The sequence below is a fragment of the Strongylocentrotus purpuratus genome, unplaced genomic scaffold, assembly GCF_000002235.5.
Source record: "Strongylocentrotus purpuratus isolate Spur 01 unplaced genomic scaffold, Spur_5.0 spur5_scaffold_21, whole genome shotgun sequence".
Lineage (NCBI taxonomy): Eukaryota > Metazoa > Echinodermata > Echinoidea > Camarodonta > Strongylocentrotidae > Strongylocentrotus > Strongylocentrotus purpuratus.
Genome location: NW_022145607.1, coordinates 19,081,794 through 19,153,882, shown reverse-complemented (window position 1 = coordinate 19,153,882; position 72,089 = coordinate 19,081,794). Strand labels below are relative to the sequence as shown.

The 72,089-nt window shown below is 37.7% G+C and overlaps 2 protein-coding genes across 4 annotated transcripts; one reads left to right on the top strand and one right to left on the bottom strand.

Annotated features, from left to right (window-relative positions):
* Positions 1–16,643: 16,643 nt before the first annotated feature.
* Positions 16,644–37,340, bottom strand: LOC582621 (tubulin alpha-2/alpha-4 chain). Its single transcript, XM_782565.5, has 3 exons — positions 37,209–37,340; positions 19,159–19,384; positions 16,644–18,144 (listed from the first exon to the last, which is right to left on the bottom strand). The coding sequence occupies exons 1-3, from the start codon at positions 37,209–37,211 to the stop codon at positions 17,012–17,014; spliced, it is 1,362 nt and encodes a 453-aa protein (XP_787658.3). The 5' UTR covers positions 37,212–37,340; the 3' UTR covers positions 16,644–17,011.
* A 3,685-nt stretch (positions 37,341–41,025) lies between these two features.
* LOC115918941 (cullin-5-like) lies at positions 41,026–68,144 on the top strand. Of its 3 annotated transcripts, none has more exons than XM_030995255.1 (19): positions 41,026–41,132; positions 43,497–43,609; positions 44,956–45,055; positions 48,719–48,904; positions 49,928–50,069; positions 50,715–50,860; positions 51,409–51,489; positions 52,094–52,187; positions 53,659–53,789; positions 54,285–54,392; positions 55,439–55,503; positions 56,731–56,854; positions 57,307–57,438; positions 58,177–58,300; positions 58,952–59,124; positions 60,924–61,085; positions 61,977–62,095; positions 62,975–63,098; positions 63,715–68,144. In XM_030995255.1, the coding sequence occupies exons 1-19, from the start codon at positions 41,076–41,078 to the stop codon at positions 63,907–63,909; spliced, it is 2,376 nt and encodes a 791-aa protein (XP_030851115.1). In that variant the 5' UTR covers positions 41,026–41,075; the 3' UTR covers positions 63,910–68,144. The 3 variants fall into 3 exon arrangements, with proteins under 3 accessions (XP_030851115.1, XP_030851113.1, XP_030851114.1); XM_030995253.1 differs by having other exon boundaries at positions 56,722–56,854; XM_030995254.1 differs by having other exon boundaries at positions 41,042–41,132; positions 43,500–43,609; positions 56,722–56,854.
* Positions 68,145–72,089: the final 3,945 nt, after the last annotated feature.

The following is a 72,089-nucleotide window of genomic DNA, read 5'->3' as shown; positions in this document are numbered from 1 at the left end:
TAGATTTGTTTGAGACTATATAGCCTTTAGAGAGATATATCTCCAATCAAATCGAATTGAGTGATGTTATCGAACAACTTAACAAAATCAATCTTCTATTCTCCTAAATAAACCTGGGAAACGTGAAAATTGCATTACAATGTAAATTCATCGTTAGTGGAAATGTAATACAATATGCATCAATGGGCAAATAATTGTTTCCAGACCAATGATTTAACCCTTACTGTACTGGGCTATTTTGAGCACCCTCTGACTGGGGGGGGGGGGGGGGGGGGGGCCTGGGAGGCCCCCCCTATGATCTCGGCCGTCGAATGTCCGATGAACACGAAAATTTGCATATTTGTAGATATTTACGTAAGGAACAAGATGGTATAATTAGTTTTTTCCTAATATGCAAATTTTTGTCGTTATAGCCTAATTAATTATGCAAAATGCTAATTTTATGCATTTTACAGAAAACGCTACATAATTGTCCGTAGACTTGTGAAGAATCTTGAAAATGTATTGAATAAAATGTGTCCTTCATCTCAAATTCATGAGGTTTCATTATTTTTATGATATTTGAAAATGCATAGGTTAATTTGCATAAATTATGAATATGCAAATTACGCATTCATGAATATCAAATCAGGAACTATATTTAGGGAACTAGAATCATTACAAAATTGTCAGACTCCACTTTTTGAATGTTGAAACTCATTATTCATATGAAACTTCTTTTCTAACACAAAATAGTTATTTGATGTAATTAATAATGATAATTTATGCAAATTTGATGCGATTTTCAGTTATTTATTTTCTCATGAATTTTATTGTTTTTTATTTCTTATTATATCTATTATTTTATTTCTAATGTATTCTTTTGTTCTGGAATACATCAAGTTACTCTGAGAAACATATAAAAGCAATTTCATATCAATTCATATCTTCACATTTATGCTTGTACATGAATATATGCAATTTATATACCTCATACATAGATTGTCATTCACTGATTGGTCAAAACTATATCACATGTCAAGGAGCATTTCGATCTATCAAGTATCATTACGTCAGAGGGTTTGATAGCTACTATCAAACCCCGGGATAGGACCCTAGCTAACCCCTCCCGCGACTTAGTTGCGCACACAATTTGTTTGAGTTGCTAGGCTACCGCAATCGCGCGGTTACGCGCAGCGCGTAGGAATTCAATACTCTTGCCTTGGACTTGATGTTGGATTTTTCTTATTCTGGTTAGTAATTCCTCTTGATCTGGTTTCCTGTTTTGTAGTGCTAGATCTAGACCTACAGCTAGACCTAATCATGAATCAATACAAAGGATGAGGTATGTAAAACAAATATGGACTGCTCTGTAATCGGATGATGGTGGGAACTACCACTCCCTCGGTGGTGTTAACACCGGCTTCGCCTCGGGGGTGATAGAAGGACCGGTGTGAACACCACCTTGGGAGTGATAGTTCCCACCATCATCCTCATGAGCAGTCAATATTTGTATAATAGCGCTTTTTGATTGACATGCGCATACTAATTGTTATGTAACACCTTACAGGTATATCCGATTTTGACGAAAATGGTATCAAAATGTGCGCAAGACTTGAGGAAAAAAAGTCATGAAACGACAATTCAAAATTCCAAGCGGTTGCGGCGCGATCTCCGAAAATGTCGAGGGGGGGGGGGGTCTCCCAGGCCCCCCCCCCCCCAGTACAGTAAGGGTTAAGTGGGAAGAACTTACATTTTATATTGAAACTGTTGCCGTTTGTATATACATGAAATTGAAATAATAAGTAGCCTTGAAAGTGTCGCAATATATCATGTGTGAGTGAGCTTGAATGTGTAGATTTGTTTGAGACTATATTGCCTTTACTGCTTGGGGTGGACCCCCTGAAGCTCAGGGGTTTTAGGCGTTTAATTACGGTAAGATAAGCATATTTTAATACCTTATTTGTGACACTGTCAGGTCGTTAATTGACGTGGGGTCAAGGGGCCCCCTAAAGCTCAGGGGTTTTACGCATTAAATTACGGTCAAATGAGCATATAGGGGCCCTCCTTATGGCCCTTAGTGGGGTCCAAGGGCAGAGCCCCTGGAAGCTCGGGGGTTTTAGGCATTTAATTACGGTCAGATAAGTATCCAGGGGCCCGCCTTTTAGGGTCCTTTGTAGGACCCAAGGGGTGGATCCCCCGCAAGCTCAGGGATTTAAGGTATTTAATTACGGTCAGACGAGCATATATTGCGACACTTTTTCAAAAAAGTGAGGGGGCGGGGGGGGGGGGGGGGGGCTCGAGCCTCCCGATCCGCGGGCCTTGACACGTAGGCTTCTAAATAAGCATATTTTTGGTTGACTGTAAATTTGGGAATTTTTCCATAAACGAATACGACAGTATAATTTACAAAAAAGTGAGAAATACGTTTGAATCTTCTTTTTTTGGGGGGGGGGGGAGGGGGGGGGGCAACTGCCCCAAGCCCCCATCAGTACGCCAGTGCGAGGAGCGATGGAGCATTGTGAACGAGAGGGGCGAAGGTGACGGCACTGACTACCCCCTCACAGGTTTTTAAAGTTTTGTTGTATTAAAAAATTACTTTCCTTAGCAAAACTATATTATAAAACCAATCAATATACCTCTTTTACTTTGCTGGTAACTTGTGGGTAGTCCGAAGGGTTGTAAATATCAGTTTAGGAGGTAAATTTTAGTATCAGTACGAAACTTGGGCATGGATGGGATTTCTATTTCCCACTCTAGACCTCTGTCATATACATGTATATTGATATCGCTATGGGAGTTGAAATGGCAAATATCAGCCTGGTGGCGGGTATTTTACCTGACTGCTAAGAAAGCATAAATGCTTGTTTTGTTAGTAAGTAACCAGACGGCCGACGGCTTTAGGTCCTCTCCGAGGGGCCTGGTAATGAGGAATAATGCCTTCCAAAAGGGCACTAGCGCCTTGACTTGGTTTCGAACCCGGGTCACCGGATTACAAGACCACTGCTCTACCGATGTTAAATTATCAGCCTGGCAAATATATACACTTAATATCTTGTATTACTCCTTACTGAAAAGAGCAAGCGGAATATTCATTTTTGTAGCACACTAGCACTGATCTATTTCTATAACTCTTAATCTTGTACATAATAATACAGTGTAAACTGTGCTTACCTGATACCAATGGAATATAGATTTTCTACAATATTTACTTGTATGTTTTCAAGGATATTAAGGGATGCTATAGCGAACGAGCGAGAATATTTTTTTCATTTTTATTAGTCTAAACGCTGTACTCTTGGGCCCTCCAGAGCTTATAAGTGTGTTGCAGTCTTTAGTCAGTGTTTGCTATTAATTTTTTGCACTTTTTCGGATTTCCGGGGGGACGTGTCCCCCGTCCCCCTGGGATCGCCGCTTCTGCCGACAATTAATAAGAGGACACTTTTTTTTTTTTTTGGGGGGGGGGGGGTCTCGAAATGTGAAAATTTGACATTTTGCTCCCTTGGGGGGCGGGGAGGGGGGTATGGTCACCTTTATTAGGTCAGCCATGCACTGTAAAAAAGAATATGTTCATTGGTAATTTTTACGTATTTTTTCCATGTAGAATTTACTTGAAAACATTTGTTTTGCCACTTACGCACTAAATTTAAGTCTTGCTAACTCAAACTTTCAATTTAGTAGAACTTACGTGGAATATTTAAGTAAAATAAAATACATAAGAACTTTAAGTAATTTCAGCTTGTATTAATTTAGTAATTCGAACTCAAAATCAGAAATTATACGTATTACTCAAACAATTTATGTTGATTATTCTTATCTTTTTAAAGTAAGGACCGATGCAGTGCGTAATAGAAATATTTACATAATTTATGAATATTCATTAAGACCAAATTAAACTCTTTTTAAAATAAAACAGTTCTTTTTGTGGTTGAATACAAATTTAAGGACTTTAAAAAATTTACTAATTCATTTAACATGGCTAAGCAAAGACAAGACAATTTTTAATTGTTACCCAGTTCAAAACAAATCAAAACTTGATATTTTAGGAAATTGTCAACCAATTTTCCTTTTAAGATGCTACGATCAAGTATATATAAAATTTGGAGCCTTTCAATATGTGTCGAATTGAAGCGTATGTAATTGTTTGTGATGGTGGTAGATATATATATATACGGTTACATCCTAAATAGAAGTAGTGAATGATTAGTGGATGTTACTTGTTAGATTAGATGGGTACCAAATCGTGCAATATGTAATCCTATCATAGCTTTTTTTTAATTATCTAAAATGATTACAATACTTAAATTATTTACGTTAATGTAACTCGATTTAACTGAGTAAAAAATTATTCAGCAAAATAAGTAAATTTTACTTAAGATGCCGTAGGTAATATTTACTTAATAAAAATAAGGCAATTCTTTCCTCAATTTGATTGAGTTATTTCGACTATTATTTTTTTACAGTGTGGGAATAATTTTTTTTTTTATTATAAAAATAATAATAATAAAGGGGGGTTATGGGGGGGGGGGGTTACACACAGAAAATTACCAAGGGGGGGGGGGGGGTTAACCCCCCCCCCACCCCTGTGTACGCGTCTGTACTTGACTAAACTGGCTTAATAACAGTTGTGTAAACAAAATATGCGCGGCCTGGACGTACGTACGTACGTACATTTCCGCGCGCCCAGTCTAAGAATTCAGACTCGTATTCCGAATATGCATGTAGACATGTTAAACGATTTAAATTAATGGCTTTGCAGTGAATAATTGCCCCGAAGATGATTAGAAATATATTGACATTTAAGTTATACTGACATGATAAAGTTTGATATAGTTGCAAAATATGAGTTATTTGCAATCGATTGCAACTCAACATTTTTTGCAACGTCCCATTATAAAAACATAACACTTCAAACATAAAAACAAGTAAATAATACGCCAAACTTTTGGTTTTAAGGTTTTTCTGAAAATAAACGTTAACAAATCGAGTGGACACTTTTCGCCAATCGCTTTGTTCTTTATCTTTTTACTTCTCTTTTCCTTTCTCTTCTTTTTTTCCTTTCTCTTCTCCTTTCTTTTCTCTTCTCCTTTCTTTTCCTCCTCTTCTCCTTTCTCTTTTTCTCTTTTTTCTTCCTCTTTTTTTTCTTCCTTTTGCGCCGCCAATAAGGGGGGGGGGGGCCGCGGCCGTTTCGCCCCCCCTGGATTGGCCACTGTAAATGAAGATATTCCTGACATGATGTGATGCCTTTCAGCATGATATGGGCGCAGCCATTTTCTTGAAAATGTGACGTACCTGTTGAAGTTGTACATGTATCATGCACCAAGCTTTAGTTGGAAAGAATTTTTAAATCAATAACGAAACCTTTACTTTTCAATACAAATAAGTAATAACTGAGATGATAGAAATTATATAAGGTGAAAAATAAGTAATAGGGGCACAATTGTAACAAAATTAATTTATAAATACTACACTATAGCGGTTGACAAATCTATTTCATATATGAGAAACCTTTACCCCAGAAGAGCACTAACTTATTTATGCAATTTGCGTTATGGCAGTTATAGCACAAAGGATAATAGCAGGTGAATGAAATGCTTCATCACCACACACGTCTGGGAAAGAAGCATCCATAAATTTGAATACATTTACTTGATAAACGACTTCGCATAGTACGTCACTTTATCAATAAAATGGCGATGCCCATGTCGTGCTGAGAAACTGTACTTTATTTTTGCTTTATACCTCTCTCATACACTTTGGTGGGGAATCTTGTAGATTTATGGGCAATAATATAATAAATCTCTCAGAATAAGTAAAGTTATTACTCGGGGTTCGGTTTCCTTTAAGATGCACATAATCAGAAGGCTGTGACTATCATTGGATCAAAGAAAGAATCACGTTGAATGTCCATTCGTAATAGGCCCATGGTCTCACCGAGTTCAAACTTCTGCATTGATATAGTACACGATGATTCAGCAAGAATACCGACAAAATTGACCCGTCACAGCGTATCTTTCTTGTTCCCTTGTCGAGACGACACCAGCCAACAACCCCCTTTCTCTTTTACTCTCATCCCTCCTTTCTCATGCCACTACCCCCCTATATCTCCTCTCTTTACCCCCCCCCTGTTTCTTTTGTTTCATTTTTCTCATTTTTTCTCATTTGTTTCCTTTTCTCCTTTTCTTTTCCCCCTTTTTGTTTCCTTTCTTTACTCACCTTCCTCTTGTTCTTATTTCTCTTTCTTTCTTCTCTTCTCTATCTTTTATTTTCCTTTCTTTCCTTTCTTTTCCTTTTCTTTCCCTTTCCCTCCCATTTCCCCCTCCCTCTATTCTCATTTCCCCGACGGCAGCTCAATTTTACCGACAATGTCCTGACAGGTGGGGGTTGTCGCACCCTCAACCCCCCCCCCCTCCTTCTAGCGACGCTCCTGCCTGCAACTAGTGTTAAAGGCTTCAGTGTTATTTGGACAGTTTAACATTTTTTGAATATTTTTTGAGTTAGAATGAAAAGGAAAGGAGTGTTAGCTCCTTGGTCATGTTGATCGAGAGAGACATGATTTGGTGGGCCCTGAGAAAGGAGGTTATTGTACACGTAAGAGACCATAATTATAGAGATACAGAAATAACTGTTGAAGTTTGAACTTGAAATAAGTATGGATCCAAATGGCAATTCTTGAATACTGCGTCCTTACTGATTGACTTGTTACAATATATACATAAGATTTTGCTTATTTACATGTATCATCTCTGGGGTCACACAATTTAAATTTTCCTGCTGCTTTCAAACAGTATTTGTATTGTTTTTCTTCTTTGTTTTCTTTTCAAGGTTTAATACTTTATAAAAATATGTTGAAACTGAACTAATTGAAACCGACATCTTTTCATCAATATTTTGTGTTTAGAATACAATCATTTTTCTGAATTATCTTGCATAAATATAGTCTTATATTATCCTTTTCTTAACATATCCCTTCTCTTCCTCTCTCTCTCTCTCTCTTCTCTGTGTCCCTCCCTAGCTTTTTTTAAAATTCTTACTCATTTCTCTTGTTCTGTCTTTAAAATTGGAAATATTTGTTTATGTTTATCATGAGTTTGAAGTGCAATATGTTGATCAATTCTTTGTTACTTATTATCTCAATTTTTGCTCCCAGTCAATCATTTTGGTGAATGTATAGGCTTCTTTTATACAATTTTGAACAGTGTAGCTATGTATAAACGTCATTTATATTTTATACGCTTTTATTCATAGCTAATTATTTTTTTTCTATCCCCACTTACCATTCATTTTGGTTCACAACAAAATCTGGTGGCTTACAGTGCAAATATATATATTTTTTATTCACCATGTTCATGATTAAAAGCGTATCATGCAATTCATACATTTCCAATGAAATACCTAAACATACCAAGAACAAATTCATTTCCTGGCTCATTCAGATGTGCAGTGGTAGTAATAGTTTGACATCATGCATTATGCTAGAGGAGTTGCCTTTAACTACGCGCATTTCTATGAGAGTTGGTCCGATCCAGAGGCCCGAATTCACAAAGGAGGTTTGTCGACAAACCTTGGTTTTCGTACGTCATATGACGCGTTTTACGCGTTTTTTTACAAACCTGGTTTGTAAAGAACAAAAGGAGGTTTGGCGAAACAAAAGGAGGTTTGAGCTCAAACCTTGCTTTGTGAATTCGGGCCATAGAGTCCAAAGAGAGAGAAGGTGTGTGTGTGTGTGGGGGGGGGGGGGTGCTCAAAACAATATGATACAGTTGAAACAGGAACAAGAGATGTGAGGGGGAAAGGATCGATAGAGAAAAAGATATATGTATGTTCATATGAAGAGAGAAAGGGGGGCTTGAATTAAACTCATTCGCATTTTACTCAGGCTCCTACATGTACCAGAAATTATCATGTCAGTAACTTGTTTATACTTTTTAAAAACATGCATTAAAAAAATCAACATACGTGACTGAGGCTCTTGTCTTCTGATTGGCCCTCCCATCGTCAAAGTAACTGCGAACACACAGGTAACAATGCCGACTTTCCTTGTGTAATTCCTGATATATACCCTGTAGAAAAAAATATCATCATTAATATTATACATGTATCTGGAAAGTACATGTAGCATAATGGGCAAAGTGGTTCTTGGCCGAACATCTTGATTTTGTACTACCCCATGAGGGAATGTCATCATTATTCAGTTAAGAATTCATCCCTAATGTCATGAAGTCCACTTAATCTTCACAATCCTCATGCGCAATTCGTATTTTTGTTATTGACATTTTCATCATTGCTATTATCATCAGTAGTATTATTGTTATTATCAATCATTATCATTATGATTATTATTATTATTAGTATCATTATTATTTTTATTATTATTGTTGTTGTTGTTATTATTGTTATTACTGTTATTATTATTATTATTATTATTATTAGTAGTAGTAGTAGTAGTAGTAGTAGTAGTAGTTCTGTTAGTAGCAGCAGTAGTGTTTGTAGTAGAATAGTAAGCAAACTACCGTTGGTGAAGGTGATGGGACAAACTATCACTTCCGAGGCGATCAGGATGTAGCTATCTTTCCGAAGCGAAGCTGAGGAAAGATAGCGTATACATTCTGATTGACGAGGAAGTGATAGTTTGCCATCGCCTGAAACCAAAAGGTGATTATTTGCTTTATATTCCACATTTAAAAACAATATAACTACAACAAGAAAAGGACGTGTATGCATCTACATGAAAGACACCAGGCCCAAATTCACACCAAAAAGGTTAAAAGTTTAACCCAACCCCTTGAGGTTACGGTGCGCGCATGTGTTTGCTTTAATTGCGCTCATTGGTAATGCGCGCTTAATTACGCCTATTTTAGTGCGCTTTTGGATAATCTTCAGTGAAAGTGCGTTGCCCTTTGTAGATAGTACCTCTATCTTTAGTAAAAGTGCGTTGCCCTTTGTAGATAGTAGTACTATCTACAAAGGGCAACGAACTTTTTGCTTCTCCCATCAATGATGGGCGAACTATCTTTGATCACGTGATTTACTTATGACCAATCGTAGTGCAAGATTCTTAGTATGTGGAATATAATAGTATATAGTATTATCATAATAACACCGTGAACAACAATTTCTCATCACTTTATCCCGTTGGAAAATCCCAGATGTCTCTCACTTGCTACCGCTCCACAGTACAAAGTCCTTTCTCTGTAGGTCTTTTTGAAAGTTCGAGTTATGCCTCATGTAAATAAAACACTGACTCTGATGTCATGTATAAATATGTATAAACTGAGTACTGAGAGATCAGAATTAAGATGAAATTTAGAGGAACCAATCAATTCGGAGAAAAGCCGCCACAAAGATGTTTCATCAAGTTTTGTTAATAGTGAACAAAGAGAACAATTTGGCCAAAATGCCGCCCTGAAGAAATGCAACTCAGTCAAAAGTAAAGGGAAAGTTTTTTCGAATTATTTAAAGCGGGACTGCACTACTTGTAGCTACTTGCGCCCTCTATACAGCAAGCAATGCCTCAGCGGTACCAGTTGACCCCCCCCCCCCCATGGTCCCCTTTTTCTTATATAAATTGAGAGCTGATTTGATGAGATAACCAACTGTCAGTGACCATGCAGGTTGGTCTAATCCCTCCTGGCCAAACTAGTGCAGGCTTTAATGATTTCTTAATTCACTGTGGATTTGTATGTCAAAGTTGTTTTTGAGCTGAACGTACAGTTTTTACAAACATTTTCTTAACTTTGGTATAAATATTATCAGATTCATCAATCTTCCTAAGATTTTTTTTGATGAAAATACTGAACGATTAACCGAGCACAATTGGCATCAAACCATGGTTTCCCATTTCATCCAGATTGACAAGGTTTCCGCTCAAACAATTTATGATTTTCATAAGTTTTTACTATACCACTTTTTGTGGCCGCCGTAAGGTAATTTTTTAAAATAAACAAGCTACATTATCGATTGATTCCTGATTAACCTAAATGTCGTGACAATCCTAAAGATCAACAACATAATGCATTTTTTTTTCAAGGGGACGTTACACCCTGCTATGACCCCGAGGCGCGCCAAGGGGTTAAAAGCAGTCCATAAATCTTTTATATATCGAACTCACAACAAATCTACAAAGAGTTCCCACCTTATCCTTCTCTTGAGTAAAGACTTCATTACAACATCACAGTAAATCTGAGATACTGTCTGTAAATCTTAGCTGGAAAGTTGCCTGAATGTAGCGATCATTTGGGAATCGCAGACAAAAAGCACTTTTTACACGTAAACCAATGGGGATCTCAGCAAAATTGATTTATGTGGCCCGTTACCCGAGTCAACGGGCATCTTTTGAAAAACTATTGACAGGTAGGCGGGCATGGCTAAAATCACGACTCCAATTTCGACCAATCATATGGCAAGATGTCTAAGAGAGGTATATAATGAAAGCTATGAATTTCTATTCCTCTCTTTTCTTTACAATTATTGCGTCCCCTTTCTTTTTCGTTTTCCGCCCCCTTCAACTGCCATCAGGGACACTTGCGGCCCTTACACTACCCGTCATGGATAAATGCTTCTTCATGTTAAATAATACCTCGTAATGATTTGGAATGGTAATTTAAACAAAAACAATTTTCAAAATAAAGTTAACTGATTTGAAACACTTCAAAATTCAATTTGAAGGCAAAAGGTATTTTGCACGCTTCCGTGTCTATGACAAATATTTCAGACAATTTTGTAATGCAATGTTTTTGTGACTACTTGATTTACGATCTTATCCATATCCTTATCGCTTCGGGTTGTACAATCTAATGTAATGGATATACTGTAGTTAAAATATAATGAATTTATTTTAAATCTGAAATCTTCAATCTTCAATATACATGTATTTGAAAAAAAATTGTATTGTATAACCCCAGCTAATATTGGTGACATAAACAAATCTTTATTTTTTTCTTCTTCAGAACTCTGGAATTCCTACCAAATATTTATTAATCATAATTATGTGTGCCATTTATAAAATAATCTATGGCGTTACCTGTGTTAATTAGCCTTTTTTTCGAGTCAAACATTCGTTTTCTTCTTTAAGCAAGTTTGTGCATATTTGCTAACATTCATAATAGCTATATGAAATGCACATTCATTAATTCATGATTAATTTCGGTTTATAAAGCAATTCTTTCTAAAAGAAAAACAGTCAAAAGACTGCATGATAGTGATACGTACCATATAAATAGATCGTTAACCATAGAAATTAAGCATTTTTTTACCCTTGATGCTCGAATGACTAAGCAACAACGAATTGAAATTAATCAGTTAAATTAAATCCAATAGAATGAAAGTATACATCTCAAATATCAATATGGTTGAATACATAAGAACACGTTACCTTCCCAGATGGTATGATAAGCCTGAGAGATTGAAAGATATTTAGAACAGTCCAGAATTATGTGTATTATTATTTTTAAGATCGACTTTTGTCATTAATTCAGGTCCATTTTACATTGTTCAAAAATACTTTTGATAGAACGTTTCAGACGTTAATATTTACATGGTTTGCTATTAATGACGCCGAAAAATTGTTTTGTCTCCACTTCTCATATCAAGGTACGATTTCCAGTTCTCATAATTATAACGGACAAAATAAAGGTCTGATACCAGAACTATCCACGACATCCTCCGAACGCAAAGCACTCCAAAGCTGCGAATAGTTTCCATGGCAATAGTTGCCGATGTGTCGTAAAAACGTGTCAACGGCGGATTTATCATCCACTCGTTCAATATGAAAGATAACACTCGTCGGTACAACGACATTCATTTAGAAGCTGGGAACACCTGTAGTCGACAGCACTGTCTTCCGCTTTAAGTTCATCTTTCAAATGACTGAAAATAAAAATGGATACTAAATTTTAAAAATATCTACAGCCGACGCTTCTCCGTAGCAACAGCACTGTCTGTATTTTTCTCTCCATTTATTTCATTTTATTTATGTTCTATCAAGCACTTTTAGGGTAAAGGCCATTGTATGACTGCTTTTCGCTGGGTGCTGAACATTTTGATTTTTTAACCCGTGGCACGGAGTTATCTGGGTATCCGAGTAGCGCTGAGACTGACTGCACACCAGACCGACATCTCACCAGACCGCCATTGTCGGTCTAGTAAACACTAAGAAAAGCTGTTAAAAGGTCCGCGAACGGGCATGCTGGACTGCCGATGAGACCGACGGCTCCCAGGGACCGATATCCCACGAGACCGACATGTCGAATTCGTGGTCTGTCGGTTCCGTTGGTCTTTGGTCTAGTGAGCCCTCACATACATTTCGGGAGACCGCGAGACCGACATTGTCGGCCTCGTAGGGTGTCGGTTGGGTTCTGTAGCAGGAGCATTTAAACTTTCCCAATGAAAGGACACAAAAGAATGGAAGAAAGAGAGGATCGACAAAGAGGGGCCGTGAGGGAGAGAGAGAGAGAGAGAGAGAGAGAGAGAGAGAGAGAGAGAGAGAGAAAGGAAAGAAAAGAGACACACATAGAGATAAAGATATATGTACATGCAGGCGCGTACGCAGGGGGGGGGGGGGTGTTTTTGGGGTTAACCCCCCCCCCTTGAGTTTTTGTTAAGTGTGTATTATATGTGTATTTTTTTTTAACCACCCCCCCCCTTTTTTTGTTAAAACCACCCCCCTTGAAAAAATCCTGCGTACGCCACTGTGTACATGACTGTATAGAGAAAGAGAGAAAAGAGAGAGAGAGAGAGTGTGTAGTGACTATTTCTCAATTTGTTTACGAAATCAAAAAATCACTGATGTACTAATTTTAATTTCATGTGTTACCAAGTAGACTCGACTCAAACGCAATCTGGTATTTAAACACGATTAAGTTGTATGTCCAAGATACGGTGGGTAGTGAAGTTCATTTAATGTTACGGAAAATAACCAATTAAAACTCGCCCTTTTAGGGCGGTTCCGTCGGTTCCGTTGGTTAACTTCTAGGTTCTATTAGGTTTGGTTCAGAGCAGAGCGGTATCCCGGTTGTCGATATTATCAGCGGCACTTAGTGCGTAATTTGGTTACCTCTTTCTCCACGGGGATTCGAACCAATTTCTACCCGAGATCTTCAGTCCACTGAACTATAATCATTTTGTTTCCCAGTGCTTATTTATTTTGAGAGATCACGTTGCGATTCTGAGTGTTTGATTGACTGGTGAGTTTGATTTTGTAATTTCTTTAAAAACATATCAATACCTTTACTCCCATTATTTAGAAAAGTCAGTTTCGTCCCAACAAGAGGAGAAAGAGAGAGAGAGAGAGAGTGAGATAAAGATATATAATTACATACATATATATATATATATATATAGAGAGAGAGAGAGAGAGAGAGAGAGAGAGAGAGAGAGAGAGAGGAGAAAGGAAATGGAAGAGCAACCCCTATCATACCCCGTAGACCCTCATGCATCCACCTACCAGTGTTATAATAATTTAGACCCATGATATAAATCACCAATCACATCAGTGTGGTATAAACGACTAAAATTAAAACGATCGGGTGCATGAGTATAATAAGAACTTAAAAAAACACTGTGAAATAACTTCGAATTTGTAGACTCCTGTGTTATTTTTTGTTTACTAATATGATTGGAATTTGTATCTTATACATTTTCTCCATATCACCGAATAACGGGTTTTGAGAGTTTTTTTTAGCTAGTAGTATATAATGCCAAAATTGCATTGTCAAGTCAGGTATTAATTGCATTAGCATACATGAATCAGAATCAATATAAGAATATGCTCGGAAAAAAAAATCACACTGGAATGTAAACGAATTAAATTTAAAAAAAAAAAAACGTTTCGTAATATTTGTTTTCATCTTATGATATCATGTCAAATAATGTGACGATGGAAGTTACATTTTAGCTTTGATAGCACTTTCGTTTCTCTTTGTATATACCATTTCCTTATCTTCTTTAACAATTCGATTTACCAGTTAATGTTATTGATTTTTGTTGGTATTCATAAACGGATGTTCACACTTGCCCCCTATACTGCAAGATTTTATTCACTTCGAAGCAGTCGAGAACACCGGGCCGATCGATGATTTTAACAACAATGTCTGGGAGTTGACGGCATATCGTGAACTTTTAGAATACATTAAAGTGCATGTAAAGTTGAATGCTGGTCATGCGATTACATAGTGGAAGAAACAAAATAACGAGAAGTAGTTGAGAAACGTCGATTATGTAGTTTATCGAATTTCCTTTATAGAGCTATTGGTAAATCATACAAAAATAATAACAATTAATTTGTTGAAAATTGCGCAGGGTATCTCTGCACAACGGGACTACATGTTCATAAGGCATCAAATTTTGATTTGAATACAATATTTCCATTTATGTTTGAAATATTATGACGTGATTTGAAGTACAGCTATTTTCATGTGAAATTTCTCAAATGATATCTAGAATGATTTCTAGAATGAGCAAAATAATCATTTTGATTTATTTACTATTAAATGTAAAGCGCTTTGACATGTTTATATAAAGGCGCTATAATTTGTAAATATCAATATGTATGTAATGTATGTATGTATGCAGGGGCGGCGATCCCGGGGGACGGGGGGGGGGGACACGTCCCCTCATTTTATTTTAGGGGGGATCGTCCCCCCCCCCCCTCCCCCTCAAATTTGAAAAAGTGCAACAAAAAAAAATGTATAGCAAATACTGACTAAAGACTGCAACACACTTTTAGGCTCTGGAGGGCCCAAGAGTGAAGCGTTTAGACAAATAAAAATGCAAAAAATTTTCTCACTCGGCAGCTACGCTACCTCGCATAATATCCTTCAAAATGTACAAGTAAATACCCAAAAAAGTTAAGTGTAAAAAAAAAGTATATTGCTTGTTCTTATAATGTAGTTTTGCTAAGGACTGTAAATTTGTAATACAACAAAATTTCAAAAACCTGTGCGGAGGGTATCCACTTCCGTCACCTTCACCATTGCTCCCTCGCACTTGCATACTGATTGGGGTTGGGGGGAGGACTTGGGGGGGGGGGCAGTCCACCCAAAATGAAATTCAAATGTGGTTTATTTATAATTCGATACCAGTGATTTACAAATGTTCCTGAAATGGCATGATTTTTCCCTGAGCTTCCAGGACTCTGCCCCCTGGACACCACCAAGGCCCGAAGGCGGGCCCCTTGTTGCTCATATGACCGCGATTAAATGCCATAAATGACTGAGCTTAAGGGGGCTCCGCCCCTGGCCCCCACTCCAATTAGTGACCTGCATATCAGTGTCACAAATAAGGTATCAAAATATGCTCATCTGACCTAAATAAATGCCTAAAACCCCTTCATGGGGCTTTGCCCTGTACCCCACCCCAATTTTGCTTTGCTTTGCTCTACCTGATCGTAAAAAATTTAGCCCTCCCCCCCCACACCCCCCACTTTGAAAAACGTTCCCAGGGCCTGCGTAACATGTAAGAGTGGTGCTGATGTGGATATTTTTCTGTACCCAAAACGTTTTTTTCTCATTACGCCACTGCTCCCTCGTCCCTCGCATTTCGTCCCCCGGTCATGAAAATAAATCGCTACCCCTGTATGTATGTATAGGACTAAATGGCGAAACCTAATCAAATATTTTATACCCTTACCAGAAACCAAAAATTTTAAAGAAAATGTTTACGTGCCGCCACCTATCCATGACAATAGCACTATATTGCTATTGATGAACTGATATACGTATATGGTGGTTTGGCAAATATCCATAATCCAACTACATTCTGGGAACGGGGCACTCTTCAATAATAAGAGACTGAATACACGCGAAATATATAACACTTTGAAAATTCATTGGCATAAAATCATATAAAAGCATTTATTATTTTTCTACAAATCAAATTTGTTTTTACAAATTTACTATTCAACCAGATGTTGGTCGCCGATTATGCTTTGATCGTTTGTTTTAGTATTTTGTTCTCCTCATATATTGGCCTATGAGAGAAACGAAATTTTGATTCTTTTGGCAAATATATAATGCACAATATTGTCTTATTCTTTACGCATATGAATGAAGTTCACAAATTGATATTATCAAATAAAAACGTCTTTCAATGCGCCATAATTATGAATATGTCTACTTCCAAATGCAGTTATTTCTAAAAATGCATGTTGGCAAGAAATTTTGATCAAGAGTTGTTTTTTGCCATAATTCCTAGATTACCATAAAAATTATTTCATCTGCGTCGAACTCAAACAGAAATATTAAAAATAAATAAAAATAAGGATACAATTATCATATTAACTTCATACACTACACAACATAGCAATATCCAAAACGTAAATGTTGTTGAGTCTTCACTGCACAACGTCTCAAAGTAATTCCTGATGTCTTAAGTATTCAGTTATCATAATCTATACAAGCTTTGTTCATCGTTAGCACCTGTACATGTTAGAACTTTTAAATCTATATATTCAATTCCGATAAAACCACAATACTTCGTTTGATTTAAATCATCATAGTTTACCGGCAAAGGACTGAGGAAATATTTTGTCATTTTGTATTACCATTTCGATAAACGACAATTTGTCGTTCACATTATAATGGTACCAGGTAGGTAATACAATGAGTCTTGATCATACTGATATGTTGCTCTTTTCAAAGCCTCTTTTTCCTCTATAACACGCAGCTAGTCGTAGTACTATTAGCTCCCCCTTTGCATTTTATTTCCGTTGCTGTGATTGTTTATCTCTAAATTCACCACTCCGTGTCTAAACCGGAGATTCCAGTATTCCTCCAACAACTAACATGTGATTAGCTGTACTTACAAATTACCCCTGAACAAAACTGAAGATTACTGCCATACCACTTAATACTTTGACAAACTCACGCTTACTAGCAAGACGAACAATTATATATTCACAGGCTTACACACTCATAGCTTATATTACGCGTAATGTCCACAATAAAAGTTGTTTCAGAAGATGCTTGCTAGGTTTAAACACATTGCCTTCCAGATTTGTGGCCTGACAGAATGCTTTGCAACCTCACTTTCTTATCTAAAATTCCTCTTTGTTGGCATCTTCGTTTTCTTCGAGGATAGAATCGACACCAACCTCCTCGTAGTCCTTTTCCAGTGCAGCTAAATCTTCCCTAGCTTCAGCAAATTCACCTTCCTCCATCCCTTCACCAACATACCAGTGGACAAAGGCTCGTTTGGCGTACATCAGGTCGAACTTGTGGTCCAGACGGGCCCAAGCGACAGCGATCGCAGTCGTGTTCGACAACATGCAGACGGCACGCTGAACCTTGGCAAGATCACCACCAGGGACGGCGGTGGGTGGCTGGTAGTTGATACCGACCTTGAAGCCAGTTGGACACCAGTCGACGAATTGGATGTTACGTTTGGTCTTGATGGTTGCGATGGCGGAATTAACATCCTTTGGGACGACATCACCACGGTACAGGAGACAGCAGGCCATGTACTTGCCTTGTCTGGGATCGCACTTTACCATCTGGTTGGAGGGCTCGAAGCAGGCGTTGGTGATCTCAGCAACAGTCAACTGCTCGTGGTACGCCTTCTCGGCAGAGATGACCGGAGCATAGGTGGCCAGAGGGAAATGAATACGGGGATAGGGCACCAAGTTGGTCTGAAATTCTGTCAGATCAACATTGAGGGCGCCATCGAATCGCAGAGAAGCGGTGATGGACGACACAATCTGACCAATCAGTCGGTTGAGGTTAGTGTAGCTTGGACGCTCGATGTCCAGATTCCGGCGACAAATGTCGTAGATGGCTTCGTTGTCGACCATGAATGCGCAGTCGGAATGCTCCAGAGTGGTATGCGTAGTCAGGACAGCGTTGTACGGCTCGACCACAGCAGTCGATATCTGCGGCGCGGGGTAGACGGCAAACTCGAGCTTGGACTTCTTTCCGTAGTCAACGGACAGGCGCTCCATCAGGAGTGAAGTGAAGCCAGAGCCGGTGCCGCCACCAAAGCTGTGGAAGATGAGGAAGCCTTGTAAACCGGTGCATTGATCAGAAAGTTTCCTGATTCGGTCGAGAACAATATCGATTATTTCCTTTCCCACGGTGTAGTGACCTCGGGCGTAGTTGTTGGCTGCATCCTCCTTGCCGTTTATAATCTGCTCAGGGTGGAACAGTTGGCGATAAGCGCCGGTACGGACCTCATCTATAAAGACAAAAAAAAGGGAATAATGATTTCGTACATACAATTATGAAGAAGAAAAATACAAAGAAAATACAATATATTTTCAATTATTATCTTGGGGGTCGGGGCAACATGCAATGATTTATTGAAAAATTATTGCATTTTCTTTTTTTTTTTGTATATGTGGGGGCGGCGACGTAGCCTAGCCCCCGCTGCGTACAGTCATGATTCAGTGGCTAAGCAATGACCTCGTTACTGTGAGCCCCCAGATCAAAACCGTGTCGATATGCTTTATTAGTGCCCTTTTTGAGGCATTATTCCTCATTATTGTCAGTTATGACTTAAGGACGTAGGTCCCCTAATAGATTAGCATAGTAGCATACACATGTTTTAGCAGTCACGCAAAACAAACACTCATAAACTATTATTCAATAAAATCTGAGAATGTATACTATTATCTAGATCTAGTAGGAATAAATCGGGGGAAAAAATATTAACCATTATGACCAACAGTGTATTAGATTAGATTACTTTTTAATAATGTATGAAACTTCAGCTCTTCATGCTTTTCTTTGAAGGGTTGCGATTCCTATTAGCCTCGTAAGACCTACCATTATGGTAGTTTTTTCTTCTTCTTCATTTTCAAATTACATTTAAAAAAAAGAAAGATGTTCAACCCGGTGTGTATATCATAGTGATACTATTAAAGAACTATTCTAGACTGATTTGTTTTTCCAATTTCGTATCAACTAAGAAAATATTAAAGGTGCGTTCATTCAAATGTCAATGAATTATTCATCCATTAACAAGTCATTGCCTGTTACGTACAGTCGTGTATTCGTCATAGGATGAGGCAAGCATAAGCCCCTCCCCCTTTATTGCCCCCCCCAACAAAAAATGTAATAGGTCAACGACAGGCAAAGTTGTCACCGTACAACCCAGGCTCAACCAAAACTCTGACCCATCAATTCTGGATACCCTACTGCAAATTCATTTTACCATTTTGCTTGTAAACAAAAAAAATCGTAACCTTACCAACTACGGTTGGCTCAAGATCGACGAAGACGGCACGGGGCACGTGCTTGCCAGCTCCAGTCTCACTGAAGAAGGTGTTGAAGGAGTCGTCGCCCCCTCCCACAGATTTATCATCTGAGGGCATCTGGCCATCCTTGCCGATCCCGTGCTCCAGGCAGTAGAGCTCCCAGCAAGCATTGCCCATCTGGACTCCGGCTTGGCCGACATGGACTGAGATACATTCACGCTGAGTGAAGAAAAGAAAAGAAAAATTAATTATTATATTTATTCGTTCTTATTCCGCAATTCAAACTAATCAGCATAATTGTGCGAGATCGAATAGACCAGTGGTTTAGCATGTGCCCTCCACTTAAGGCGCGCTGGGGTCATGGAGGGGGTGGGGTGGTCACCATATTTTCGGGAGCCAGTCAGCAATTCTCGCTACCCCAAATAGCGATTCTGCCGAGATCCGGGGAAAATCCTGAAAACGCGCATTGCATTATGGGATAGCTTTTCGACATTACAGCTTCCTGTGCAGGCGGCGCGATAGCGCAAACGTAAAACGCCGTCGCCACACAACGTGTATGCACCGAATATGTCGTCTGCTCGGTCTTGTTTTTTTTTTCGCAAATATTTCAACGTTTATTTGAACATTTCATTCGTTGTTTTTTGCGTCTTTTGACATCAGTGACGATGGTTTTCTTTTGTGAGGCTGCACAGTGCTGGGCTCATGATTCCAAGCGTAAGAACCCTGAAAAATGGGGGTGGATGAAGGCCGTGACTTGGGATGGGACTCTATACCGGAAGTTGTAGTGACGACCCGAGAGAGTGAAAATTACCTCGTCTCGCGAATTTCGAGATTTTCGTACCTATTTAGGGTAGCGAGAATTATTTCGTTTTAATTCAAGAGATCTCCTAAACTAAGTATGGCAATTTTTTTTTAATAACTGTTTTTTGTTGTTGTCAGAAGGAATAGCTTCTCTACCCTTCGGTCCAACAGTGAAGATGCTATTCTGTTGAGACTTTAAACCTATTTTTGGTAGAATTGATGTAATAATATGTATGAATAAATGGAGAAAATGTGGGCATGTGCCCCCAAAAAATATTCTAAAAGTGTACGTATGATATCATTCCACGTACTCGACAAATAAAATAACTACAGAGTATTTGTCAAATGCAATCCTTAGTATACTATAAGTGGCAACAGTCTTCTTTCATTGGTTATTCTGTTTATAAGGTACATTACTTTCAGTGTTTATTTTAGTTCACAGTCATGTATTGTAATTGGCGAATGAAAATTAAATATTTTCAAATAGATAAAACTAAATTCATCGCAAATGAAATGGCAGGTACCATGATAATAACTGGATAATAAATTCTATTTAATTGAAGTAAAATAAAAATGGAGTCAGTGTTTATCGAACCAGGGAGAGATTGCATTTTATAAGAGTTTATCAGCTAAAAAATATAATGGGTCTGATGATTATTTGACCGAAATAATTAGCATTCCCTAGCCACCACCCCATACATATATGACATTAATTTTGATTTGATATTCATTACAAGCAGGGGCCTAGGTCTACAAGGTTTGTCGTGATCATTGGAACATGTTACTATAAAGCGGGAAACCTAAGTGATATGTGTGTGGGCTGAGTATTGCTGTTGTTTTAATCACGAATAAAGTTAAATTTGAATTGGAAATTGCACCATCATTCCTTGAAAGCACATCCGAAATGGCGTAATAACCTAACATGTGTCGTAAAATACTAATAATGCATGCATACAGATCCATGATGCAGGCCATTATTGCTGTTGTTGTTCAGAAGTGAATACATATTGCTCCGTTTAGTCTCATTTCACAACGCCCCCTATCGTCAGAGTCAGCAGCCTAACATGTTAGCCTATGGAATGTTACAACAACAAAAAAATCGTTTAAAATTCATTTTTTATTTAAACGAGAAGCACATCCACCCCGACGTACGTTATCACTAGCTCTTTCATTGGAACCCTCATGTCCCGTTGACTTTTGAAAGTTCACCCACCGTAATTTGATCAAAATAGGTTGCAAGCTCGTCATTGCCTATAATACACATGTGAAACAGTTTGCTCCCTCGCATATAATCCTTCAAAATGTACAAGTAAATATTGTAGAAAATCTGTATTCCGTTAGTATCACCGTGATCGCTGTGCATATTAAACCAATTTGGAAGTGTACAGGTTGATGTTAATATTGCTTCTCTTTGAAATATTTTTTTACGTTGTGAATTTTACATCAGAAGCTCAATTTGATATATTTTACATTGCCAACAACTTAAATGGTAATCCCTATCGCACTTCAAAATGCTCAAGGAGTTACAACATTACAATACTTGGTTAGGAGTTTACGTTTTTGAAATATTAGTACCCGTTTAGAGTGCGAATTCGGTCAAAAAAACACGCGAAATCCAAAAGTTAGGGTGAATTTTGGCTTCCGAAGGAATCCTCGCTTAGGGGTGTGTGCAAAACCTGTGGTCACGCATGCTTATATTATTTCTACACGAGACCCCTGGGCTCTTAGGCCAACGAAACTCGCGTCACATTTTTTCCAGCTCATATAGTATATAGCCATAGGCCTTTATCTTGCTCATTTTAATACAAACATCAAATATTGTACAAGTAACCCACATTACGTGCTATAAATCCAAAAAGAACAGTAATGTGACAAACCTTTTAACCATAATTCACAACATTTTGAATTAGTTCCAAGATATGTCATGATGCACAGCATGCATACACATGACTTACTGAAACATCTTGTGCTGTGTTAAATGGTTGGTTTTAATTTCAAAACAAATTAGAAAATGATCATAACTAAATGACAAGTTGTACTTCTGTTGTGTTTGAGTTGAGACAATTTATTTTATGTCACCCAGCTGAGAAGATCCCGGAGTCCCGGACACAACATTGTCTAAAAAAATACAAGAAAGGGACCGAAACTGTACCGAGGAAGCACAATCTAGTAAACGATGCATGCCTTTTTTATATGCACGAATTATGATTGTGCTGCTGCATGTCGTTGGCCGTAAATATCGCCTCGTAGATGGAGAGAAATGTTCTTTTATCATCTACATGGGCGATGGTCCAAGGCAGGATTGGGGGGGGGGGGGTGTAGGGGGCAAACATTACCGGGCGGCTCACCTTTCCGGGGCAGTGGCGTAATGAGCAAAAATATTTGGAGGGCAGAATACAAATCTGCATCACCACCACTTTTACGTTACATGCACACCCGCGAAAAGTTTTGCAAAGTGGCCGAGTATTATTTTTTTTCTTCTCAAACTCATTTTAAATGTGTATCTACTAAATTGGATCTGGGAGATTTATAGGTTCTCTGTCATTTTTATCATGAATCCTCTTTCTTGCAGAACATTGTAAAATCTGACCTTTCTTGCCCTTTTACAATATTATATGAGTGGTGTCTCACTTCCTGTTTTTTAATACAAAGGTAATTTTAAATTCTTATATTGTATCATTATTTACCTTTAATATGGTCTTACCTTTACTATATATATTTGTTGTCGTATTTGATGTTATACTCTATTTTTTTTTCTCTCATTTTATTAAATATGTAAAGATTTTGCATATCTATTTGTATTTTTACAAAGCAAGGCAACATGAAAGATCAGGTTTTTTTTTTTTTTATCGTAACTTATTTCATATTTTTAGTCTTACTCAGGCGCGGATCCACGGGGGGGGGGGGGGGGGAGGGGGGGGCGCGACGGGCCCGCCCCACCTGGCCTATTTTTTAATTATTATTTTAAAAAAAGATTAAAAAAGGTCTTTTTTATATAATTTGTTGTAGTTAGTGCCCACACTACCCCCCCCCCCCACTCAGCGAAAAAGCGAATTCCCGAGGGCAAAAATGAAGAAAAAGAATAATGCTCACTCCCCCCCCCCCCACTTATTCAGCGGCCGGCTAAGTCGTTGCGAAATTTTCTCTCAAATTTTCTCTCAAAAAGTGGACGAAATTTTGGTCGGCGCGATTTTCAAAGTTTAGGCCCCCCCCCCCTCCTATCGGCAAATCCTGGATCCGCCACTGGTTTTACTTGTTTATCATTGTGCTTTGATGTTTATATGCTTTATTTATTTCAATTTGTTGTCTTTTTCTTCCTACTGTAGTTATATGTATGATTTTGTTTTGAGAATTTGTATATATATGTGTATTTTAATTGAGACAGGGCTTTATGGAAGACCAGTTTTTAATTTGAATGAGATACCCTGTATAAATATGCGAAATAAATAAATAAAAAATAAATAAAAGATCAGGTAGAGTGTAGTGAGCGAAGCGAGTGGAGCATAAATTGGCGTGGGGTCCTGGGGCGGAGCTCAGGGGGTTTTAGGCATTAATTACGGTCAGATAAGCATATTTAGATACCTTATTTGTGACACTGGCAGGTCAATAATTGGCGTGGGGTCCAGGGGGTTGAGCCCCATGAAGCTCAGGGGTTTTAGGCATTTAATTATGGTCAGATGAGCATATTTTGATAACTCATTTCTTTCTCTCTTTCTTTCTTTTTCTCTTTAACATACTTTTTCAAAAAAGTGAGACAATTTAATTCCTGTTTGCTCTCCTTTTCTTTGAATGGAATATAATTTTTATGTGATTCAATTCATGTTTTATTATTTTCTTTTACAAACCATTTTTACTCCTTTATTGCTTATTATTTTTTTTTATCGGGGGCGTTTTTTTTTTCTTCTTTTTTTTTTTTGGGGGGGGGGGGGGAGGGGGGCGCGAAAATGCATTTTACCCCCTGTAAACCCCGCTTCCGGCGCTTATGAACCCAGGCGCGTACGCAGGGGGTGGTTTTGGGGTTAACCCCCCCCCCCCCTCGAGTTTTTTTTATGTGTATGTTTTATGTATGTTTTTTTGGAAAACCCCCCCTTTTTATTTTGACCCCCCCCCCTTGAAAAAAATCCTGCGTACGCCACTGTATGAACCTGTACCCTAACGGAAAAGAACACTTTTTGTGAAGCATTATTCCAGTGCCTTGCATCGATGCCAAATTCTGCAACTTGACATGTCAAACTATTTCAACACGTACCGCGTGTACTTCATGTATTCAAAACAACCATGCGGGGCGAAAAAATACATAAATCTTAAGTTATTTCTGTACCATGCAAAGTCAATCAATATAAATTTAAAAATATAAATATATGTAGGCCTTTCTGTATTTTGAACAAAGGAACTTCAATACAGTATCATTGAGTTTCTTTGATAAATCGATTGGTAATACTTTTCTAAAAAATGTGAATTCAACAGCACGTTAATTTCTATTGGCTACTTTTAACCTGGAATAGGGTCTGTGTACTAGTGGCGTAATGAGCAAAAACTTTTTTTTTTTTGGGGGGGGGGGGGGGGGAGACAAAAAAAATAATCCGCATCACCCCCCCCTCTTACATGCAGGTCCCGCTGAACGTTTTTCAAAGTGGGGTCTAGGGGCAAGCCCTGGCGGGGGTCAAAGGGTGGAGCCCCCGAAGCTCAAGGGGTATGGGCATCAGTGGCGGATCCAGGAAATTCTTACCAGGGGGGGGGGGGGCACAAAATGGCATGGAGGTGAAATATATGTAAAACGATGAAGCGACAGAGCGAGGCTTTAGCGGCGGGGGAGCGGAGCGACCAAGCGGGGGTGGGTCTGACCCCCTCCCAGCATAGGAAGCATTTGCAATTTTAGAACCACATTAGACGCATTTTCAGGCACTTCCTGGAGTAATATGACGTAAAATTGCTTTCTGCTACCCCTCCAAGAGTAGGGATCTTTTGCAATTTGAGAACCACACTTGGCGCATTAATGTCTACCGGCACTTCCTGGAAAAAACGAGGCCTTCTGATTGGTTAAAAGTGATCTGTCACGTCGTGAGACGTTGTAGCTGGCCCGTAGCCAGGGGGGGGGGGGGGCACGTGCCACCCCAAATTTCCAAGATCGGTTGAACTTTTTTAGACCCCTCCCCAGGACGTCGATCAATTACATGAATGTGCCCCCCCCCCCAAAAAAAACAAAAAAAAAACAAAACAAAACAAAACAAAACAAAACAAAACATCAAACTGTGGCTACGGCCCTGCGTTGTAGATGCTTCATTGCTGCACGATGCAAAAAGGCGGTGGTCCGGTATTTTACCTGTAGTACTTGCACAAATTATCTCGAGTGTATAAACTGTGTTGTTATCAGGGGCGTCGCTAGACGCAGTAGCTTCTGGAAAGGAATTGTCTACTAGTGTTACTGTTAGTGGCCACTAAGGCCCATTGTGACTATAAAAAAACATATTTTATTTGGGGGCGCTTGCCCCCCCCCCCCCCATCAGTACGCCGGTGGTTTGTATAATATGGACGGTGTACAGTAATATGCATGCATGACGGCATGAGCGTTCAAATGTGAAGTTGATGCTATTTAAAAACCTTGGACCCGTTTCACAAAGCCTAGTGGCGTGCGCCTGTAATCCAGCTAAAAGTGGAAGTTAAAAACTGATTCAGCCAAGGACGCAGGTTCGAAGCTGAGTCACGTCTTTCGGATGGTGACGCGCGGTCCCCAGACGTAAATAATAATCATATCTGATTGATACACGTCTGTAAAAACCCAATACACACACACAAAGCCTTTTTTCAATGACAAATGACAAAAATCAGTGACAAATCTGTCTCCAAATACTTTCATTAATGAACATGTTTAGATTTTTAGTTTTCTTCTTCTTCCGGTCTTCTCCGCCTGTTTTATTCTCATGTTATATATTGACAGTCTTTTGTAAATTTGATATGTTTGTTTAGCTTTGGATGTTTTTAATGAAATTATTGAATAAACTAAATGTGAACTTTAACTACTATTTTTTAAATCATAATCTTTCATATTCAGAAGAGTCGGAAGCCATCATCGACAATGGCAGAGAAATTCACCGTTGAAGCTGTTCACCAGCAAGAGTGGGAGGAATTTATTGAGAATTTCAAGAACATAGTTGAGCAAGGTAGATTAATAGCCGGAGCAGTCTGGTCGTATCGACCTTTCCAGAGCTTTGCTCATTTACACCTTTGCTTCTGTGACGTTATGGATTCATTGCCCGAGTCTGGTGAGTATTTTTTGTTTCTCTGCCCCTGTCAAAATCTGGAACGAAATTTGTAAATTTATCTGTCATCAGTGTATGTTCATAAGTTGGATATTGATACAATCAGCCACTATCATGGTTATTGTGCCATTAGTAATTAAACCAGTGATAATGGTCTCAGTATTGTAATTGAAGATCTATATTTTCTGATGATTTTTTTTTTAGTACTCAAAAATGTATTGATGTTTTGAAAATATTGCCATGTTTTACCATGTTTTGTGATGAAAGTTAGTAGCAGTAGAAATAATCTTGTTTTACAGTGTTTGATAATAAATACATTTCTAAATTCTTTTGTCACTTCAAAATCATGCATGCACACACTATGTGCACCATCTCCACTCTCCATAAGGAGCATTTCTTTCAATGTGGTCACCGTAAGGGCATATTGCACATTTCATTACAATGGCTTTGTGCATCCTACCTGGTGCTCCATTTCATAAAACTTATTATCAATAACTAGGTACAATATAGTTGTACTAAACCAATGAAATCCTCGCATAATAATTATGATTGGCTATGAGCAAATTTTGTCATAATTAATTATATATGTGTGGCATTTTTCATTGATAACAATCTAATCAAGGTAACGGAAAGTTGAAACATGTATATGAGAAAACATTAACAGGGACCCTTTTCACAAAGCTTGTCATCAGTGACAAATGACAGTTTTTGTTCAGTATAAGCTACTGAAATCTTTGCTTCTGATTGGTTATCAGCAGATTTGTCACTGATTTTTGTCATTTTTCATTGAAAAAAGTCTTTGAGAAACGGGTCCCAGGAGTCTTCCCATGTTATGTTGTTCTTATAAACAAGTAATGGAACGAAATTGAGATCGACTTTTTTTCTTCTTCATGATAGGTAAGCAGTCCATCTTGCGAGGTTTTCCTGATCTTGCTGGTAAGCTTGCGCGTCAAGGCAAACTATCATCGGAGTCAAAGCAAGAGCAAACAAGTGCCGGTCTATTTTCATTAACTGATGAACAGTACAACGAGATCCAGAAGAAGAATGACATATACCGCAAGAAGTTCTCTTTCCCGTTTGTGTTATGTGGGAGAGAGAATAAGATTGCTACTATTTTTCAAGGGCTGCAAACTCGTATGCAGAATTCAAGGGAACTAGAGCTTCAGAAAGGCGTAGAGGAAGTGAAAAAGATTAGCTACCATAGGCTCCTATTTCTAATTCAGGAGAAAGCTTTTTTACCAAATCCAACCTAAATTATGAGGTCCGTAGAAGCCCATGCATCATCATAAAATAAGGGAAACGAAAAGAATGGAGGAAAGTATTCTACTACAGGAATTACAGTATAGTGAAAAACTCTCCAAATATTTTTATAATCTTATGAAACAAAGGAGTGTAGAAAAGAAAATTATTCAACTTATTGATAAAAATGATAAAATATTGAATACGGAAGAGGAAATTAGAAACAAGTTTGAAATATTTTACGAAGACCTTTATTGATTACGAGAGGTATCAGATTTTCAAGATATATTGCACGACCTGGAAGAAATAGATCATAAAATTCCAGATGAAAAAGTAGAAGTGTTGGGTAGAAAAATTTCTTTATAGAAATTTGCAAAATTGTTTGTGGGTTTACTGCAGAGTTTTTCCAGTTTTATAAAAGGATATAGGGATTTATTTCATGAGGGGTTTGAACGCAGCATAAGATTGTGGAAGATTTTCACATTTTCAAAATTTGGAAATTATAACTTCACCACTTAAAGGTATCAAAGCTCGCAATCTACTTAAATACTGGCGCCCTATATCTTTGCTCAATTTCCAATACAATTCTTTCTCGTTGCATTGCAAACAGAATAAAACCACTGTTAGACGAAAACATACATACAGATCTAAAAGGCTTCTTGTTCGGTAAATACATTGGAGAGAATATCAGAATAGTTACGACATACTTTCTTATGCATATTATAAAAAACTTCCTGGGATATTACTTTTTATTGGCATTGAAAAGGCGTTCGATTGTGTTTCACGTGATTTTTTATGGAATGTAGTACAATTCTTGGATCAAATCATTATATTCAAATTCTGCTTCAAATGTGTTATAGTTAACGGTTGTTTAATATCGCGTTTTAATATTAAAAGGGGTTGCTGACAAGGAGATCCGCTTTCATATTCGTTTTTATTATGCGCAGAGATTTAAGGCACGTTAGTCAGAAATGGGTGGTCCCCCTTCTTTTCTGACAAAACATGGGAGGGGGGGGGGGACATTTGATATGATGCCCCCCCTAGGAAAAATCATGGGGGAGTCGTGTCTCCTTCTCCCCCCTGATTGACACCCTTATAGTCGATGTGGATGATAAGGTGAGAGAAGTGTGCTGAAATAAAATGGGACTCGATTGTGGAGACATTATATTGTTACAGTCAGAATTTTGAATAGTATATGTTGTTTTATGGGGAGCCAATGTTGTTGTGGGCGTTTACATTGATTGTACCCACCACAAAGGCTCAAAGGCTGGAACAAAGTAATTATTGTTTATTTCAACACGTTCTCTATATGAACATAGATTAAAAAAAAAAAAAAAAAAAAAAAGAAGCAAGAACTCTGTATTAGGACGTGAATTTTATTGTTGCTAAATTTCATCAAGATGTGCAACGAAGTGACAGAGTAACAAGTAAATATTTTCTCAGTAAAAACTAAAATATCTACATGTGATTTCTTCAGCTGCCCCCTCTCTTTTCCCTCCATCCATACCCCTCACACTTTACCCATCTGTGTGTGCGTGTGTGCGTTTCTCTCTTTCCCTCTTTCCCTTCATCTCTCTCTCTCTCTCTCTCTCTTTCCCTCTCTCCCTCTCTCTTTTTTTAAAGAAAAGGCATTATTTCCCCATTGTCCGCGGGTTCTGTTAATACGACCACAATTACGTACAAGTCCAGTATACCTACTGTATATACTTGGCCTACAATATTCTCTGACCCCCACCCGAAACCCCGAATTTGATCAAACACTTGCAGTCAGCTCACATTACCGGTTGTCATGGGAATCGTCTACTTTGAGTAAAAATGTACATTTAAGGTTGCATTATTCTTTTTTTAAAGAAATAATCTCCCCTCTCTTTCTCCGTCTCCCCTGCTCCCGCCAAAACAGTGTGCGTGTGGCTCATAAAATGGTTGGGATTAAAACTGCGGACAAGAAAAGGACTTGCCGTTAGCTGGTAAGGGTTTTTGGTTGTCGTCGTCCGTGTGTAATAACTAGGGACTTTTAGATTTGCACGTCGACATAGTGGACTGCTACGTGTGACGTCCTTTTAAGGCATTGTGACCTCCTTATAAGGCACTGCCAGTGCCTTAAAAGGACGTCACACGTAGCAGTCCACTATGTTGACGTGCAAATCTAAAAGTCCCTATTGTGTACCAGGTAGTTAGGACGGCTATTCATGTAACGCTCCACCTTTTGACAGGATATAATCTCCTCAAATTTTATATCACTTTCAATTCATAAAAATAATGCAACATGCCCTTTGATTTCAAAATTCTAGGTTTAATATATGTCTTCGTAAAAATGCATTTAATATATTTGTGGAGTTACCCGTTTAGTTTACAAGGGGCTAATGATTGCTATGATAACATACTACATATCGGTGTCTGCATGTATTGAGGTAATAACTCTTCAATACTTAAGCTATTAATATGATGTTCTTTACCTTATACTGTATTATAGTTTCCTAGAGAAAGAAGGAAAAGAACAGAAGAATCCGATATTTTAAAGCGATAACAGAAATTCGAATATAATAAATCTATATATTATACAGTCATGGTATACATATTGTCTTTTTTTGTTAGGCCTAATCGCGATAGTGTTGGAATAAATTTTGTTATTAAATGCACATTACTTGCCTCGAAATGATGTAAAAAAGCATTCAACATGACATACATACAGCAAATCATTCATCAACTATTATTAATAACCATTGTCGCAGATACCTCTCCTATTATTATAATCATTATAATATTCACCTATGACACGTTTCTGCTTTTTTCCACTTGGTTATATATAATGCTGAGATCGTTCATAGACGCCACACCCCATCTATCCCTCTCCGATTATCTTATCATACCTAAGCACTTATAATAATATACAAAACTTTTCGCAATATCAGGAGGGGGGGGGGGTATCCTCTCGTAAGTTGAGTCTGAATAAAACAAGACAAAGTGGTACTCATATTTTCTACACAATCTGTGTATCACATTATTTCATTGATAACGCTTGTATCAGTAAAAATCGAAATGTGAATACGATACATTTCCGCAACCGATACATAGACGCTCGCCATTCTTTCTAAAAATGTTGACCGAGTATGACTAGAATACATTCTAGAATTGTTTGATTTAGAGTGATTATTGAAGGTCCATCCCAGTAATCAGCGTTATGCAAGCCTCACGGCGCAACCATATTGACCCAAACTAATTTCCCTCGCGTCTTGTCTGTCTGAAATGAGCCCGGCGATGATGTGCAGGTCAGTGTTTCGTGACTGTCTTAGGGCGCGTTCATGCTTGATTTTAAAGGCAGAATGAGCGATTTGTAACGCTCATCGTAAACGCTCATCGTAATCGCAGTTCCACGGTGTACTGTTCAAGCTTACTTCTCTGGCTCATCGAGGCAATTCTCCGTGTGTGGCCTTAATTGGTCTTCCATTCGCAAACCTTCACTGTGCATGCTACGTAGACCCACTAGAGGTCAGTGCGTTGACCCCATTTAAACGCGTTTACAAATTGTAAACGCATCTTTTTGTGAGTTTACGATCGGCGATCGTGATCGCCGGTTTTCGGTGATTCTACAAAAGTAAGCATGGACGCAACCGTGTTTTAAACTAAACGCGTAACAGATGCCTGATTCTGGCCAGAAAAAGTTAAGCATGAACACGCCCTTATACCAGCAAAGGGTAGTCTACCATTACAACCACTTCTCGTGAAATACCTTATTCAAATAGAATTACTAAGATACAGTGTTCCTCCATTCATTCGTTTTGCGTCTAAATATCACATAATTACCAACAGATTTTTAGTATTTGTAAGACCAATATTCAGGAGTTCCTGGAAGCTTTTAAGACATATCTTAATCATCATTTAGACGTGATGCACCACCCCCCCCCCCCACAAAAAAAAGCAGGGTAGCGTACTATACAGACATTTTACCTGTAAGGAAACACAACTAGGGGTGAAAAGCATGGTGGGTACAAACACGGAACAAAGGACTCTGAGCATGCTCACTAGTCTTATCTGTGTTTTGCAAGAAAATATTAATGTGAAGTGCTGAAAATAATCTACGTGTACCTTTTAATCCCTCGGCGATTTAAGTTCTTACTCCAATTCTGAATTAATATTCATGGTTTTTTGCAAATAGACAAACGCGTCATTTTCAGCAATTAGAGGCTTGTCTCTTCTTTCATTGATATTCACTTTTGGTATGATATTTAAAATTAAAGTGGATTTTCTGATTAGTTTCCATTCGTGATATGAATGGAACAATCGTAAATGGAACATGACTCTGAATGGTTTCAATTAGAGCTTTGGCGTCGAAGGCGATGTCTAGTATTGGCTAGAGTCATAATACCACGGGGTAATGAGATTTCATTTTTGTTCAATGATTTAAGAATCGGATGTATTTCAAATGTTTGTTTACTTGAGTCCACCTGCGTTAATATACATTTTACAGGAATAAACCCAAAACAAAATGAGGAAAAGGGTAGGGGCGATAACAATAGGTTAACTCTGATTTTTTTCACTTTTGTCTTCTTCATTGGTTTACCTTATTGATTAGAGTTAGTAATTTCTAAAGCGTGACAAATACTATGATTGATACATTATTAAAGAAAAGTCGTATTACATCGTTGAACGTATACAAATCATAGAGAAGAATTGTCACCTGGCTTTGATAAAATCCTTTGCAAAGCCTGTTGGCTTGTCAATTACCGTTCATAGCACTTTATTTTGTTGCTTAAAGATTGAACATTTTCTAGTGGGCATCTTTAGCATCGTGGGCAACTTAGAATTGTGAGTATATCTTGCTATTAACCAATATAAATAGAAGCACTTTGGGTGGCTTTCCAAAATGGATATAGAGTGGTGAAGTGTGACGTCATCAAAAATCTAATTTTAGAATTTCTCAATTTTTCTTCATTTTTCGAAAGAGCATAAAAAATAATGTCCAAATGATGAAAGCCAATTGAATATGTTAAGTATTGTCTGAGATATGACCATCTGAATAAATATACTCCCCATAGGAGCTCAGTGTTATATGCTCTGGCTCCTAACCACTAGGAGCCAGAGCATATAACACTGAGTTCCCATAGGACATATATTCAGATGGTCAAAATCTCAGCCAATACTTAACATATTCAATTGGTTTTCGACATTTGGACATTATTTTTGATGCTCTTTCGGAAAATGAAGAAAAAATTGAGAAATTCTAAAAATAGATTTTTATGACGTCACAGCTTCGGTACTCTATAGGGTTCGGAAAGGTCAGGAGATTGAAATAATAGAAATGCAGTAATGTCTATAGCTGAATTACGTTACAGTAACGTCTGGACGGAGCACAGACTACATGACTTGTATAGAGAGGGATGATGACGAAGCGCACTGTTAACCCATGCCTTCTCCATCTCAATCTCGGTCGTATTTCATCACGGGATGCGATCCGGCAGATGAGTCACCTGCTATTCATAATGAGATGCCGCAACATCCAGAAGATGCGGATCGGAGGAGAGGATTTGGTGTATAGCACTGACATTTCTCTCTTTTTGCTTTCTCCCCACTTTTCTCTATGTCTCTTTCTATCACTCTCTTTCTCCATTTATGTTCCCTTTCTCTTTCAATCTTTACCCCCTCCCCCTCTCTCTCTCTCTCTCTCTCTCTCTCTCTCTCTCTCTCTCGTTATCCCCTTCTATCGTTCACACTTCCTCTTCCCCCTCTCCCCTCTCTATCTCACTCCATCCATATTTAGCATACACTACTAACAGCATATGACTTCCTACTCACAGTGGATTCCAAATACTAGTAAAAGTCTATACTAGCTAAAAGAACGGATACCCCGACATCGACGAATTGCTGAAATTATATACATTCATGTTTATGTTGCAATTACACATATACATGCATCTTACAATATTCATTGAATTTCGTTTGTCATAGCGACCTGTTTGATTATGAAGCTAAAGGTGTAATACATAGTAATTCTGTTTCGTGCCAGCATTATCATTATATTTCCATACCATGTATTCCTTGCATTAGTCTTCTTGAAAATAAATAAATATATCTATGTTTTGCCTACAATCCTAAAATCGTGCCTACGTACATCAAAGCGTGCATTTTATCTTAATTTTATTTGTTTTATAATTATGTGAAACTCCCTCCTTAAAGTTAGTGTGCCCCCCCCCCCTCTCTCTCTCTCCCCCTCTCTCTCTCTCTCTCTCTCTCTCTTTCTCTTTATATCTGTCTTTCTCTCCCTCTCTCTCTCTCTCTCTCTCTCCCACTACCTCATCCTTTTACATAATTTTTGCTGAACCCAGCCTGCTGATGGCTGATGCGTTTAAAAATGTTGATTTTCCACCAGATGCCGAGAAAATTCATACGTCCACGGGATTTGATCTCTTGAATGAGACATCATTATGTTATGAGATGCAGTGTAATGTTCTAAAATCGTGGGACTGCAGCTATATTGGCGCGAATGACATTTGCCTTCGAAGTGTCAATGACTTTGTGCCTTTTAATACAACTCATTCCCGTTGTTGAAAATTGGAAGAAGGGATAGTTTTTTGTGTTATTTCTGTCAGGGGCTTCCTGAAGCCTTGATTCATATATGTTGTAAATACACAGTGGTTACTTCAATATGGAAAAAGCTTGCAGATTATATTGATAATATGACGAAGGAGACAACATTGTACTTTGAGTTCGCTCATACATTTGGTATTGATATCGGTGGCAGGCATGGTGTATTTATTGTTTTGTTTTTTATTCCTGTGCTTCAAACTTTACATTATTCGCTGTAAATCTTTAGAGGTAGAATTTACATTTCCAGGATTTCCTTTCTTTTGTAAAAATAAAACAGAAAATTGAACATAAAATAGCAGAAGAATGGTAAATTGGGCTCCCATACTATATAGGAAATGGTCACTTTCTTTCATGTAGAATTTTGGTCACCTGGCATTTAACAAATTGTATACTTCATATTGTCAATTATGTTATTCTATTGATAATATTACTGCATTTCAGGGGAGCCTCTCCTTGACGAGTCAAGTCTCAGTTTTCTTACATGATACCTTGTTGCATTTCAGCGTGAGCCTTACTGATAGAGCATGTGGAGTGAGGCGATATCTTTGTGTTGTGCTGTTTTGTGTTGTGTTGTCAGGTGTTGTACCGTGTTCTGTATAGGCCTACATCCATTTACTTTAATGATATGATATTATTGTAAATATGTTATTCGTTGTGTTTTATTTTCAATTTATAAATACAGCATTAAAAAAAAAAAAATCATTCCCGTTGTTGTCGTTGTTGTTTCTATCTTGTTTGTATGTGCTTCAGCACTTTTTTTTTACATCATAAATATCTATCACTATTATTACTATATTTTTAATTTTCTATTATAATCATCATCATCATCATCATTACCATTATCATTATTATTATTGTCATTATATTTATTACTATTCATATCTTTATCATAATGATTACTAGGAGAACATTGCATACTTTCGGGATACAATTTGACAGATTTTCATACCGTCGAAAAACTTATAAAATTGTGTTGGAACATGCAATAACCAACTTGACCCCTTTTTTCTTTTCTTGTTTTTTTTAGGGGGTATGGGGCGGTTGGTTGGGACACTACATTTTGCATGGATAGCACCTAAAAAAGCCGAATGCGGCCACATTATGCATGAACGATTGGATATGACCACAATCATGCAAACAAAGACTTTGATGATGACACTGGAGGGGGGGGGGGTCGGGCTCATAATGGTGTCGCCACCAATCTCAACCGAGCTGAACGGTTACGGTTTGAAGTGCAAGCATTAGTACATTGTCCCAGCAGTTGGCTATAATGTTTGCCTAACATGTCTAGACTCTACCATGGCCACTATTGAGGCATATCATTATCAATGTGAACGTTTTAGAACCTGTGCTCCATACACTTTTTGTTAATTATAATAATTCTTTGAGTCCACTTTTCAAAATTTGATTTAGTTTATTGATTATGATCATTATTTTCAAACCTATAGTCCTGCATAATAATATCCACGCGCGTTAATATAAAACATTGATACAATTTTCTAACGGTAGTAGGCCTACATGCACAGAAAATGTAAGAAATTCAGTTAAGCATGCACTGAGTATACACACTTGATGTGAATCAGATTTAGGAAGGATGCAATGTTGACCTATCATGTTTATAATTTATCATTAATAATCAACTTTCCCTCACTAGTCAATTTTCATGATCTTATCTGCATCAATGCGAATGTTTTAGACCATATTATGCTACATAATTATACATAATATATTTTATTTGATAAATTAATATTTTCCCTTTCAATTTTTCTTTCTCAATAAGAAACTAAAACAAGTCAATATACAATGGTGCTGTTGACTCCGTTCGTGGGGGGGGGGGGGGGTACTCAAGGCATGATTCCAAGATAAATGTACGGTATTTTGAATTTCCCTTTGACCGAGCGGGATGCACTGCTAAATGATAAATTAGTAATGAGTTTGGTGGCCGTGTCACTTTCTTTACATCCCCTCTCTCTCTGCCATTTTTTTTTGTTTTGTTGGGGGGGGGGGGGGGCACATCTCCATGCCTCTGTATACCTCAACCCTTTTACTAATTTTCATAAGATATAAACCCAAATACAGCAACACAAAAACTACGTATATCCATAATCTATATAGAAATTGATAGAAATTGATAAGAATCAAGTTAAACATGAATATCATTAGAAAGCTAAGAAGGGTTGTTATAAAGACAAGACAAAAATAATGTAATTAAGACGAGTCCCAATAGGCTTATCATGATGACTAGAATTAACTTCCAAAACATGAAGGCGGAATTCGCACAAAATTAATGTTATTTATCGATATTATTATTAAAAATTCATAATACTTTTTTTTAGACTTGCGGATATTATAGTGCACAATAGTATAGCATAATTTGACCAAATCCCTTTTCCCTAATTCTCAACAATTAAACATGATTACAAACAAAAGTGTCCAAATCATCATGGCCATCAGTCTTTATGAATTCAAACAACATTCTTATGTAGTCTAAAGCAAAGCTAGGCTATATTTGCCATGGACCATAATACAATTTCACCCTGCTAATCATTGTTTTTGACGAATAATAAATTAGCAGGTTGAAATTACCATTGTAATATACAAACGGTAATTTGATTCCAAATAAGAATAATCTACAAAATGTATTCAGAGCTAGATGCACACGTACATTGATGATTATGATGACTGTCATTGTGTGTGCAACAGAAATAATTTTTTTTCATCACCTCAGTATTTCCTACATTTTGTCAAAACTATGTCGAATATCCTTTACATCTCCATTGAATATACATGCATGAAGTGCAAATTGTAGGATAATGCTTGAAATGCCAAGCAGGTCAAGATGTTACAACGGGTTAACAAAAGCAGACCGTCGGAATTATATGCAACACTATACCGAGCTATGATGATGTATGTACGAGTAAAATATCGAAATGATCGAGAGAACCATACTTAAAGGAGCAAGATTCTGCAAGCGCACACTTATAGTTATTCTTAGAAAGTATACGGCGAAGGTCATTTTATTGCGAGCCGCCGATCGAGGTCGCGCTCATAATAATTAGGGCGCTCTTCTCGCAAGATGCAATCACGACCAAAATGACTTGATCAACATCCAGGACGAGTATCTTAAATCTTAAATCACATTTTATTAGATTTCTTACCATGGTTGATTGCTTGGATATGCTTCTGACGACTGAAGGATGGTCGATGTCAACTGCAGTCTCGATAGCATTTGCGAAGCAGTAGTCGTAAGGTGTGGCTCAGTGCATTAACATCAGATGAAGAGAGAGAGAGAGAGAGAGAGAGAGAGAGAGAGAGAGAGAGAGAGAGAGAGACGAAGAGGGGAGAGAAAGAAAGAAAGAGAGGGGGAGGGATGCATTCGATTCGACGGACGGACTTTCGCCGGACCCGAGGAGCAACGCCATGCATAGCGGTAGACACCTGCAAATTCGGAATCGAATAGAGCGAAGGCATTTGCTTGATTTATGCAGCGGAGAAGTCATCTCATTCACGATTTCGATTTAGCGCCATCTCGCGACTAGGCATTTTTTTTTCTTTACTCGAATCACCTTTCATTCAAAGGTTGTGTGTTTTTGTTGGTGTTTGTTTTTTGCCGAATGAAATTTGGTATTTTTTTTTCCCGACCAAAGCTAAATTTCTTTATTTAAAGCCGGCTTTATTGTGTTCGTTTTCTGTTCTTGGTATGTTTTTTTCTTCTTCTCTCCTTCATAATGTGTGGTGGCTGATTGATTATAGGTGACGGGGATGGCGATTATTATGATGATGGTGGTGAAACTGATGATGATGATGATGATGATGATGATGATGATGATGTTGATGATGATGGTAATCATAATTGAAATGGATAGTAACGGGTTGATGATGATGATGTCATGATGATGATGGTGATGATGATGATGATGATGATAATGATGATGATGATGATGGTGGTAAGGATGATGGTGATGGTGATAATGGTGATGATAATAGTATGATGATGATGATGGCGGTGATGATGAAATGCAGTTATGATCTTGACATTACATTTTTGTTCCGTTTTTTAAAAGTTGTATTTGTTTGTTTGTTTTAAATTCTTTTTTTTCCTTCTCCTTCTATCAAAATAATGACAATTTTAAAGTCATTGAAAATGGGGAGAAACAAAATATGAAGGTATAGAGTACACACTTGGTCTAATTAGTGACGACAATATTGTCAAATTTTCGGGAAATGGCAGGTAAAACAAAGAACCCTTTTTGGAAAGAAATGTTCATGGCTTATAGTACACTCTTGTCCACACATTGTGATAACATTTCCTGCCAACTCTTATGGGATAATGATTACATTAAAATAGGCAATAGCCCAATATATATAGTTTTTAAAAAATGTGTAAGAGGGGAGTTTGTTTTGTCAATGATATTTTAGAGACAATTATTGTGATTTTTTTTGTTGCTCTCTCTGGAAGATTTCCAAGATACGTATAATATAATAAAATAAATGTTCTTTTTTATCGTGGATTATGCGATGCAATTAGAGAAGGGTTTTAGCAACTGTACTTTTTTGATAGGTTGCCACAGCCTCTTTTACCAGATGCATTGGTTATGAAACGTATGAAAGGATGTTCACATAATCTATACAGTTATACATCTGGTATGTGATTGTACGCATGTTAAACATATTTGGGATATGTTGGAACACTGGATATAATATTATCCCGGAATATTATACAGGAACCGGAAATAGAATAATATTTTCATCACACGATAAATTATTTGGTTTAAGAAGTTCAAATATTATTATGCATTGAATTGCGACAGATGGTGCATACGTGCACAAAAAACAACATTGCCCGACTTTGTTAATATTAGAGTTCCGATTATAAATTATTTTAAAAATGAAAAGTATATTGCAGATTCGAATTGTAGAAATAATAAGTTCACAAGAAAATGGTTTCAATGCAAGAACTTCTTTATAAAAAATATTTTAAAAATCTGAATTTTTTTATTTTTTTATTTTATTTTATTTTTTATTAAAACAAATCATTAGCAGTGGTCACAACAAAGTAGTTAATGTATATACCCCAATAATCAAAGGATAATATGTCTCTTTTATATTGTTTCTTCCATTTTTGTTGTTCATGAATATCAGAAATCCATTATTGCAAATATGTATGTCTTCCTTAACTCGACAGTTCAACAAATATTTGTATCTTGAGTCGTCAATTTTCAATATTCATGTTTTAAATATGAATTACCTTGATTGTTAATTTGTTGCAAATGAAAATCAATAAAATCCCTGTGGAGAGAAAAAGTATGAAAAAATGATATATTATCAAACATGATAAATAATACACAATTATAATGACGGAGAAACATCGTGACAAGCTATCGAGCAATCATCATACTGTGTGATTCCATAGCATTGCCTATTTTTCAGTTTCCATTTTTAATGTAGGGCTAGAGCCTTTTGTGTTAATAGAAAATGAGGTTGAAAGAATGGGGAAATAAAAAGAAATGAAAAAGAAATGTAGAAGCAAGGACATTTATGAGAAAAGATAGGCCTAGATAGGGAAAAAACAAGACGGAACGAAGGCAAAAAAAAAAGAGAACAAAAAGAGACAATTATGATCTGCCAAATGGCGACTCTCTCGGCATCTTCGTGATAATGCTTTCATGGTAATGAGCTCACTTGTGGATCCAGGGGGTACCGCTGGCACATGCCCCCTCTCGTGCCCGTTATAGTGTCGAAAATGAAGAAGAAAAGAACCAATGACTTTTTTTTTTTGGGGGGGGGGGTTAATTATTACCGAAATGTCGGTGATTATGTTTTTGATCACTCCTAATTCGTATCAAGTACGGCCCAGTAACTCCACGACTGCGAGGACTATATGACTATATGACTAAATTCACAATGCCCTTAACTGGGAATCGTTACACGACAGGAGAAATCAGCATTTGCTAACTTATATGTTTAAATCACTTAATGAGATGACCCCTGTTTACATTTCAGACCTTTTTAGTATCTCTGTGCACGAATACCACTTACGCTTTGGTGGAAGACTATATACGCCTAAGCCTAATACTGGATTTTTGAAAAGAACTTTTAAGTATAGAGGAGCTATTGCTTATGATAATCTCCCTGTAATTGTAAGAAATGCCTCAACTCTGAATAGTTTTAAGCGCGAATTAACGTTGTTCTACTCACATGCCCAGTCACCCAGACCTTGATAATAAATTGACCTATTCCAGACTCGGGAGGGGGGGGGGTGGACTTTCGTAGTCCTTTCACACAACTACCATTTTGTAGAGTTTAAGCATTTATAACTGTGTATTGTACCTTTTCTTATATACCCTTTAATTTAGTAAATAATTGTACATCATATTTTATATTTATGTATATGATTCCTGGACCCATGGAAGACCAGCAGTGTCGTGCCTGGCACAGCTGAATATGGGCTATCCAGCCGTTTTATTTACACTATGTATATACTTGTATTATATGTTTGTTTTTAAAACGGAAAATAAATACTATACTATGTATTAAGGATACGTCTGATCCTGGAACAAAATCATAAGGCCAACAATGATTAAAAATACTGAAAATAAAATCATATTGCAGCGAAATAATGAATAATCAGGGGTGTCTATGAAACATTTTGAATAGGAGAGGGGAGCATGTCCTGCCTGTATGCCACATCAGTCTCGTAACCGCAAAGCCGTGCATGGATACGCTATCGGGAATTGGAGCTAGGGGGAGCACCCCCACATCCCTGTAGCTCCCCATCCTTCGACCCCCAACTTATGAATGCGACTTGTCCAGATCTATATGGTGGATTGTAATATTTTCCCTTTAAATTGTTCTCTTCACTGAAATGATGGAATGTACCACGGATTTTGTGTTACATAATTATCCATCCTTGGAAAAAACGGAAGAAGATAACACGAAGCAATAAAAACAGATCCAAAAGTAAACGTGAGGGAAAGGTCATCCACAATATTTAAGGTCAACATGTAACATTAGCCTGCATCAAAATGGCGACTGTCGGAAGTAAACCGAGCGGCGTTGGAGGTGGAAGTTCAATGCTCAAAGTAAGTTGTTGCGTTTATGAATAATTCGGTATTATGTGTGATTATGCAGTGTATTATTACTGTGCGATAATAATCAATGTGAATTGAGAAATTGTCAAAATTTAACCATGTTTATGCGATGTTGATGTGGTTTGTTGTCGTTGTGTCTACTCTGTGCGTTGGCAATGCACTGCGTGCATAGTGCTCTCTGGCTGTGTAGCTCGCCCGGCCTCCGGCTGACTGAGAGCTGAGTGAAGCTGAAAATGGCTGAGCGAGTGATATTGGGACTCTTTGTGCTGTATGAAATAAGTTCAATGTCCAGTTCAAATAATGAACCTGAACATGAATCCACAGATTGTTTTATGAGAATGTGATCTAGATCTATGTTTTTTCCACTTTATCGGGGAAATAGTTTATGAATGATTAAATCAATGACTTAGCAAGTTTGTGACATGACAGCCCCTCTGTCGAATCCTTTCAATCATCTCCAATTGATGATAGGCTGCAGGCTATTCTGTTTTTAATTGCAACTTGTAAATTATTGGCACATGTACTCTTAAAACACACACTATGTCACACAGTAATGCAAGAATTTTCAAGGTTGAAGGATGCTGACTTGACAGTCAAAGAAGAAGAATGTAATGCTACAAAATCTAATGTTGAAGTAGACACACAAAGAATCAAAAGTGTTTTGAATTGATGCAAAACTCATATTATTGCAAAGGGGAAGTCTTGCTGATCAAATACAACAACTCTTTTCTTCAAAATATGTTTGGGGCCCGCAGTAATCAACTCTCAAAAATGTTAGTTTTGAGATCCAGATTTCTGCCTTAATCAGCGGTCCTTTTATATAGAGCGTCAATATTTGTGACGTCACATACATGTACGGGACACGGCTGGCTAGCTGCAGACTGCTACACGGCACTGAGCTGTTTGTCCAGTGTGTGACGTCGCTATTCAGAGCTCGCTACGCTTGTGTGTTTGGCTTACGTTCGGGGGCGCTTGGGGATCTAAGAAGGTTAGAAGGGTCTTGAAAAATTGCATTTTAAGCCTTTCCATGATATCTATATGATTTCTCAGCAAATTATTTGTGTTTTTCAAGAGAAAATCTTTCCATCCATATGTAATTTGTTCTAATTATCAGTTGTTAGTGAATTTTCTTTGTGTAGCTCCTTTAAGAATTTGCATTCAAAGTTTCAAACATCTCATTTGTTCATAGCAATTTCTAAAACAAAACTGTCCTGCATTATGTCTTGTTCAAACTTCAAGTTCTTGCCTTGCTTTTACCTCAGAGCCATTAAAGCTTATCTGCCATAGTTTACATGAGGGATTAGACCGGCCTACAAGGTCACTGGACAGGTGGTTATCTCATCAACTCAGCTCTCACTTAACATAAGAAAAAGAGGATCATGGGGGACCAATGGTCACCGATTAGGCATTGTTTGTTATATAGAGGGCGCAAGTACATGTAGCTACAAGTAGTGCAGTGGGCCTTTAAAAGATTTTTTATTTTTGGTACCGTAATGAGTCACTAATACATGAGATGTGATACAGTACATCTATGACAATGGTCAGGCCAGGCAATTACACCTGTACATGTGACTGCACAACAAGAAATACATTGCATCTTGCAGCTTCGCCCACCCCCCCCCCCCCCCAAGAAAAAAGAAAGATAATTCGCTTCTTATCTTAGACATAAATTGTAGTGGAAATCAAATCAGATGAAAAAAATCACATACCTTGGTTTCTCCGATGGGCTACAGTCCTTTTTCCAATTTGTTTTTTATCTAGACTTCCTGGATGTCTTTCTGTGGTCTCTGCTAAATTTTCCCATGCTTTTTGGACCCTCTTTGCATCGGGTCAATCTCATTCAATAATTTTTTAAAAGCAATATCCCTCTAGAACTTGTAAATCTTTAAGGGTCTATTTTCAATATTGTTACTGTATGTATAAATTCCTTGAGATTGAAAATTATAAAAATATGATTTATTCTTCCCTAAACCTTCTTTCTCTTTCTATCTATCTACATGGATCTCTCTACCTCTCTCTCCAACTCTCTCTCTATTTCTGTCTCTCTCGTTCTCCATCTCTGTTTCTGTCTCTCTCGTTCTCCATCTCTTTCTATCTCCATCTCTCTCTTGCTCAATCTTTCTCTATCTCTCTCTTTCTCTTTTTTTCTTTCTCTTTTTTTCTTTCTCTCTCCATTTCTCTCTCTCTCCATCTATCTCTCTCTTGCTAATATCTTTCTCTCTCTCTTTCTCTTGCTCTTTCTCATTATCTCTCTCCCTCTCTCTCATCTCTCTCCCTCTCTCTCCCTCTCTTTCCCTCTCTTTCCCTCTCTCTCCCTCTCTTTCCATCTCTTTCCATCTCTTTCACTATCTACAGCAGGATAAAACCCAACCTCAGTTTGAGGATCGCTGGGAGGGCATGAGGCCCACGGTACTCAAACTCTTGAGACAGGAGAACGTGAGCAGAAATGAATGGCATGACCTTTTCTGGTGAGTTGTTACTTCATCTACAAGTATTTAATACTGACCTTGTACATGTACATATACATGCAAGGGACTTGTCATAGGATTATTTCTCCAATGATAAACATTTTATTTGCTTTATTTTGATTATTGTTTACCTATCAAATAGTGTATTGGGTGCTTAAAATTGTTTGGTATGTTCAACTGTTTTTTGAACTGTTGATAAAGGTGTTTATCCAGGATTCATGCACAGTGTTTCAAAAGATGACCTAGGGTATGTATACCTGTTAACACCTCCAAAATAGATAGAAGTAGAAAAAAAAATATTGTTTTTATACCGGTAACTTTGAAATGGAAAAAAGAAGAAGAAGAAGATATGCAGTAGTAAATCATTCAATAAAGGAGGAATACAATGCAGCTAGAAGAAAAGGGTTTTTAGAGAAATAAACATGTTTTTCTTGTCACCTAATTTTGAATTTTTGTTTTCTTTTTAACTTGTAGATCTGTTCCCTCCAACTTTAAATTGCTTTATGGTACAATGAAAATACAACTACCTTCATTTGACACATGATAGTTGTTTATCTGTACAATGTACTATTGTACACGTACAGTACTTCCCCAGTTCAAACTTGCATTTTATAATGCGTTTGTACCACAGTCCTACATGTAGATATTGTACGGCTACTTTTGTATACATGTTCATGTATGCTATCTTTCCGAATTGAAAGTGAAACAACCATGTCAATATGATTTGGGATGGAATAATTAATCACTTCGATATGAAAGACAAGTGCAGGTAGTGTGTACAGAGGTGATCATACAAACCAATAACTTCAGACAATACAGAGGATGGGAGAGTTTGAAATACTGTACATGAACATGTTTTTGTACACTCGTGATGAAAGAACAAAGAGATATATACATGTACAGTGTATATACTTGTCCATTTCTTGATCTGCCCAAGTTCTAAAAGAGAACAAGAGTGGAATTATTTGTTTGTCTAATTAGGCGAGCAAAATTATCTTTTGCTACAGTATACATGTAGCTCTTCAGTCTTTTATGTCTTGATACACTGTACATGTACATGTATACAAATGTACATACAGTATGAAATTGCAAGTAATATGCTAACTTATAAATGCAATCAGAATGCAATCATCTACAGCTCTTCAAAGTGAAAGAGATAGATGCCTTACTCAGCAAAAGAGGTACACTAATGATCACAGTAATTCTTTTAACCCAACATTTTATTTGAGGTTCAGTCCTCAAATTGCCATCCACACCTGAGGGAGATTCTTTGTGTAATAGTTACTGGTATGTTACTAATGTAGTAGGACATTATTGTGTACTCTTCTCTTTCCTTTGCTGTGTAGGGAGGTGTACTCTGTGTGTGTATGGGATGATAAGGGAGTGGACAAGGTCAATGAAGCACTCAAACATGACATCGTCGAGTTCGTCCAGCAAGCCAAACAGGTAATCTATGGATTCATTAATAATATGATTGCAGGGCCCTCAGGGAGAACAGTATGAATACTGATGAGGCTACCCTGGGTAAACAAGACATATTATTATTATTATCATTAGTTAGCAGGATGATGTTGAATTTACAAGAAAATTGTGTAGTTTATCATTTAGCAATTGCGTACCTGCCAGCCATTCCTATTTTGAAGGAATGATTCATATCTTTTGGCCTTTAAGCTATTGTTTTGAACCCTAGGTTCCTCTCTTTTTTCTGAAATATTCTGTGTGAAAAGTATATTAAAAAAATAGATTAATAATAATAATAATAATAACAACATTTATAATGCGCACATATCCACCCCAAGAGATGCTCAAGGCGCCTAACAAGGTAAGTACATTGAACGAAAATAATTTAACATAATTCAATATAATTCAACAATGTTAATTACATCATATTTGAAATACACTACGTCTTAACTAAGGAATTCAGACATTAGATAGGTTTTCAATTGTTTTTTTAACACATTTTGATTGGCTGACATTTTGATTGACTGGGGTAGGGAGTTCCATAACCGGGGTGCAGCAGCTGTAAAGGCTCTGTCTCCCCAACTCCTCTTTGTTCTTAATTGTGTTAAATTTGTTGAATTAGAGGAACGAAGACCTGCACGAGAACTTAAAGAGATATTAAGAAGAGAGGAAATATATTCAGGGACTGATCCATTTAGTGAACGGTAGGTGAGTAGTAGAATTTTATATTTGATACGCTGTTCTATTGGAAGCCAGTGAAGTTTCTTGAGTATTTGAGTAGTATGGGTCGAACGTTTGGATTTAGTGACAAGGCGGGCAGCTGCGTTTTGAACCTTTTGTAGTCTGTGAATTTGGTATTTAGGAAGTCCATAAAGGAGAGAGTTACAGTTATCGAGATGAGATGTTACAAAAGCATGAATCAATTGTTGAGTGGTTTGGGGGGTTAAAAATTTCCTTATAGCGCGAAGATTACGAAGATGATAATTGGCAGCTTTCACACATTTTGAAATATGTGCATCAAGAGACATGCTTGTATCGAAAATGACACCAAGATTTCTTGCCTTATCTGAAGGAGCAATGTGCACAGAACCAACACGTATATGAGTTATAGCAATCTTGGAAAGTTGTTGTCTGGAGCCTAACAAGAGAAATTCTGTTTTATCGTCATTTAGTTTGAGATAGCAATCATTCATCCATTTTCGTACATCATGAATACAACTTTCAAGATCTTTGACACGTTTTTCTACCTGTTCCTGAATAGGAAGACACGAAAAATGTAATTGTAGATCGTCTGCATACATATGATAGCTTATATTGTGTTTACTGATAATCTCATGAAGTGGTAAGGTATATACATTAAACAGATGGGGACCTAAAACAGATCCTTGGGGCACAGAAAACAGAAGATTAACAACCGATGAAGTTGTATCATGTAGGTTAACCGCTTGAGATCGATTTGAAAGGTAAGAACGAAACCAATGAAGACATGTTCCACCAATGCCAATCTTTTTTAGTCTGTCGATTAAGATATTGTGGTCAACAGTATCGAAGGCGCAGCTGAGATCTAACAGAACTAATGCAGTAACTTTCCCCTTATCCATGTTTATTAAAATGTCATTTTGTACTTTCAATAGTGCAGTCTCCACACTGTGGTTTTCCTTGTAGGCCGATTGAAAGGGGTTTTGTAGGTTTTGGTCATTTATGCTGGACTGAAGATGCGTAGATACTATACGTTCAATTACCTTACCAAGATACTTTAAATTTGCAACGGGACGATAATTTTTAAGCTCTTGTTTATCAAGGCTTGGTTTCTTTAGGTGAGGTTTAATGAGTGCATGTTGCAGACAATCAGGAAAGATGCCAGAACGTAGAGATGAATTTACAATCTCTGTGATGTATGGGGTGAATTCATTAGAAAAATCTTTGATCAAACAGGTTGGAATAGGATCTAGTTCACATGTAGATGGTGGGGAATTCATAATGACTTTCCGAACCTCACTTGTTGTGGCTGGTAAAAATTCAGACAAATAGGGAGTGGCATTTTCTGACACTGACTGATAACCTGTACTGTCACGAGCGTCAAGAATTCGACGAATATTGCTAACTTTATTCATAAAGAAATCAGAAAAACGATTTGCTAAGTCTTGATCAGACACATTACTAGGAAGAATTTGATCTTTCTTTCTATTCAAGAGTTTATTTATAATTTGAAACAACCGCTTCTGATCGCCACTGCAGTCTGCTACAGCAGATGTGTAGTGATGTTTTTGCGCTTGGTTAGCGAGATGAGATACTATTTGTCTCTGCTTAATAAATAGAGACCGATCGGATTCAGTTTTAGTGGTTCTCCAACGACGCTCCAGTCTCCGTCTGAGGCATTTTGCCTCTCGGATATCATCATTCATCCAAGGACACTTGGGTTTGACAACTATAGTTCTTGTTTTTCTGGGAGCTAGTTGATCCAATAAGGCATTAAGAGAATAATCGTAATTAATACACATAGACTGTATTCCTAATTTTGCCTTGAGAGATTCCTAGTTTCTGCTGTGAAAGGTTGGCAGGTATGTGATTGTATTGGGAGATGAAGGAAACCCTTGTTGCCACTTGCCAATTTACTTACAGATCTGCATTTTACAAGTTTATTGTCCTCTCTTTGTATGAAGTTCAGATAATCTCTCATAATAATGTGGAAAGAATTCAATGTATTGGGGAAATAGTCAACATTATCTTGCATTTTCAGGGAAATATATAGCTTGAAGTTGTTGTTGAACTACATGTAGGGATACCAGTACTTTTAAATAATTATGGAATTGTTTGAATATGTATGTTATTTTCATATTCATGTAGTGTTAATTCCATGCATTTAAGTTTTCATCCATGTTCTCATTGATTAGCAAAATTTGGTATGCACTGTATCTGCAATGTGTTCCCCTTGCTAAAAAAAGAATGGTGAACTCTTTTTTTTTTTTTTTAATGAAAAAAGATCACATATAAAGCAGGCGCGGATCTACGGGGGGGGGGGGTTTAGGGGGTTTAAACCCCCCCCCCTTGAGCGGCCCCCCCCCAAAAAAAAAAAAAAAAAAGGAAAAAAAAGGAAAAAAAAGGAAAAAAAGAAAGAAAAAAAAAAGAAAAAAGAACGCACGCTGGAGAGAAACCCTTTCAAGTGCAAATATTGTGAGAAGATATTCAACTCATCTGGTAACTTAACCAAACACATGATAACTCTGGATATAACTGTGTATTAAACTGTTACTTGATTTAAAAAGACGTTATCATGCACTGCTTTTTATGGTCTCCATTGTGTTAATAGATGCCAGGAAAACATCACTTACGGGGTTCAAATAAACACCCCCAAAAAAAATCGGTTCGCCGCTTCGCGGCTCGTGGACGATGCTCCGCATCGTCATTATTTTGGTCAAACCCCCCCCTTAGCAAAAAGCTAGATCCGCCCCTGTAAAGAAATAACAAATGGAAAAATTCAGATACAACCAGAAAAGGTTAACATTCATAACCGTAGGATAGAAATATCATGTGCATTTAAATAGCATACCATTCATGGATCAATCACTGTTTATCTATCAATGATGACTGTTTAGTCTACATCACTATCACGATACATCCTTTGATCCTATTGTTATGTCAACACAGCGTGTCCTTCATGACCAGGATGAGTCTGCACTCCTGAAGGCCTACATCCGAGAGTGGGGCAAGTACTTCACCCAGTGTGACTATCTCCCCAAGCCATTCAAGCCGCTAGAGACGGCCACGGGGAAGGGGTCCGGTGCCCAGCAGAAGAAGGCCAATCAGCAGAACGAGGATTCTACAGTCAGAAAGGTGTGTTTATCAATCAAAATGATAACAATTATAATATTAATACAGTCAAACCTTTGTTAATGACCACCTGTCTTAAACAACCTCTTAAAATCCCTCTGTGAGGTTTCAAGTAGTTAAGAACCTGTACACAACGACCACCTGTCTAACGCGACCAGAGGCCACTCATTTGTGTTTCCCTTGGGTGGTCGCTATAGACGGGTTTGACTGTAATAATTTGTCTGGTTTACCCAGGGTAGCCTCATCAGTATTAATACTATTTTCCCTGAGGGCCTTGCAATGATATTTATACCCCAGCTTTAGCCGGGCTACCATGAAACAGCGCTCAATTATTGAAAGAATTTCTTTCTACCGGGTACCCATTACCTCACCTGGGTGGAGTGTGGCAAATGTAGATTAATATCTTGCCAAAAGACTTCAGTGCCACGGCGGGACTCGAACCGTAAACCATGTGATTCACACTCCAGTGACGTATCCACTAGACCACGACACCTCATCCAAACATGACATATTGCTTATCCAGATGTCCACAATAATGAAGGGTACCTGCCGGTTATCATTACCTAAAACAGTGCTCCACAGTGACTTTCTATGTAACTACAGCAATTTTTTGATCAAGCAGAAATGAAGAAAAAAAAAACACTTTTCAGTTTTGGGTTTAACAGATATTGCCATTTCCATTTGACACCTGAGCCCTATCTGAGATAATTTTTTTTGCAATTTAGATTTAAAGCTCTACTCTTCATCCATTGCCATTTGCAACATACCTGGTGTATGTCAATTTATTCTTTGTCTTAATTTCATAGTTGATGCTGGAAAGCTTGAGTCACTATATCTCCTCCAAGATCAAAGTGAAGCTCCATAAAAAACACATGAATAGGGCTTTTGGAAAAGGCTAGTTATTGTCTTCAAGGTGTTTATTCTGGTATGAAATGATGTTACAGAGATCTTTTCCTGCGTCAATGCCTCCCAATAATGATCTATTTCTCTCTTTCTTTCTCTTTTTTCCCTTGCTTCCTTGTTTAGTTGATGCTAGAGAGTTGGAGTCACTACATATTCTCTAAGATCAAACAGAAGCTCCAGGAGAGTGCCATGGGACTGGTACTAGCTGAGAGGAATGGAGAAGCCTTTGAGAAACAGCTTGTTATTGGTGTCAGAGAATCATACGGTAAGGCAGATTACTAGTTTTAAGTCAACAAGCAGTTATACTTTAATCAAACTGATTCCAAACCGACTCCATACCTACCAATTTTTGCCATTATTATTATTATTGTTATTTTATTTGGCAAATCAAATCACATAAATACAACAAAACAAACATAAATTGAGACAAAATCAATAGAAACAAATATAAATATTGCAGTATCAATCAAACCATATATTGTCATTTTTTGATCGGTCTGAAGGCAATCTAGTGTTGTTTTGTTGATGTGTCTTGGGGTTTAATGTCTTTCATGTGCAGGACATTGTCCTTCCCTCAACGCTTTGCCAATTTGATGCTATTGGAGATAATTTTGTGTTTTGGTAGTGACAATCGTCCTTAGTAGAGAAGATGCATTAACCCTATGGGTTATTTGAGTGATCACACTCCCCACCCCGCCCCCTCCCCCACCCCCTCCCCCACCCGTTTCCCTTCCATGCCTAGTAATAATTAAGCCTATGGAGTGACATGTCAACATCATTATTGCTTGGGGACTTGCTAAATGCTAAATGCTAAATGTTTATTCATACTATTACACTCAACTAGGATTATTTCACATGAAACACTAATAACCCTATTTCTTTCATGCTTCTTTCCCCTACTCCCTTGCAGTTAATTTATGCTTGAACAGTGAAGACAGACTGCAGATATACAAGGAGAACTTTGAGAAAGCTTACCTGGATGCTACAGAAGCCTTCTACAAAGCTCAAGCTCCAAACTACCTAGCAGAAAACGGCGTACAGAACTACATGAGATATGTAAGTATTGTTGTCATATTATTTAAGAATCAGATAAATAATGTTAGTGGTGTGTTAGAGCAGTAGCTGAAAACAGGGTAACAATAGACAATATAGCTTCAAATTTTCTTACAAATGCCTCCCCCTCCCCCCTCCCCCAACAAAAAGAAAGAAAGAAGAGAAACAGATCATTAAAAATGCCAAAAAGGATATACAAATCCTAAAATGGCAACTGAAAGTTTGTAATAGATAGCGATCCCCTTCTACTATGAGCGTGTCTATGATGCCATAGTTATAGTGCCCGGAAGTGAAAAATTGATTCTTAATTACATAATTTTATATTCAATATTTCTTCTGGCTTGTTAAAAGAGGGTCTGTGCTTGTTTACAAGACCATACCCTGCCTTTCTCAGCTCTTGCATTAAACAAAACAAAAACAAATTTGATAGTTCCATTAGTTTGTGTTTCGTGATGTTCACTTCTCTCTTTCTTGGTCTTGTCTTCATCTCTATGTCAAGGTTCTAGAATCATTAGTAATTTGATCGTTTGCTTTGTTCTATGCAATTACAGGCAGACAGCAAACTCAAAGAGGAAGAAATGAGAGCAAGCAGATACCTTGATACGAGCAAAGGAAGTAACTCAATGAGTTTAGTAAGTATATCAAGTTTGTTCGTTCACGTCTCCCTAGATCAAGATGAATGTAAAGTTCCTAAATTGAATTAGATTCAATTAAGTTCTTCCATCGCCCATTGATGGCTGCCATCTGTGCAACCTGTTCTGCCACACTGCAAGATGTGTTCCATCGTCTGAGTCTCTCCACAGTCGCAGAGAGTATCTTCGAGAGTATATCACATGAAATGTAAACAATGAAACTACAGTCATGTCTAATTAAAAGTAGAAGTACTACAAGTGGTTGTCTTTCATGATTTAGAGACTGTGCTGTATAAAATACCTCAACTTGTGAATGTCATTATGGGGAATAATGTGATACTTTGTAATAAGCGCAGTAGAGTATATTCATATAGTAGCCTCACTATATTATTTTATTATTAATTTTTTTTAAAAATTATTATTATTATTATAATAACCTTTGATTGAGACTTTAGTGTAGTTAATATGCGATTTTTCCTGTTCTCTTTCAGCTAACCGAATGCTGTGTAGAATGTCTAAACTTGTTAATGGCATTATGTGGAATGATAATCTATGATTGAGACTTTAACGTAGATCATTTGCAATCAATTATGTTCTCTTTCAGTTAACAGAGTGCTGTGTAGAATGTCTAGTTTCGGTCTTCAAGGAGGAGATACTGAGGGAGTGTGCACCAATGATCAAGAACAATGAAACAGACAGTAAGTAAGAATTTTTTTCATTGGAACATGCTCATAAAACATAGTCTAGATCAGTATTGCTTATTTCATTGATTTGGCTCCCTGGTTTATATCTAATTGAAACGTCATGAAGATGTCTAGTATTAGTGTTCAAGAATGAAATATTTACAGTGTTCACTAGTGATCAACATCATTGAAACAGATAGCAAGTGAATATTGATGGGTTTATGGTGATGAAAGTTCTGCCTCAGCAACCTCTTGTACAGAAATCATTTCTCTCAATCCCGTCAATGGCCCTCCTGTAGAGATTTGAGTGTACATGTACATGGTCTATGTACCACCTCAGCAATTGCATATGTGGAAAGAATGACTTTTATCCTTTGGGTTCCGGGGGTCATCTATATGCAGGTTTAATTTTTGCCTAAAATAACAACTATGTGAACATACGAGACGAGAAGGAAATTATTTGTCTCATTTCCTTGAATAATTTTTGTTTATAGGTTAAACTGCATATTGCACATTTTATGTTTCACTTCTGTGTTGTAGAGCTGAGGGTGAAGCTTTTTTAAATTTCATTTGTTAATTCTTCATGTAGGAGTTTGACTTTATTAATGCGCTATAAAAGAACGAACTATTATTATTATTATTATTATTCAAATTCTTGTGTGTTGTAGAACTGAACCTGATGCTAAAGCTACAGTCCCATATACGTCCCGGACCGTCCCGGACCATCCCGGACCTCATCCGGGGTGATCCGGGATTCGGTCCGTGTTGACACCGTGTTGGCACCGGGGTGGTCCTGGATGGTCCTGGATGGTCCTGGATGGTCCTGGATGGTCCTGGATGGTCCTGGGCGGTCCGGGAGTCGACCCCGGATGTTTTTGACGGTCAAAAACTGCCGGGGTGGTCCGGGACGGTCCGGGACAATAGTTTGATCCGGGGTGATCCGTGTAGCCACCGTGCTGGGTCCGGGGTCATCCGTAGTGGCGCCGGGGCGGTCCGTGTTGATCCGTGGCAGTCCGGGAGTGAGTTATTGACCGCCCAGGACCATCCAGGACCATCCAGGACCACCCAGGACCATCCAGGACCACCCCGGTGCCAACACGGTGTCAACACGGACCGAATCCCGGATCACCCCGGATGGGGTCCGGGATGGTCCGGGACGGTCCGGGACGTATATGGGACTGTAGCTTAAAAGCATCACACTTTTTTGAACAAAACATCCCGGACCATCCCGGATCACCCCAGACCATGGTCCGGGATGGTCCGGAGTGGTCCGTGCTCGTCCGTGCTGGTCCGGCTTTATATGGGACTGGGGCTTTAAGCTTATTGACAGAGCTCCCAAAGGCATAAATCCAAGACTTAAGATATCTTTAACAGCACATCACTGTCTTGTTGACATGTGCACTATAAAGTCACTTCTTCTGTCTTGGTCAAAATTCCTTTCTATAAAGTTTTTAACGGTTTTAATATCTATTCTTGTGTGTTGTAGAACTGAACCTGATGCTAAAGCTGATGGACAGAGTTCCAGAAGGCATTAATCCTATGCTAAGAGATCTTGAGCAGCACATCATTGAAGCAGGTCTTGCTGACATGGTTGCAGCGGCTGAGATCATCACCACAGTAAGTTGATACAGATATCTTTGTTATGAAGCATGAACTGTTGTATTTAATCATATGGTAATCTTACTACATGTAAATAAGAAAGTATTTGCTCTTGTGGCTATATTGTTTTAAACTAATATTTTGCAATATCATTTGAATTCTTCACAGTCCATTTGAAATCTATGTTTAACCCTAAAAAGGTCAGGTCTTTTTTGTGCTCCCTCAGCCAAAGGGGGGGGGGGGGGGGGGGGGATTCCTCCACACTGGTTGGAATTTTATAAATTTGGTATCAAAAGATGACTCTAGGCATGAAAGCTTGCAGTGGAAAAAATATCCTAACACATACACGGTGAGGGGGGATTCTGCCCCCAGTCCATGAGTTAAATTCTGGTTAAAGTGAAATTAAATTTCTTGTTATTTCCATGCTCATGTAGAAGAATATGACATTAGAAATGACAAGGACTTGACTACATATTTAAACTACATTGCATCTGCTTTGCATTTCTTTTACAGGATTCAGAGAAGTATGTAGAGAGGTTGTTAGAGTTATTCCATAGGTTCAGCAATCTCGTCAAAGAGGCCTTCAACGATGACCCAAGATTCTTGACATCAAGAGATAAGGTGAGTCTCAAACCTGAAAGAAAATGTTCCATGTGCAGAAGGTCATAATTCACCGACACCAGACTTGGTAGAAATTCCATTAATGGGTGTCCAAGTCTGCACACATCAAACCAGTGTATCAATTAAAAAATATCCTTTAGTCTCTCAGAGAGCCTTCGGGTGATAGAAATGTAAAATACTGACTTTACCGAATTGAATGGGTGTATAAGGCAGTGCATTACATAAAGCCTGTTGGTCATAAAACTGAAGGCTAATCCTGGTAATTGACAACACCTGCTATTGGGTAAACATCAGAATTTCCTCATTTCATCATTCCCCATGAGAGACCACTACTCTGTGCCTTCATTCAAGTTCTGTAAAAGGTGACAACTAGTTTGTCAGATTTTTCTTTCTTTGAATGTCTGATGTCGGTGTGGAAGAATATGTCGTAGGAGATATGTCTCCTGAAAAGGTTGGCTCTTGAAATGCTCACATATTCGAAATTTGACAAGAAATAGCTGAATTGATTAGACAAAACCTGTATGCCTCATGTTTGTGTAGTCCCATATAATAATTTCTTAGTACAGTGCATGTGACTCTCAGCAGGATTGAGGCATTTGTCATTTTGATTATTCCAATACCTCACATTATTTACTGATTCATGTGTACCCGGTACTAAATTTTATTCTGAGGCTTTCCAAATGAATTCCAGACAGTTTCTTATACAATTGAATCAAATGAAAAGAACTCCACGTAATAACACAGAGATATTTTGCTCTAACTTCCTTGTTTAGTTCATCAAGGTTATCTGTTTGATCACAATATTTGTGTTTTCATTTGTAAATGTTTTGTTTGTGTGTTAACACAAGATCTCAACGAGTATAGTCAGCTTCTCAAATGCCATAGTCTTTTTTCTGACCTAAATTGTTGATATTAATAATTAATTTTATGAATTCTCTGGCTTTTGATATTGTTCATAATGTATTATCATAGTCACAGCAGAGGAAATGCTGATAGAAACTTGCGTTTGTCCAATATAATTAATGTGACATGATTTTTTATTGCAGGCTTACAGGCATGTAGTCAATGATACCAAAGTCTTCCGGTTGGAGCTACCAACAAAAAACAAGAGGTGAGGCTATAACCATGTTATGTTGACAAAACATTGGTCCAGACAAACAATTTTTACTTTCTTATTCCTCGTCTGGTTTCTGAACTATTACAAGCATTGTGGAGTTAGTTTCCATTGAGGAAATTTGATGCCCAGTTCAGCAATAATACAAAAGATTTAAATAACAAATTTTACTGTGCAGCTTTTTGTAGATCAAATCCAGCAGCGTAATTCATTGTTTATATCCCCTTTATAAGTTGTATAGTGCTCTTTAAATACAGTTGGATAAGTAATGTACTTAAAGTTGATCACAAATGTAATATTTTCTTTCTTTTGTAACTTTATGATCTTGATTGTCAGATGTCTCGGTGAGAATTTTATCGCAGGTGCAATTGAGTGGTTTGAATATGTTATAGAGTTGTTAGATAGAAATTCACCTCTACTAGAATATAATAATTTAAATTTCAGTTGAAAGAATAAAAAAATCTTCATTAAAACAATTCTGAATTAAAGAATTTTAAATATTCTGCATGGCATGCTAATGTGGTACATTATTTTTTCTTTATGCATATCTTATATTTCTTCTTTCCTCTTTATCTGTCATATAAATAATCAAATCACTCTTTTTCAATTTCGACAACACCCTACCCTCACGTATTGTATCTTCCTCTCTGAATATATCCTTCATATTTAATCTTAATCATACTATTTGGGTCTCTTTCTCTCTCTCTCTCTCTCTCTCTCTGTCTATGTCTGTCTGTCTGTCTGTTTTTCACATATATTATCTTGTCATTTTCACTTCTTCTTCGCTCCTGCACCACTTTCTTTAACCTTTCCACTGTATCTCTATCCAACTCTTAAATATCCCTCTGTGTCTTTGTCTTTTATGTGTCTGTCTGTCCATCCATGTCTGCCATGTTTTCTCCTTGTCTTTCTCCTTTTTTACCCACCCCTCACAAACTCTCTCTCTCTCTGTCTGTCTCTTTCTTGCCTCTCTCTTTCTTGCCCTCTTTTTTTTTGTTTCTCTCTATCTCTTTACCTTCCCACTTATTCCTTTCCCCCTTTCTCCCCATTCATTCTTTCTCTTTCTGTATTTTCTCTCTCCCCCTCTCTCCTACTTATTTCTTTGCCTCTCCCCCCCCCCTCTCTCTCTCTCTCCCCCTCATTCTCTCTCCGCCCCTCTCTCTCCGCCCCTCTCTCTCTCTGTCCCTCTATTTCTCTCCCTCCATCTCCCTTCAGTGCTGTTAGTAAAGGGCAACCCGAGTCGAGATGTCCAGAGCTACTAGCAAACTACTGTGACATGCTTCTGAGAAAAACACCCCTCAGCAAGAGACTCACATCGGAAGAGATAGAAAGCAAACTTAGGAATGTCGTAAGTACTCTCTCATTATCTTTCAACCCCTCTTGCTGCAGCTCTCTCAGCGTGTCAACACACACAAAAAAAATTATCTTGAAACTCTTAAGAATCGTTGTATAAAGAATCAGCGTATAGTGAACCGGGCATCCACACACAAGAAACGTTGTATAAAGAATCATCTTATAGGGAGCACACACACACAAGAACAAGTCATCCCGAAACAAAGAAACTCTACAGCGAAACGTTGTATAGGTGCGCAGTTTGTTGCTGCGCCGCGCCGCGTTCATGAAACGGAAGGGGAAATGAGAGGTCAGATCTACTTTCGTACTTTACTGCTGTAAAATGTGTCTAGTAAACCCTTTTAAAATTGTATTTTGAATTGAATTAAAAGTGATTTTAGTTGACTATAACAAGTGTATTATTTTAACTTGATTGTAATTTGTTTCTTGTATTTCTTCTCATTTTAGCTTCTAGTACTGAAGTATGTGCAGAACAAAGATGTGTTCATGAGGTACCATAAAGCTCATCTAACAAGACGATTAATACTGGACACATCAGCTGACAGTGAGAAAGAAGAAAACATGGTGGAATGGCTCAGGGTATGATTATCACTTTCTCTCTTCTTTTTCTTCTTCATCTTCTCTGTCTTTCCCTCTCTCTGTCTCTCTCCCATCTTTCTGTCTCTCTCCCCCTCTCTCTATCTATCTCCATCTCTCTCTCTCTCTCTCTCTCTGCCTCTTTCGCTGTCAATCTGTATGTCTGTCTGTCTGTCTCTCTGTCTCTCTCTCTCTATGTCACTTTCTCTTTTCCCTTCTCACTCTTCAGATATGAAAGAATTGTGTCTAGGTCAAGTGTAACACATCCTTTGGGAATGACTTCCCTCATAAACTTTAAGTTTTAGTTGAAGAAATAATTTTAAATGACTTACAATGATTACTTTTCCTCTTTATGTTGTTTTTGTCGGTAGTTTTCTTTTGTCAGTACTGTACATTCTTACTGAAAGAATATGATGCACTTTAAAAGGAAACTGTATTTCTGAAATATTGAATGCAGATTTGATTGTGCTGTGAGTTGCGAGTTTAGCATATATTCATGTAGCATATACTACATAATGTACCATAAAATAATGAATTCAAGTTCTGTGTGTGCTTTTACTGTAACTGGACATCCCATTTTGGATGGATATTGTGCACAGTAAAAATGTAGCCGTTAACATCAATCCATTGTTGTTGTTATTGTTGTGGTGAACGATGATAAAGTGAGATTTGTAGTATTATCAGTTCAAAGATTGAACTCAAAGTACCAAGATACAATGATTTTTTTTTTACTAATTGTAGGAGGTGGGGATGCCAGCAGACTATGTCAATAAACTTGCCAGGATGTTCCAAGACATCAAAGTCTCAGAAGACCTGAACCAATCCTTCAAGGAACTTCACAGAAACAATTATGGCAATGTAGCAGGTCAGTTACCTATTAAGTTTCTAGTCTCTTAGATCAGGGCTCTATGCAAAGTTCAAGGTCAAACGATCCTCTTAAGTTTAGAATGACGCCCCAGACTTAATAATAATTCCAGTAAAAAAAAATCTTTACCTTATTGTCGATTGTCATTGTGATATGGCTGGGTTCTATCAGGAACATGCAGAACAACTATTCACCTTATCAGATTTACCTCTTTTCTAAATAGATAATAGAGCTAGTGCTTAGTAGAGAAGTAGTGAGATGCTGTATCTTCTGTTCTTAGTAATCTGTCATTATGTTGCAATTTTGAATGAGACTTGTATGTTGTTGTGATATTTACCTTTGTACTTTCCCAACAATAACATCGGTATCAAGATCCTCAATGCCAGTGCTTATTCTAGAAGTAGTGAAACCCAGACAAGTTTATTATCATTCATTCAAGAAATTTGATTTTGTAATATGTTATACAAGACAACATTTAAAAAAAAAGAACTTTCCCAACAGACAACATGAATAGTAAGATCTTCAACGCTGGTGCATGGTCTAAAAGTAGTGAGAGGGTTCAGTGTTTATTATGTATTTGTCATTCTTCTTATGGTTATATCATCAGCTTTATAAGATTATTAACTTTTCTGCCTGTAATCTTTCAAACAGATAACATGAATATAAAAATCCTCAATGCTGGTGCATGGTCTAGGAGTAGTGAGAGGGTGCCGTGCTCGTTACCAGTCGAGCTAGAAGATTTCATCCCTGAAGTAGAAGAATTCTATCGCAACAAGCACAACGGCAGGAAACTACAGTGGCATCATCTCATGTCCAATGGAATAGTAAGTTTGATTGTCTCCTTCTCTACTTCCACCTCCCTCTTTCCCTACGTCTCCATGTTTTGTCCCCCTCCTGTGTCCTCATTTCTTCTCATTCTCACTTATTCTCTATCTCTTTCCTTTCTCCCATCTTTCTCTCTCTGTCTACATTGTATCTTTCTTTCTCTTCTCACCCCTCTATCTCATCTTCCTATCAGTCTCTCTCTCTCTGTCTCTCTCTCTCTGTCTCTCTCTCTTTTCCTCCCTCCCCTTTCTCTCTCTGTGTCTCTCTCTCTCACTCTCCCTCCCTTTCTCCCCCTTTCTCTCTCTGTGTCTCTCTTTCACTCTCACCCCCTTCCTCCCCCTTTCTCTCTCTGTGTCTCTCTCACTCTCACCCCCTTCCTCCCCCTTTCTCTCTCTGTGTCTCTCTTTCACTCTCACCCCCTTCCTCCCCCTTTCTCTCTCTGTGTCTCTCTCACTCTCACCCCCTTCCTCCCCCTTTCTCTCTCTGTGTCTCTCTCTCTCACTCTCCCTCCCTTCCTGCCCCTTTCTCTCTCTGTGTCTCTCTCACTCTCACCCCCTTCCTCCCCCTTTCTCTCTCTGTGTCTCTCTCTCTCACTCTCACCCCTTCCTCCCCCTTTCTCTTTCTCTTTCTCTCTCTTTCTCATGCATTCTCTTACAGGTTTTCAAAGCTGCTCTATACTCGTTTAACATATTTACTTCCCCCTTTCTGGTATTTATCTTTTGTTTATCGTACATGCTGGTTATATGAAGACTATAGAGCAGGTTAGATTTGCTCATTTTAGCATTGTCAGAAAAAAAGTTGTATTATTTGTCAGTGTTAAATTTTTATTTTGAGAAACATCAGTGTGAAACCAGTTGAACAACCAAAATAATATTATCAAGGTAACTACTCAGACCACAAATACTATCCTAATATGTTTAATATCACAATGCAAAACCTTGGGTGATGAAAGAAAGTCATATATTTCATGCATTGGTACTGATCTTATACCAAGACTTCAAGACATCAAAGTCAAATCCATAACCATCCCTCATATATCTTACGTAATGCAACTTAGATCACCATAAAGAATGAAGTATGTATGTTTGACCTGTAGGTCACCACTTTTCAAATGGCAGTACTATACAAATGGAACCATAGACCCTTAGACAAGATCCCAATTTCACATCTCTCTGCAGAACTTGAACATTATGTTCAACTTGAACTAATGTGTTCTTTATATGGAGATGGTATTAGGATACATGCATTGATACTGGGCTTGCTAATACAGTCAAACCTGCTTTAGTGACCACCTGTCTACAAAGACCACATTTTGTGTTTCCCTTGAAAATGGTTTCTCATTGAAACATGTACTGTAGGCCAGTGGCGGATCCAGGGGGGGGGGGGGGCCCGGGGGGCCCGGGCCCCCCCCCCCTTGAGAAAAAAATCATGTAAAATCACGTGATTTTTACCTTTTTGGGGGGTTGGGCCCCCCCCCTGGCGCTCAAGGGGGGGGGGGGGGGGTGCAAATTGAAATTTTTTTGAGGATCAAAAAAAAAAAAATGTGCTCACTACCCCCCCCCCCCACCCCCCCCCCCCCCCCCCCCCCCCCCCCCCCCCCCCCCACTGAGCGAATTTTCGGCCGGAGCGATTTTCAAATTTTCGGGAGCAAAAAAAAAAAAAGTTGGGCCCCCTCCCCTAAGACAACCTGCCTCTAGAGACCACTTTTCTTGTCTCCCTTTGGTGGCCTTTATAGACAGGTTCACTCTATATCATCACCTTCTAATTGTCCTTCCTCCTTTTTATCTAATCAATTTAGATCACGATGAAGAATGAAGTCGGTATGTTCGATCTTGAAGTCACCACATTTCAAATGGCAGTACTATACGCATGGAACCAAAGACCCCTAGACAAGATCTCACTGGAAAACCTGAGGCTTGCAACAGAATTACCAGATCATGAACTCAGGAGAACGCTTTGGGTAAGTCTAAACTGAATCGATGAGGCACACTTGGGTCAATGAAGAAACAGGGGTTGAATCCCTGCCACAACACCAATGTCCTTTAGCAAGATGTTAATCTACTTTTGCCACACTCCACCCAGGTGGAGTAAATGGGTACCTTGTAGGATTATTCCTTGAAATGCACTGTGTGCTGATAATGGCTGCTGGAGCAAAAGCTAGGGTAATAATTTCCAAAGCTCTTTGGTAGTGCATAGGGACGGTATTTATGCACTATACAAGAAAGTATATTTTTTGTTGACTTGACAGAGCCTTGTCATGTCTTATCCGATCTCCAGTCTTCTTCCTTTGTAAGATGAGCAGCTTAATGATTATTATATGGTGATTTATATAGCACTGTCACATGGTATGAAGGTGGAAAAATCAGCTAAATACATAAGTCTACAAGTGCTTCTTAAATATGTCTAGCTTGACATATGAAAGCTGTGGCCATATGTTGTCATTTAGTTCTTCATTGAGAGTTGTAATAATTATTTTGAAGGAGACATTTCTGGTTTTCGGAAGCAAAACCTGTATTAAATCCTTATGCAGTGTCATAGACTGTCATATTTTTGCTTCCTTGGGCTTGCTAGAAGTTTGCTTCATTGGTTTAATGTTATGGATAATTAGTCCTTGAGACATGACTTGCATATAAAATCTCCATTTTTTAATATTTTTTAAACTGACTGCTAAGAAAGCATGTATATGCTTGTAAGTAAGCAAACAGGGGAGTGAGGGCTTTTGTAAAGATGATTAATGCCTTACCATGTATAATTTATTGAATATGAGGGAATGATAGAGAGTGATTACTCAGTGGTTTGAAATGAGTATGAAGAGTAGCCTCAATCACAATTTATTTTATTTCTCTTGCAGTCGTTGGTAGCCTTTGCCAAGTTAAAGAGACAAATGGTTCTAATGCAACCAGAGGCTAAGTCACCCAAGGAATTTGTAGATGGAACAGTGTTCTGGGTCAACCAAGATTTTGCTGTCATGTGAGTTTTTGATACTGTTCTAGATACTTACAATATGTATGTTTTCCCATATGTATTTGTTTAACAGTTATAGGTCCAGTAGTAACATTTGTATTTACTTTCATTTTGTATTATAGTTACTATTTACTGTTAATGTTTGGCCTTGATGCCCCCCTCCAATAAGTACAACAGCACTGCACACCGGTGCCCACAAAACATTTTCAGAGAAGAAAATAGAAAAACACAACAATCCTTCACTGTGTTCTAGTATTAACCATTGACCACATTTAAATGTTTATCCCTTCGATCAAACTCATCATGTATGATTTAATAGGGCCTCTGTATACACAAATTCACAAAGATATCGGCGTGATTGGATTTGAAATGATTTGGCTGGTCTTGATGATTTGAAAGGACCTCTGTATTTATGAATTAACAAAGATAACGGCGTGAATGGATTTGAAATGAATAGACCAGTTCATGGTTAGCACATGGCTGCAATGACCCCAAATATCCACAGATCTTCAAAACATGAAGAGGCTCCACTTTGTACAAATTGAAATAATCATTCCTACAGCGATGGAAGTGCTACATAAATAGCCTTTGTTTCCCCTTTTCAAAGAATACTTCCACCTGTATATCATGGAGTACACTGCTTGTGCATTAATGAATAATGATTACATAACTTTCATGAGCACGTATCCAGTATTTCATCTCCGTGTATTTCACAATTTGTTCTGCAATGACCTTTATCTGCCCATGTTCATACTGCAACCGTGAACTGGCTTGTTGACTGGTCTTGGATGATTTGATACGGCCTCTGTATATACAAATTTACAAAGATATCAGCATAATTTGATTTGAAATGATTTGACTGGTCTTTGATGATTTGTATTTCAGTAAGAATGGGAAGCCACAGAAGCGAGGTAAGATCAACCTGATCGGAAGACTTCAGCTATCTACGGAGAGGAGTACTGAAGAGGATAAGGAAGGAATTGTGCAACTCAGGATTCTTAGAACTCAGGTCAGTCAGTCACAAGGAAATGTAACTCTGTCGGTGCTTTCACTGCCCACGTGGGCATTCATTTTGGATTTTCTTCTATAGGGAAATTGAGAAGAGAAAGTGTGGCAAGATGTGCGATGAATATAATCGGTGTGCACCGTCCAACCTTTGAGAACACTTACACTGCCCATTGGTATTACAAAATAATTTTTATTGACATTGTACAAAAAAGTTGTCATTCTTTATTAAATGATTAAAATATTTTCATAATTTGTGAGTTAGGATAGTATTTGTATGAATAAAAATAATTAGAAAGGCATCGTGATTGAGAACTTTCCTTATTAAATTCTGTATGTGATTCATATTTACATGTTAATTAACTTACTGCACAGGTTCCTCTATCGTAGATATCAGTGAAAACATAAAAAAAGGAAAGAAAACGAAGAGACCCCAAGTTCTTTTTGTTAACAAGCAGTACACACTGCATTTGAAGTGTATCGATATGTCTCTTCAGTCATTATAAAGAAAGCTTTCTGAACATATCTACTAGTTTTCAGTGAAAAACATCAACATCTAGGATATGTACATCTGGAATACTCATCCCCACTATCCCTTCTTTGTCTGTTTATGCTTACAGGAGGCAATAGTGAAGATCATGAAGATGAGGAAGAAACTAAACAATGCCCAGCTCCAGACGGAACTGGTAGAGATCCTCAAGAACATGTTCCTTCCGCAGAAGAAGATGATCAAAGAACAGATAGAGTGGCTCATAGAACACAAGTACATGAAGAGAGACGAAGGTGACATCAATACCTTCATATACCTAGCTTAATCACGCCGGTGCGAATGGACTGAATTAGCGGATTGGTGTGAATATACTGGAAATACCTTCATCTAGCTAGCTTAATCACACCAGTGTGAATGGAATGGATTAGCGGATTGGTGTGAATATACTGAAAATACCTTCATCTATCTAGCTTAATCACACCAGTGTGAATGGACTGGATTAGTGGATTGGTGTGAATATACTGGAAATACCTTCATCTATCTAGCTTAATCACACCAGTGCGAATGGAATGGATTAGCGGATTGGTGTGAATATACTGAAAATACCTTCATCTATCTAGCTTAATCACACCAGTGTGAATGGAATGGATTAGCGGATTGGTGTGAATATACTGAAAATACCTTCATCTATCTAGCTTAATCACACCAGTGTGAATGGACTGGATTAGTGGATTGGTGTGAATATACTGGAAATACCTTCATCTATCTAGCTTAATCACACCAGTGTGAATGGACTGGATTAGTGGATTGGTGTGAATATACTGGAAATACCTTCATCTATCTAGCTTAATCACGCCGGTGTGAATGGACTGGATTAGCGGATTGGTGTGAATATACTGAAAATACCTTCATATATCTAGCTTTATCACGCCAGTGTGAATGGACTGGATTAGCGGATTGGTGTGAATATACTGAAAAGAGTTACAAGAGATCTGAGGGAGATAAGGAAACAAGAAATATTTATCATCAGGGAAATTGAGAAGAGAAAGTTGTGACAAGATGTGCAGATGAATGGAATCGGCATGCACCCTCCAACCTTGTCTCTGCTGAACCTTATGAAGAATGCTGATGCGGAACATCATCACCATCATCTATCTATCCTAACTAGGACAATTAATTAATTGATGTGCATTAATCAATTTTTTTGAATATCCTGGATAGAGATATTCCATGAATTTGGAAGTGGCCATTCATTAAGCGAATCATAAAGAGAAGTATCGATGAGGTGTGAAGATGGATACAATGAATGTCTGCCCTCAAACCGTCTTTTGTCATCTGGTACTAAAGAACATGATGAAGAAGATAGTGACATCCACAACATCATCTATCTACATGTAGGGCAGTGTCAACAACCTTACCAGGGACCCATTTCACAGGGCCTATTTTCAAAGACAAATTACAAAAATCAGTGACAAATTTGCTGATACCCAATCAGAAGCAAGAATTTCAGTAGCTTATAACAAAAACTGTAATTTGTCACTGATGAGTTTTGTGAAACAGGGCCCTGATGTATTGATGTGAATATACTGGTAAGAGAGTCATATATTTATCTCATTGAGTTGGAAGTGGCCATTCATTTCAGGTTTGCTACAAAAGTAAATTGATAAGAGAAAGGTATAGCGAGATGTGCAGAAGGTAGAATCAATGACCGATTTTAACTGTCATGTTGGGCTCATTCTAAAAACAATCCACAAGAAAGTGGTAAATGTAACTGCAAACTCATCATATATCTAGCCTAATCAATAGACTGACTTTTGTGAATATACTGAACAGAGAAAAATATATTTATCTGTATAAAGTTGGAAGCAATCATTCATTTGGTATTTGCTACATGTTGTGGACATTCCTGAAAGAAAAGTAAGAAAAGAGACGAGTATGGATAGGTAGAGCAGTATTACTCTGCACATTGTACTATTTAATGCAAATCATGATCTGGGGCCCATTTCACAAATTCTTTTTTTCAATGACAAAGTAGAGAAATTAGGTGACAAATCTGCTGATAACCAATCAGAAGCAAGGATTTTAGTAGCTTTTAACACAAACTGTCATTTGTCACTGATGACAAGTTTTGTGAAATGCCCCCCTGATGTTGCAGCATACTTGATGGAAGATCGTTATTGAATATGGATGCCTGCAAATGGAGAGAAGAGATGTAACATGGTCTAGTGGTAAGGTCAGCTCTCTGTTATTGCCTTCCTCTGACGGAGCTCGTTTCAAAACTGATTTTTGTCTTTTGGATGGTGGCATGAAAGGTTGGTCCCAGGACGTAAATAATCATACCTGATTGATACATATCTGTAAAAGCTCTATTACAACAGAAAGCAAGCCTCAAAACATCTTCTCTGCTCATATTGAGATGTGATGCAGAACTTGTTTCAATGTCCTCAACTGTATATGATTCATAGAACAGTAACAACCCTCCTATCATCATCATCTGTAGTGGATCTGAGAAACGGTTCTGATATTGCATTCTGATTAAATCAAGATGCAATGTAATGTGGTTAAATATGATCTGTGGAATATATCGCAGTTATCCAAAGATTTGATATTGTATCCATACTGCTGGTCCTTTCGATTGTATGAACCAAGTGACATATAACGGTAATAGTAATTGAATTAGAGCTTCAAAATCTATAATGTATGTTAGAGTCTAGTACACTGTATTTCCTCCAATGACCACAACTCAATTGTATGAAAAGGCATGCCTATGCTTTTTTGTCCCATACATTGCATACCACATCTGATCGTCAAGTAGCCTTGCTAGAACTTTCATCAGAAGATATAATCGTAGATTTCCACACAAATCGTGTATCAGTTATCTCATCTGTATGACTTTATTTAGCTATGATTTGTTATGGTTATATATCAGTAGAGCTTCTGTGCTTTAGGGGAACTTATCTGTGCAATATGCATTACTATTTCTCTTTTTTGAACAAACCTAGTCATGTTTTGCAACCAAAATGTCTGTTTGTCTGCTCCTGATATTTTAGGCTTTTGAAATGTATTTCGTCTATTGAGAGCCAGAAGGGCACTAACTCTGTTTTAAAGTGTTGGTATAAAGGCCTTTCTGGCTCCAAACAGACATATTTTTTTCTGTATCTCCAATAAAAAAGAATAGTATCATTTCCATCTTTAGAAGTGTTGAATCAATATTTTATTACCACTTTCAACACTCACTTTGATAATGTTGGTTTTGATCATTTTGATCATGAAGGTTTTTTGTTATCTATCCCCAATGAAACAGAAAATACAGGTAGTATCAATTTTGCATCTTTCAAAGTGTTGAATCAAATTCTATTAGCACTTTCAACACTCACTGTGATAACATTGAAACAGATCATGAAGGTTTTAAAATGGACAAGTTGTACAATAAATAGAAATTCACCCCTATAGGCATCATTGTGATGAAAGTGGTCCTCTCAATGCAAAGAACACAATTCATGACGCCCCTCCCTACCCTTCCCCCTCACTCACAAACACACACACATTTTGTCAGAGGTACATTCATGTCGAGTTACCTCTTTTTGTGTTTTCCTTTTCTTTCTACAATCCTTCTTTGTGTCTCCAAAATTTAGTTGCAGTCATTTAATACTCCCCAGGGAGTGAGCGTTGACACTATCACGTGTGGATAACCAATTGAATCCATTGACCGAGGTGATAATAACTACAATGTAAAGCACTTAGAAATGTTGTATTAAGTGCTATACAAATAAATGTGACTGTTATTATTATTCTTATTTAAAACAAAAATATGTTGTCATCGGATCATGTTTGAGGGCATTTGTAAAGTACATTATGTAAATTTCAAAGGGTGATCATGATGTACTTGCTTACTGTACAATTACCGTACCAACTGTGTCAAATAGTTCGAAACATGTTTTCCAAAAATAGAAAATGATGCATAGGGCTACTCATGAATCGTTATGTTTGGTACATGCATATTTTCATATAGATATGCAAGACACTTGTATATAAAAAAGGTTTATATATTATATCGATATACAATTGTGTCATATCATATTATGCTTTCTTGGCCTACTTTCTTTTTCAAGCAATCATGAGGAAAATTTATGAATGTCTGTCAGCTTAGAATATGTTTTTCTTCAGACTTGATAAATGAAAAAGGCATAATCTGTTCTGTGAGTTGAATTTTCACATTATGTTTCCTGATGTAAGCATATACATTTTACACATGTAGCATGTATTCAACTTAAGCCTGCTACCCAATGCCTATAATGCTCATAACTCAGTATTTATGCTGTCAAGATGGGTGACATACCTTTCTGATGCTTAATATACTGGTATCAAATGGAAGTTAGAGCTATCTTTCCAACATCACTTTATTCTCTTGGTGCACACCACTTCTTTTGCGACCATAAACAAACTCTCTGAAACTTCTTTTTTTAAACAGTAAAAGGACACTAACTTTGTGTTTCAAATTGATAGAGGACATTAGAGGTGAAGGTTTCCTAAAAGGCTCCTTTAAATCTAACCTACTTTCTTTCACATTTCATTGAATGTGTAAATCAGGGTTGCAAACATCACCCCCACCCCCTCACCATGACAACAGCGCAACATAAATAAAGTTCCCCATAAACCTACTACACCTACACGTACTAACACCAAGTGTGTTCTGACAGTTGGTGAGACAATGAAAATGCCAAGTGTATGGTTGCTAACAATTAGTCATGAGGATATGGTTGATAATTACTCTTGAGGTACTTACATGAATCAGGGAGAATCTACTGTAAACAACTAAATTATTCATAAAAGTTACAAAGTTTTGTAACTTTTAAGTTAGTGTAAAATTGATTCGTCCCGATATATATTTCTTTTGAATGTGAGTTATAAAAGCTTACATCTAAAAGTATTGACTATTGAAGAAAGGCCCTGATTCAACCAGTCCATCTTTTATTCTTGAGTTATGAAAAAAACAAAAAGCATCAAATTTACTAGGAATATGAATAATTTAGTTGGTAACGGTATTACTCCTGACGACGGATAGTCAACTTGTTCGAAACGTCGAGCCACTCCCGCCACTCATCCTCTCCAAGCGCTATAGTTCTCCTTAGAACTATAAGCTAAGAAAGATAACCAACAGTCTTTTTCAAGACTACACAAACAGTCCTTTTCAGGACTACACACCCCCAAGAAAGATTACCGAGAGTCCTTTTCAGGACTCCTCAATCCTCTCTCTCTCACATGGTGCACCCGTAAGCCTACTGTATAAGTATTACTAAAGTTAGCTGATATCAGTTTAATACAGTATATTGTGTTTCACAAATGTATTCATGGTTATAAATGAGCGTAACATGACTGTAATGTGTGAACATGTAATACTTAAGGTATATTAGAATACTTAAAAAGTAAGTACCGGTATGTTGATATAATATGCCTGGAGACCCACCAAATTTTCATTCATGATGAATTTATGGATAGTTATAGATCATGCAAGCTTTTGAGAGATTTTTTTTCTTCAAGTGTGTAACATCTTGCATATCTATTCTCTATAGATACAAAAGTGGTTGGTATCAATACCCAAATCATGCCGACGAGACCGACAGCTGACCGACCTCAGACCGATAAAGGGAATATTACCCTGAATGCCCAAGTATTGGTCGGTTTGGGGTCGGTGTAGAGCCGGTTTGGCGATGTTTAAATCAAAGTAGTTTGCATTAGATACACAGTTCGTAGATACAATCTGCGCGCATGCGTAGGCTGGACACATGCTCATCAAAGTTGTGTAATTAATTCATTCATGCACTGACTGGACATTCAATGATGCACAGGTAGAATAGTATTCTTCACAAGGGGGTAAACAAGGGGTCAAATAAAGGTTCCTCATGACGAAGCACATCCATGACTTGGGCAGTAATTATTCTAAAATGCACAAAGTTTAGAGTTCTCAATATGTAACAGATCTGTGAACAATTTGGGTTATTTGAACCTTGTGCTAACTACAGACTGGTTTATTGAGTTGCCTGATGGGGGTCTTCAGACTTTGCTCACAACTCTGAAGATATTTCGTTAACTAGTTCATTGAAACAAATATACTTGTAACCGTCCAATGCTATGTATGTGTTTAATTGATTGACACGATTCGGGGTTAAATTTAGATGGATAATATAAGGTTATGGGACGGCATGACAACTTTTGCTCTTTTCTTTTCATCTAAGTTTATTTTCTCTTTCTCATTACTTTTGTTTTGTATTATTTGATGATAGGTTTGCTAATCGTGGTCTATATGTAAAGATCATGCAGAGTATTGTACAGTTTATTCACATATTACATGATAATTGATATGAAGAAGAAAATAAAATTGGTTTTTGTAATGATCAAACACAAATGCACACCGCTTGATTGTTATCATTTATAATATGATAGATGTACATGTACACTGTTATGTTATGACAAAAGTCCACTGCATGTCCTAGTCCAGGGCCCCATTTCACAAAACTTGTCATCAGTGACAAATGACAGTTTTAGTTATAAGCTAGTGAAATCCTTGCTTCTGATTGGTTATCAGCAGGTTTGTCACTGAATTTGTCACTTGTCATTGAAAAAGGTTTTGTGAAACGGGTCCCAGTATTCGTTCCATCAGTCGACCAAAGCTAGGCAAGAGTTGATTGCATTTCTTGTAACAGATGTGTTTGACCAAAATTGTTTTGTAGTTTTCTTAAACAAGAATAATTCTTGTTCATCTAAATTCTTCCTCAAGTCAGCATAACAGGAGTTGAAAAGACGAATCAAATTACTACTTCCCTCGGGCATTCAGCTCCATTGCATAGAAAACAAATCACATATTAAAACATTACATGTACATTAAATAAAAACACATGTCATGTGTGTCATAAAGGAAGTAAATTGAACTTAGTTGCAAGTCGATTTTTGAAATAATCAATTTGAAATGAACTCTGAGAAAAATATAATGTTGATGATAATTTGACAAAATATGTCTCGAGTCTACAGTGCAAATGTTGCTAACATGAAAGATTTTCGTCTACCCTGGCGCAGTAATACCTAAAATATTAGATCAGTTTTTCTCCCGTAAAGTTTGCACTTTAAATATCATGTTAACATATCATATGCTTTGAAATGAAAACATTTTGTGATATCATTTTGTGTTATCATCTTGCGAAAAAATGCAATTGCACAGCTTCGTATCATAATGATAATCAATATATAAACTGTCCCGTAACATAATTTTAAAAGCAAAATGATGTATGTATGGATACCAAGCCATATCTCTCTACTAACGGCCTCCAGTATGATGAACTATATTTATATCTATGCAAATATAGAAACAGTTGTTCATGAATTTGTTACCTTTCCTGATATCATTGCAATGACCCGTACTCGGATAATGAACTCGTGTGCTGCACGCACCCCTGGACGCACCCACTTTTCACACTTCGTAACGAGTAAACATTAGAATGATACGCTTGAACACGAATCAGGGTCATAACCGATTTGGGAATCACAAAGATTATTCAATTGATCTGTATGAGACTCGTCCACTCCCCCCTTTCCCGCCATTTCTTTTCCTGGAGTATTGACCCTTGCGACAGTTTAATCACCTCCCCTGTTACTTTCTTTCTCTTTTTTTCTTTTTTAAAACCCCTTTTTCTGTCTCCTTTCTTTTGTTTTATTTCTGTCTCTTCCACTTTTTTTCTTTCTCTATTTCTTTGGTTTGCTTTTCCTTCTCTGCCCTTTATCCTTTTATCTCTCTCTCTCTCTCTCTCTGTGTCTCTTCCTCATTTTCTCCTTTTTCGGTTTTTATATATCTTTCTCTTTCTTTCTCCTTTTCTCTCTTTAAAACAATTGTTTCTCCCTTCCTCTGATAAGGTCATTACATGTGATTTTTTTCTTTCTCTAACTCCACTTTTTACCTTAACCTTTACCTTTAAACTTTTCTACCCTACAACGTCCACAATATTTTCCCAATAAAATAGTACAAACATGATTTATGTTGTTTTCACTTCAGTGTAATTATATTGATCAGCAGGTATACAATATCAGGGAAAATAGTAGATAAAGTAGTTTTAGTAGTACGGATAAATTAAGATTAACGGGCACAACAGCAGCCCCCAGTCCTAATCTCTCAACTCCAGTCTGAAATCCATGTCGGTATATGAACGATCACCTTTTTTGTCGTTAAATTTTGTACGAGAAACGCCCCCCCCCCCCCCCCGGCGCAAAAAAAGGAGCTGGCGGATAAGGGGAGAGAGGTACAAGAAAGAGATACTAAGAGTGACAAAAAATGAGAGACATAGAGAAGAATATAAAGAAAACGAACACAACTTGGGTTAACTATGACCGATACCCCCCCCCCCCGTAAAACCAAATTTAACAACTAGAAGGGGGGGGGGGGTGGGGTTAATAAAAAGTAAATTAACAAGGCCACCAATTAGGAGGTGGAAAATATTTCTATCGTCGTCCATTTCG

Coding starts and splice junctions, on each gene's coding strand:
- LOC582621 (XM_782565.5), bottom strand. Junction 18,145..19,158: donor TCTTGAGCCAACCGTAGTTG/GTAAGGTTACGA, acceptor TTGTCTTTATAG/ATGAGGTCCGTACCGGCGCT.
- LOC115918941 (XM_030995253.1), top strand. CDS start 41,076: ATGGCGACTGTCGGAAGTAAACCGAGCGGCGTTGGAGGTGGAAGTTCA. Junction 56,855..57,306: donor AAAGCAAACTTAGGAATGTC/GTAAGTACTCTC, acceptor TTCTCATTTTAG/CTTCTAGTACTGAAGTATGT. Junction 57,439..58,176: donor ACATGGTGGAATGGCTCAGG/GTATGATTATCA, acceptor TACTAATTGTAG/GAGGTGGGGATGCCAGCAGA.